The sequence below is a fragment of the Phaseolus vulgaris genome, chromosome 7 (assembly GCF_000499845.2).
Source record: "Phaseolus vulgaris cultivar G19833 chromosome 7, P. vulgaris v2.0, whole genome shotgun sequence".
In the NCBI taxonomy this organism is placed as follows: Eukaryota; Viridiplantae; Streptophyta; class Magnoliopsida; order Fabales; family Fabaceae; genus Phaseolus; species Phaseolus vulgaris.
Window position 1 is genome coordinate 17,959,464 of NC_023753.2, and position 72,089 is coordinate 18,031,552.

At 32.4% G+C, this 72,089-nt stretch overlaps 2 protein-coding genes and 1 pseudogene across 2 annotated transcripts; 2 read left to right on the top strand and 1 right to left on the bottom strand.

Annotated features, from left to right (window-relative positions):
• Positions 1-5,366: 5,366 nt before the first annotated feature.
• On the top strand, positions 5,367-6,272 carry LOC137829179 (uncharacterized). Its single transcript, XM_068635974.1, has 2 exons — positions 5,367-5,768; positions 5,940-6,272. The coding sequence occupies exons 1-2, from the start codon at positions 5,367-5,369 to the stop codon at positions 6,270-6,272; spliced, it is 735 nt and encodes a 244-aa protein (XP_068492075.1).
• A 22,146-nt stretch (positions 6,273-28,418) lies between these two features.
• LOC137829180 (mitogen-activated protein kinase kinase 3-like) lies at positions 28,419-32,966 on the top strand (annotated as a pseudogene).
• Positions 32,967-41,003: 8,037 nt separating this feature from the next.
• Positions 41,004-45,476, bottom strand: LOC137828983 (uncharacterized). The gene is made up of 17 exons (XM_068635772.1): positions 45,309-45,476; positions 45,122-45,234; positions 44,274-44,382; positions 44,100-44,164; positions 43,951-43,989; positions 43,642-43,738; positions 43,433-43,529; positions 43,267-43,330; positions 43,118-43,194; positions 42,945-43,023; positions 42,586-42,662; positions 42,411-42,495; positions 42,259-42,327; positions 42,099-42,166; positions 41,982-42,030; positions 41,332-41,803; positions 41,004-41,244 (listed from the first exon to the last, which is right to left on the bottom strand). Exons 1-16 carry the CDS (start codon positions 45,373-45,375, stop codon positions 41,426-41,428), a joined length of 1,533 nt encoding a protein of 510 aa, XP_068491873.1. The 5' UTR covers positions 45,376-45,476; the 3' UTR covers positions 41,004-41,244; positions 41,332-41,425.
• Between the last annotated feature and the right edge of the window lie 26,613 nt (positions 45,477-72,089).

Sequence of the window (72,089 nt, forward strand, 5' to 3'; positions counted from 1 at the left end):
ATATTACTAAATGTTTCTTCTTCGCTGAAAAAAAAAACTAAATGTTTCTAATTTAATAAATTAAAAATTGTTTATAATTTTGTAACTTTTAATTAGTTTTCATTTTTAAATAACTAACCAATTGATTCTATCAAACATCACTTTACAAAATGAAGAAGTTGAAACTAAACTTGTTCTTAATCTATTTTTTATGGCAGTGACACCACTAAGCAAGTAAGTAATAGGAAACCATTATGATTTAACCACAATTTTATTTTATTTTTCATTTTGAAAGAGAAATATATATTGGTAATCCAATTACAAGACAACCAATTTATATAGAAAATCAGATATATACACTATTAAAAATCGGTCAAGAAAAACAATTCTCTATATTTATATATACAACCAAATTATTATCTAAAAATAACAAAATCAACCATTAAACTAATATTTGATGAGAAAAAAATAGCTTTAACTGATCAATTTAATAAAATGAGATTTATTGCACTGTTCCATATATATATATATATATATATATATATATTATCATAATCTAAATAGTTTTTTTTTCTTTTATAATGAATGATCTATAAATTCAATGAATATAACATGAAAGCTATGGCACTGACAAGTTTCTGATGTTTGTATTGAAGCATTTTCTGTTAATTCTGCTGTAACTTTAAACAGGTATCTAGGTTCTCTAGATTTGATTAAAGTTATAAAAAGAAGAATAAAGTATAATTAAGAATTGATAAAAAAATTTATTAAAAAGTGATTATGAACAGATAAAAGTCGGCAGTGGCAAACAAAGTCTAATTCCTTGTTTTGTCAACTGTCTTTGGGATTTGGATAAACAGATTCTTAATATAAATTTCGAGACTTTTATTTATTTAAATAACACTATACTAAGATATATGTAGGGAGAAGAAGACAAAATTTGATAAAGTTAATAAATAATTTGTAGACTTTTTTTCTGATTTTTTTAGATATTAATTTTTAATTTTTGCATAAGTTAATTTCAATTTGGAGAAACTTTTTTTTTCTAATTTTTCTCTCTTAAAATTTTAATAAAAAAATTGTCTAAACATACTCTATTATTAAGGTCTTAGGTTCGAATTTTTATGATTAAAAAATGAATCTTTTATTATAAATAATTAGTCAAATTCCTATTGAAAAATTATAAACAGATACTCTATATTAATATTATGGTGAAAAATAATTAATTATTTAAATAACGTAAATTTTAGTGCTGGTATATCTATTTAACTTGACATTTTTAACATATATTTTTTTATAAGGATTTCGAGATCAAAATCTTGATTACGTATTTAAGGAATAAGATTAATGTTTACAGTTGTTATAGATTCAAAAACAAAATATTTTATGTATGGATATGTTTGATAAACAAAATTATAAATTACGATAACTACTCTCCTAATTAAGGTTTTATGAATTTACAAATCTTCCATTTTTTTAACACTTACGGTAACCTCTCTTATAGAAATACACATTGCAACATAAGAAGAAATACAGATTTTATAACATAAGGTAAAAATAATTTTGCAATGCTTTTTAAATAATTAAAACAAGATAAATACCAAAATATTTATGTAATTTTACCAAAATCTCAATAAAGATTAGTGTAGTTACAAGAAAAGTTGGAATAAGCAATTAAATGAGGCTATAAATATATATATATATATATATATATATAATATTATAATAGATAGACTTATGATTGATGAAGATGGCTGGTTAATTGATGTAGGTCATGAAGAATAATATCACATTTGATGTAGGTCATGAAGAATATTAGATATTTTTAAGATATTTTTAAATATGATGTTTAAATATTTAGGTTAACTAAATATGTATATTTTATCATTGAACTAGACACTAATAAGATATTAAGACAAATTGGATAGTTAACCTAAATCTATTTATGTAAAAGACTCATTAAATTGTTATAAATAGATGAAGATTTCAAAGTGTATATTGTTCATTTATTACACATATTTTATTTCATGTATATTTTTTTATTAGCTTGAGCATTTGAGTATCTTTACAAAGAAACATACCTGCTTGACTAGAAGGTAAAATTAATACATCTTAAATTGGTGGATGTGTGAGAGGAATAAGGTTTTAGATTTGAAGACAAACAATAAAAAAAATTCATCGTATAAAATCACTTCAATACATGAACAAAATATAAACATGAATTTTTATTAGTAGATTAAACAATTCATATATTAGTTTAAATTTAGAAAATAATTTTCATCGATATATAACTTGTATACTTTTTAAGACTAAAATAAAAATTTTACAAATGTAATTTGATGATACAATCAAGCAATAGAATATGAGTTGTAAGACTTTTTCATTATGAATATTAATGGATCATTTAATAGATAATGACTAGTGAAATAAATCAACATAAAAGTTTTATACTAATTCAACCTTAACTTTTGATTTATGTGTAGTTTTTCTTAATAACTCTTGAAGTATTCCTCTAATCAATAACTTGATTACAACAACAAGTACATAAATAATTTGTGGTCACTCTTAATTTTTCTATGGGATTAAGAACATTTTTATCTTTTTATATTGTCACTTATGACTACATACCTATAAAAGATGTTTATGAAGGTTACTCCATGGAGATAATACACAATTTAGGTTTTTTTACGGTACATATTTTTTGTTATCTGCAAATAATAAAATGAATAAATGTGGATATTTAAGGGATACCCCAACCCTTGTACAAAAAACTCTCTCACATAACCCCCCAAGACAGAGGATTGTTACATGAGGCCCCCCCAAAATAGAATCCATAATATCGTGGACCTTCCCACAACCTATATATAAAAAAAAAACTATAGCTTGCACTAGCTTAGAATTGTTTTTTCAGAAAGATTGACACAAAAAACTGACCAACCAAAATATTTACAATATCAACAGAGACAAAATGGTCATAATTCTTCAAGAAAGCATGCAACGTTCTCTTACAGAGATATCTAATAACAACAACACCCCCACGACACCAACTTTATATTAACCATTAGCCCCTTTAAAGAAATGGTACAAGCATTGAAATATATTGCTCCAAATCCTGTTTGAACCACAAAAGATGTTTCTCCCAGCTACACCTCTGTACCATAGGTATAACTTCCTCACTAGTCTCCTCCCACTCTACTACAACCCCTATCACCATAGGCACAACCTCCTCACTACACCTTTAACTTTTCAGGAATATGCAGTATAACCCTTCTTTCCCAACCAGAAACGTGAAGACAAAGCATAAAGATGGAATACGTAATACACCAGGAGTAGAAGAAAGCATATCAGAGAAAGAATGACAATCATCACCTTTTGTGTAGAAGCAATTATCCATTAATGCATTTATGGAAAAATAGCAGCTAATAACATTGCTAAACCTCTAGGTTACTTCAAAGATGTCAAATAGTTCATAGGATAGAGAACTCAATCTAAATATAAGAAGCTATATTTGAATTTTTTTCGTTTTGTTAAGGACCATGCTTGTAGCTGTGCTAGGTGGAAAATCTTTCCAGCATCTACCTTACCCTCTTTAAAAATAATTATATTCCTATGACTCCAAATGATCTATTGTATAGCTACCCAGACTTTCATTCCAAACACAATTCTTCCTAAAATTAAACTGGAACAAGTAGAACTATTGAAGGTGGTATATATGATTATTATGAAAAACAATTTGGACCCCCGCCCACTTAAAACACATTGTTCATACTTGATAGGCTACATTGCATTCTAGAAAAAAGATGATGGACAATTTCCTCAACCTAACTACATAGGGCAAATAGTAGAGGATATGATAACACATCTTCTAATTAAGTCATCCTTATTGGGATTTTTCCTTTCAAGATTCTCCAGGATAAGGTGAGTGCATTGGGAAAGAGCTCGAATAGCCTACAAAATCTCCATAGTTAGGGTTAAATAATGTAAAACTTGATATATCTTAAGATGAGAATATGTACCTATTTATAATATACTTAAGTATGATAGAATTGATTGTGAATAATCTTCTCTTGATTTATAAAAGAATAATTCTTTATATTTATGATAATGTCAAAATTAGTTCAATTTAATTTGCTCACTATATTAAAATTTATATAAAAAAAATTAATTTCAATGTATACTATAAATATTATTGTTTGATTATGTACAATATTTTATATATAAAGATTGTATAGTTTTTTTTTATTAGCAAGAAAAAATAAATATGGGTCAGGAGTGGTTCAACCCTTATACATAACAAAAGAGACAATGTCTCTCCCCAAAGAGAAATGAAACTCAAAAAGCTTGCCAACCTACTAAGAACTAATGCAAACCAAGTTGTCTTCCGTACAACAAAAGCTACACCAAACACAACCTTCAAACCAAACAAAAATTGAGAATAAAGCGCAGAGCTCAAATAGAAAAAACTAACATACAAGCCACAAAAGTAGAAAGAGCCACACTCGAATCATGCCGACAACAAGCATCTATGCAAGAACAAGCAATCCTTGAGCCCATCAAAGATCCAACGTGAACACCTGCCACACATAACAACAATTAAAACGAACACCCCTCGCAAAACACAAAGCATAAGCCCGACCAACCTATAGAAAGTCATTTACTTTTAATTGAGTACATACAAACCATGAGCTCAAGACACCAATCTGAAAAGGAAAAGCAAGTTGAGGGAACTTTAGAAGTTACCAAGGACCAAACTTTCAATTGAGTCATGGAAGAAATTTATGAATGATCAATCACTCCACCTTTAAAGATGTGTTGATTCCTATGTCTCCGAACCTCACTTACCAATGCAATCCAAACATTTCTCAAAACAATAATATTATAAAGCACCCGCCACTTATAAAGAGTGTATAGTTATTGCACAAATTATTTAGAACTTACTTATGGAAAGAATAAACATTTGTGACGCTATAAAAATATAAAAATATTAAACTTAATTTTAATTGTACAAAATATATATATATATATATATATTACTAAACAATATTTGTGAATTACTTAACTTTTAGTAATTAAGGGATTGCGCAGGTCGATACTGTATTTTAAATATAAATAATGATCTATAAACATGTAATTTGTATATCTCACTGTTCTCTAAACTTTATTAGATTCGGTCTTTTAACATAATTTTCTTTAGAAAAAAAAATTACTCTTAAAGCATTTTCAAAAACTTTCTCATAAATATATCAACATTTTCACTTTTTTACGACAATAGAAAAATACAAGAATCACAAAAAAAGGAAAAAGGAAAAAAAAAAGATATGGACCAGTATATAATTACACATTTAATAACTTCTTAATGCAACGAGTATTTAATCTTAGAAGTACTCATGTTATCGAACGGTTCTGGAGGGATTCTTATTGTTTGGCATAGTAGTTCGTTTCAATGTTCCAAACACATCTCTAATAAACGTTTTGTGATCTTTTTTGGCAAATGTTTGGTTAAGAATGTCCCTGTAGTCATTGTGAATGTGTATTCGTCTTACAACATCAAAGATAAAATATGTTTATGGGAGGAGCTAGCAAAGTTAAGAGAGAACAAAGCTTGCAAATCTTGGTGTATCCTTGGTGATTTTAACGCAATCAGGAAGAAGGAAGAGCGTAGAGGAGTTTGTTATGGAAGAAGTGATAGTAGGGAGATCTCCAGTTTCAATAATTTCATTGAGGGGTTGGAGTTGTTAGATATTCCATGCTTAGGAAGAAAGTACACTTGGTACAGACCAAATGAAAAGGCAAAGAGCAGGATTAACAGATTTTTAGTCTCTAATGAGTGGCTACAAACCTAGCTTGGAAGTAAGCAGTAAGTTTTAGGCCAGCAAGTATCAGATCATTGTGCCTTAGTTCTAAAAGCACACGTGATGGACTGGGGACCTAAACCTTTCGGGTTTCTAGACATATGGTAGGAGGACAAGAGGTTCAACGACTTTGTGAAAGAAAAGTGGGAGAAGTATGTGGTGCAAGGTAATCCGTTTTTGGGCCTAAGAGATAAGTTCAAAATGCTTAAATGTGACATAAGGGCGTGGAATAAAGAGGTCTTTGGTTATACTGAGACAGTAAGGAAAGAGCTTTTGAATAAACTTCAGGTGATGGATCAGAAGGATGACAACAACATTCTTACTGATTTTGAGAATGAGAATCGCTTGGATATCTTGAGTCAGATACAGATCATTAACATGAGAAATGAATCTCTTCTCCAACAAAAGTCTAGGTCTCAGTGGTTTAAGCATGGGGACTGAAACTCTAAATTTTTTCATGCTATGATTAGATGAAGAAGAGGGAAAAGTGGAATTAATGGAGTGTTCTGCCAGGATAAGTGGATTGAAGAACCAAACACTGTAAAAGATGAAGTCCTAAAGTTATTCTCTAACAGGATGTTAGCTCTTGAAGATTTTGGGGTCAGATTGATAATATCCCATTTAAGAAGGTAACAGACGATGAGAATCGTATGCTGATTGCTCCTTTTAAGGAATTATAAATCAAGGAAGTTGTATGGGAATGCAGGAGCGATAAAAGCCCAGGACCGGATGGGGTAAGTAGCTTCATCAAGAAGAATTAACAGATTATTAAAAAGGATTTCGTCGAGGAAATATAGGGTTTCCATACCAACGGTTGTTTTCCTAAAGGTTGTAACGCTTCCTTCATCTCTCTTATTCCTAAATCTTCCAACCCTCAATCTCTGGATGAGTATAGGCTCATCTCTTAGGTCGGAAGCATCTACAAGGCTAATTCTAAGATTCTGTCTATCAGAATAAAAAAAGTTCTTAACAATGTGATTGACTCCTCGCAATCAGCTTTTTTTTTTATCCCAAAGAGGTTTGTTAGACAGTGTTCTAGTTGCCAACGAGTTAGTGGATGAATTGAAGAGGAAAAAGAAGAGCGGGGTGATTATAAAAATTGATTTCGAAAAAGTTTATGACTCAGTCAGTTGGGAGTTCTTGTTTTACATGTTGGCCAGGATGGGATTTTGTGGTAAATGGGTGCATTGGATCAAAAAGTGTCTGGAATCCTCTTCTATTTCTATATTAGTTAATGGAAGTCCATATAAGGAATTCAAACCGACTAGAGGTCTGAGGCAAGGGGACCTAATTGCACCGTTCCTTTTTCTAATCATGGCTAAAGGCCTTTCAGGTCTGGTGAATCAAGCTGCTAGAAAGGAGTTGTTCTCTGGACTGAAAGTCGATGCAAAAAACGTGGAGGTGAAGATTCTTCAGTTCGCAGATGACACATTGATCATGTGTGAGTCAAATATCCAAAATACTCGTGTTGTTAAAGTTATGCTCAGACTTCTTGAAATTTTCTTTGGGCTTAAAATTAACTTCTTTAAGAGCAAAATTAGTGTCTTTGGAGTGGATAGAAATGTGCTAGATATGTTTTCTGAGATATTAAATTGTAGTATTGTGAATATTCCATTTGTCTATCTTGGTTTGTCTATCAGGGGAAATTCTTCTAAAGCTTCTTTTTGGGACCCGGTGATTACAAAAGTTGTGAAAAGGCTATCAACCTAGAGAGGTAAAAATTTATCCTTTATTGGTCGTGTTTGCTTGATTCGTTATGTGTTGAATGCTATTCCTCTGTATTATCTTTCGTTCTTCAAAGTTCCATCCTTTATATGCAAAAAGATTACAAAGATTCAACGCAAGTTCTTATGGGGTTGGGATTCAGAGGGAAGGAAAATTGCTTGGATTAAATGGGATGATATATGCAAGTTTAAAGTGGAGGGAGGGTTAGGTATCATGCAATTAGATTCTTTCAACAAAGCTATACTTGGGAAATGGAAATGGAGACTTGGGTCTTCTGAGAACGGTCTTTGGAAAGATATCCTAAATTAGAAATATGGCTCATGGAGGAATCTTTCTGAATCTAAAATGTTGAGGCATGCATCTAGATGGTGGTGTGACCTAAACAAGGCGTGCGAGGCTGGGCAGGGCATCAAGTGGTTTGATTCTAATTTGGAATGGGCAGTAAGCTCAGGTTAAAAAATCAAGTTGTGGGAAGACGTTTGGGTGGATAATTGTAAACTGAAAGTCAGATTCCCTAGGTTGTTTAATAACTCACTCTCTCCTGACAGTCCCCTTTATTGCTTTGGTAAATGGCATAGTGACAAATGGAGTTGGGAATTCAAATGGAGAAGAGAATGGTTTGAGTGGGAGAAGCCCCAAGTAGATGAATTCATATATGTGCTGGAAGGTCAAACCTTGAAATCAGGCTGGGACGATAAATGGCTTTGGAGAGACCCGCAAAGTTGTAAGTATTCTGTCAAATCTACATATGAAATCCTCTCTAGCCTAACCTTAGGCGCTTCTAGTGATACATATACAGTCTTGTGGGGCTTGTTGATTCTACCATCAACACAATGCTTTGCTTGGAGGGCATTGCAAGACAAGATTGCTACAAAGAAAAACTTGCTTAGAAGATCGGTACATCTTGTGGATCATATGTGCGCTTTATGTTGGAGTAAGGAGGAAAAGACTTCTCATCTCTTGTTATCTTGTCCGATTGCGAATGTTGTTTGGAATTCATGAAGTAAATGGATAAAAGTTACATATGTAAACCATTTTGCTTTGAATGAGCACTTCGAACAATTTCATAATTTTTGGTTCAACAAATAAGGTAATAAGTTGTGGAAAGGAGTGTGGGTTTCCATCATTTGGAGCATTTGGAAACACAGGAACGAGATAGTGTTTAACCAAGTAAAAGCGGATGCAAGCAAAATCTTCTCTCTGGCTCAAGTGCAATTGTGGGCATGGTTAAAACACAAGGTTCCAAGGGCGTCTCTCTCCTTCTCAAATTGGGCCCAATGCCCAACTACTTGTATCAACACGGTAGTAAATCATTGATTTTTTTGTATGGTTTGAGAGGTCGGGCATCTCTCCTAAATGATTGTCTAGGCAAGGGGGACAGTCGGTCTAGGATTCTTAATAAAGTTCTTTGGTATTTTTTTCTTTTTTGTAAAAGGGTTGGAACACCCCTTTGTGTTCCCTTTTTTATTCAATTTATTGATTGCCGATTAAAATCTGTTAGATTTTGTCAAGATAAGTGACTTATTAGACAATTTTTAATTCATTAAAAAAAATTGTGTTAATTGGATCTCCATAATTGGTACGTGTGAAGATATTTACAAATAATCTTCAACATTCGAATTAAGTGATTAAAAATAATAAATACTATTATTAACATAAATATCATTATTAACTTGTTGTATTAGTCTACATTAATTAATTAAGTACATTAAACTTGAGAATTAGATATATGTTTTCCAGTGAACCCACCGACCATGTAATGAAAATATCCTAAATCTAGGTGTTGCCAAATACATCTTGACTCATAGGGTACCTTTTTATAATATATATATATATATATATATATATATTAATAAATAATATAAATACAATATTTAAAAAAACATCATATTTAAAAATATCTAAGAGTTACAGACTTCACTTTTAAATAAATCTTCATCTATTTATAACAATTTAATGAGTTTTTACATAAATAAATTTAGATTAACTATCCAATTTGTCTTAATATCTTATTAGTGTCTAGTTCAATGATTAAATACATAATATTGAGTATATAACTAATAAATGTGATATTATTCTTCATGACCTACATCAATTAAGATTTTGGTGTGATAAGAGTCTTTCAAAGAAAATTTTCATATTTTTTATCAAGACTACTTCGCATCGTTGGCATGTTAACCTTTTATCAAGAAATACGTGAAATAATAAAGGATCAGAATCTATTGAAAGAAATTTTTTATATATATGCCCTATACTTAAGGAATAAATAAAGTAATAAAAAGTCGTAATATACTTAAAAAATTATAAATAATCAAATTTAACTATTTTTTTAGATTTAACATATTAATTATTTACCTAATCTACTTTTTATGAGTAAGAAAAATATGTAAATAATGATATAGGGAAGTGTAACAACGTGTTTTTTTAAAAAAAAAACAATAGAACCCCAGCACACCTTTTTCTTCCTTATCTCCATTTCTCTCTCTCTCCATATTCTCTTCTCTCCCTCTCTCTTAATTTTCTCTCCCAATCTTCATCTATTTTAGAATCTGGCAAGTTAAGGAACATTTCTACCCGATCAGATTTTCAAACAGAGTAAGTTCATTTTTACTCTAAATATCCTTTGTTCTCTGTTTTTCCTTAGGATTTAGTCATCAATATTGGTGGGGTCAGTTGAGAAGTTTAATCCTTTTAACTTATTCTATTATATACTGAATTTTTGTTCTGTTTGGATAACTTGCAATAGGCCCGTAAATCTTGAAGCTTATCTAGACTGTGGGGAATAAAATTCTAAAAATTGCTTGGAAAGCAAGCAATTGAGGTAAGGGAAGCTAAATTTAATTTTTAATAGAACCCTAGGCTATAAGATCTGGATGTGGAAGGGACGTGGTCCCAATATTCAATTTCTCTTGCAGGGATGTTGTGTGTTTATATATATTGGATTGTTTGTTTATATATTATTTAAATTTGTGGAAATATTCGGTTTTGATGATTTAGTATTAAAGTGTTATTTTTTTATGTCAAATAAAATTTTGAATGTTGTGGATCGTATTTGGAATGATATTATATGACGAAATGGTGTAGAATTGAATTCATACATTTGGGATAATGTATGGACTGATGTTTGATGTGTATTAAGTATTGATGCCTATGTGGTAATAGAGATCTCCGAGCTTCACTGATGATCTAAGTCACATAGACTAAGATATCAGGTGGTGAGAAGCTGATGGGGGAGTTCATGCACACCATGACATATGAGATGCACGGCTTGGGTTGTCTTGAACTTACCCTGATCCTTTCTGTTGGATTCGCTGGTAATCTTTGGATCAGGTGTTAGTCTCTGGTAGGACTTACTTAATACGGGTCTTCCGGAAGACGTTGTTTGTTGAATATCTTGGATGTGTAGATCCATGTGAGATCTATGTGATTGTTTTAATGTTGGGATTTGAAGAAGATTGTATAATTTGAGAAATTGATCATGTAACTTGGTTTTCTCTTTTGATTTAATTGCGTATATTATAAAATTCTATTTTCACTAGCTTACCCTTGCTTTTCTTGTTGTGTTTGAACTGCGATGACTGTACTACGTACACGAGCAAATGATCTTACAGGTGTCTGAGGATCAGAAGAGTTTTAAGGCGTTGATTTTGAAACTTATATTGTAAATATTTGTATTTCTATATGTCCTAATCTTGTATTAGGAATGTTTTGAAAAACCGTAAACTTGTATAGAAATATGTAGAACCGGTATTGTAATAATTATATGTAAATTATGACGTGTTTCAACTCCTATAGTATAATGAACATGAAACAAAGATGAGAAGCAAAAGTTATAAAAGAAAATATATTGATGTGCTTTTAAGTATGGTACATACTAAATTAGGTGTCCCATCATTTTTGCAGGGCACACATTTAAGGATCCATTTCTATAAAGCTTTATTCCAAGATATCTCATGCAAATCTTTGTCCTCTCAGTTTCTGTATATATACTGTGTTGTCCTCAATTATTGGTCATTTGGGAAAGAAAGAAAATATATATATATATAAAAAAACACTGTTTAGCTTCCATTATTGGTTCTATATCATTCATCTGTCACCAAAAATAGATTCCTCAAAGTTGTGAGAGACAAAAATAATGCTAATATACTTTATTATCTTTTCATTTTTTCATCTTCACCGACAATACGTATTATGAAAACAAAATATTTGAAATTTTACATTTCAAAATGTAAGCAAAATCATTCCTCACAATGTATTATTAGAAAAAATTCTATTAATAAATGGTTAAACTATACTATTATCATTGATTCGATTTTAAGTATTGAAATTAGTATCACTAGATCAATCATTCTCAACTTCATTGAAATTATACTACTAAAATCAATCATTGTATTCTCTATTTTAAAACTCGAAATTCTATTACAATTTTATCATAAAAAAAGTTTGGAAAAACTATAGTTGAATTAGAAGATATAACTAAATTAACCATGATCTGAATTCTTAAGCGACAATTAACTATTAAACATAACGTAACAATTATTATTTTGACTTCAATTTATTTCTATATGACGAAAAAAGAAATTACATCTTTTACTGTAAGATATTAAATCTACATGACAAATTTAGAGACTCCACAAAGGTGCTTAACATACATGTGATAAATGTTTATTTGCAAAAAAAATGCATTATATAAAAATATACTTGTTAAATACTAATTATTTTAATATTTGCTTGTAACTATATGTTAAAGAAAAATATGGGATTTCGATATACATATTTTATTATCATATATATATATATATATATATATATATATATATATATATATATCCTACGTTATTCTTTCTTTTTTTTTTCATTCATATAACTATATTGGCAAAATAATTCAATATTATTTTTTATTTCTCTTTTATTTTATTTTATTTTATTATTTTTCAATTATAAAGAGATACTTGTTTTCCTCCTAGTATTAAGATTAATTAGAATCCATTAGATACCGAAACAAATCATAATTGAAAATTTCATTACATTGTAATACTTAATTTCCTTTTTTCTAAGATAAATTTCAATATTTAAATATAGTAATAATTAAAAATAGCTTTATAGTACAATATAAATACTTTTTTCATAAATTTAAAATAAGTTTTTTATATTTATGCATTTTTTAAATATATTATTTCAATTTTAACTTCCATATAAGTTTATTTCTAACCTAGGAGTTGAGTTATTATTTCTAATACAAAAATACCCATAATTTTCTTTTCCACCTTTGTGATTCTTTTTTCTTTGGGGTATTTGAAAATAACCGTTTTCAATAACATGGCCAAAAGGATCAAAAGATACAAATATTATTCTACATTGAGATTGTTTTTTATTTCTCCACTTAATTTTTGTGTGGCCCCTTATAAATTTTAGAAAATTTGACTTGAAAGTTTTTTTAAGATTAATTATATATATATATATATATATATTTTAAATTAAATAAGAAGGAATAAATTATGGAAGTGTGATGAAAATATTATGGAAATATCATGAAAAAAAATGGTTCTAGAATATAAGTATGATGGATTTGTGAGGTGACCCACTTCACCATACTCCAATAACAGTCATTGTTTATTTTTTTTGTGATTATTAAATTAGAACCCATGTTGTGATTAATTAAGGTCTCAACAAGTGTATGGTGCATTTAGATTATTAAATAATTAATTGTTAATATTGTTATAGTTAGTTAAAGTGTGTCGGTATACAAATCATTGCGGAATTAAAGCTTAGATTATTTATGTCGTTATCACCTTCTTTAGAAAAAAGTAAGATACATTATTCTATTTTTTGGAATCTATCATGTATACTCCATCTCTGCTTTGTCTAATTAAAATTGTTTTAGTACGTTTAATAAGCTCCTATTATTTATGAGTCCTAGTTAAAGATAATTTTTAAGTTAATTATTTTATCATGAGAAATATTGATGTTGTTGGTAAAGAAGAGTAGTAGGATTTCCATAATATCTTACAAATTTATGTATATATTTAATGTATGTTTGTAATGAGAAATAATAAAAATTATTTTATTTTTATTTTTGATAAATCTCTATACATTTTGAGAAAAGATGAAAAGGTTATACAGATAAAGTGTTATTATTTTTTTTGCACGAACAATCTTCTTCATGCAGCAAGTGAATTTCATTCAAAGTACTCTCAAAATCCCAAACTAGTCTTACTTAATCTACTTGCAACTATGTCCCAAAAATACATATAATGTTAAAGAGTGGTAAAATTTTATAATTATCTTGCTCATTTATGTATACATAATAATAATTATTATTTTTATTCTCTTTTATTACTGAGAAATCTCCATAAATTTTGAGGAGAGATGAAAATGTTATACATGTAAAGTGTTATTACTTTGTTGCATAAACAATCTTTTTCCTTCTGCAGGTGGATTCCAGTTGTAGCACTCTCGATGTCCCGATATCGTTCTACATGGTCCATTTGCAATTATGTCCCAAGAACATGAATTTTTTTGACAGTATCCATCTCGATCTTGGACATATATGTCAAAATAATGATCTCCTTCCAACCATACAAAATGACAAAAGTACAAGGTTGAAGGGAAAAAAACCTTCGGAAAGAACGTAAAACTAAATGTTTGGCCAACATTCAGTTGGTGCACCCCAAGATCATTGTTTTTGTCTTTACACTGAACAGCCAAATATCTCATGTCTAAATGATTGGTTATATCAACTGTTTCTTTGGTGGGAAAAAAAGGAACACTACTCTCTGCACACTTCAATTGCACACCAAAAAATATTGTTAACAAACAAAATACTAGTATAATTTTGAACTTTACCTTCATCATTATTATTATAATTTGGTTGAGTTTCTTCTATTCAACATCAGATTATATACATATTTTATAATTTTGAACTTTACCTTCATCATTATTATTATAATTTGGTTGAGTTTCTTCTATTCAACATCAGATTATATACATATTTTAACAATGACATTTTTAATATCATTAATAATATTAATACCAAAAATTTAATAATATTAATAACATTAATAATATTACCAATATTAATAGCAACATTAATAATCATAATAATAAATACAATAATAATATTATTAAATTCATATTAATGATAATAATATTACTACTAATATTATATTAATATAGAATTTATCAATAATATTAATTATAATAATTATTATTATTTAAAGATGTTAATAATATTAATAATAATATTTTTAGTAATATTAATAAAGATAATAACAGCTACATATTTTAATAGAAATAATTTAATAACATTTAAAATATCAACAATAACAATATTAAGAGTAGTACCAATAATTTTAATAATATTTTATAATATTAATAAATTATTAATAATGTTTATAATATTATTAATAATATTAATAATGATAATAATATTAATAATAGTATAAAGAAGAATAATCATATTTTCATTAATATTATTATTATAATTATTATTAATATTGATACTATTGAAATATTACTTTTATTATTATTAAATTCATATTAATGATAATAATATTACTACTAATATTATATTAATATAGAATTTATCAATAATATTAATTATAATAATTATTATTATTTAAAGATGTTAATAATATTAATAATAATATTTTTAGTAATATTAATAAAGATAATAACAGCTACATATTTTAATAGAAATAATTTAATAACATTTAAAATATCAACAATAACAATATTAAGAGTAGTACCAATAATTTTAATAATATTTTATAATATTAATAAATTATTAATAATGTTTATAATATTATTAATAATATTAATAATGATAATAATATTAATAATAGTATAAAGAAGAATAATCATATTTTCATTAATATTATTATTATAATTATTATTAATATTGATACTATTGAAATATTACTTTTATTATTATTATTATTATTATTATTATTATTATTATTAGTATTATTAATATTAATATTAATCCTATTATTATTAACAATGTTATTTTAATATTCTTATTATTATTATTAGTATTGTTGGAAAGACAAGCGCCATTACATGTCTTTTCATAATTTAAATATCTTTGAAATTTTGATTTATTTTCTTTATCCTAGACTAGCAGGAACACAGTCACTCACGTGCTTGTGTATCCGTATTTTTTATTTTTACTATTTATATATTCATATAATTTTAATAAATATTATATATTCATATAATTTTAATAAATATTAAATTATATGAGAAGATATGTAAATTATCTAAATGCACCATTTATTAAGATTTTGTGTTAATTTTTTTATATTTTTATTTTATGTTCATTTTATTTATCTCTCATAAAAGAGACACTCCCTCTCATTATGCAATTAATTTTCAAAATAAATTATCTCTTTCAATTCAAACGGTTGCTCCATTTATTTCAAATATTTTATTAAATTTATTTCTCTCTCATACGACAGACACTCTCTCATTATGCAATTAATTTTCAAAATAAATTATCTCTTTCAATTCATAACCACTTCTCCACCTCTCTTTCAATTCATAATCGTTCCTCAACCTCTCTTCCAATTCAAAACCGTTTTTTCATCTCTCTTTCAATTCAAAACTGCCCCGCATACCAAATATTGTAGAAAAAATAAGAAATGACACAATGACCATAATACAATAAAAAAATTAAATATTAATATAAGGATAAAATTGGAAAAAATTAAGAGCAGTTAAGAGGGGAATAAGAAATGACACAATGACCATAATACAATAATAAAATTAAATATTAATATAAGGATAAAATAGGAAAAAAAAATTAAGAGCAGTTAAGAGGGGAATCTCCTTTATATATAGGTATAGATATTATATTATAAATTCATAATAATTATATTTTTTTGGAATTAATATGCCTAAATTTATAAATATTATTTAAAAATTTACTTTATATATAAAAATGAAAATACTAGTTTAGAATGTGATAATGAATTACATAATAATAAATTATTTTTAAATAGGAGAAAAAAATTTAATTTTCATATTTTTATTTAATCTCATCTACAATTTATAAGAAGTAATATTTTTGTTAATAATTTTATTTATTAAATTATAACAATAATTGAACATATTTAACATAATTTATATAAAAGTAAACTATTATTATTATATATAACGTTATTTCTAAAAAAAAATATTATTTAATCATTCTGAAATAACAATAAATTATTATTTTATTTAAAGATGAATAATTTAAATATTGTACACTTTTTATTTTGACAAAAATTACTATTCTTATAACAACTATTAAAATAAAAATATATTATTAAATTATACTTTTTTTTATTAAAAGTAGTTATAAAATATTTTTTTTAATTGTATGTAATTTCTTTTATTGTGTAGGTGGTTTTTTTTATTAGGAATAATTATTTGAATTTTAAAAATAGTTATCTAAATGGTAGAATTGTAAGAAATTGGGTTTTTTAATTATTTTTTTTTCAAATTCAAATTTCTCTAAATTTTTTAAAATTCAAATTTTTAATTTAAAATAAATAACTGTTAAATTTATTGTATTTGAATATTATAAAGAATAAAATTGAAAAAGAAAATGACTACAGCAAAAAAAACCTTGTATATATTGTTATTGATTTTTAATAAGAATACTAACAATAATAATAATATTAACAATGTTATTATTATGTTTAATTACTCTTTTAGTTTTTATACTAACATAAAAAAATCAATTTTACCCCACTTTTAAATTGTCGTAATTAAAATAGATTCACCTACCACTAAACATTGAATTATAGGTGTCGTTTAAACAAATGTTGAAGTCATCAAATGGATTTGTGTTCAAAAGTTTAGACCAAATTTAACTTTGAACTTTTCAAAACAAGATGGAGTGACATAACTTTTTTTAAACTTAATCCTTAATATATGGACTAAAAGGATAATTAAGTCTTCTTGTTATTATTATAGGTTTTGATTCGTAGGTAATATTAATTTGTGGGTAATGTTGAATTTATTTATGAATCTGGATTCATATCCGTGGATAATGATTTGTATGTAATGCATAATTTATCTATGGATACATATGATGGAAAAAACGCACGCGGAAACAACACACACAATCACGAATCAACTCCAGAAAATAAACAATACAGGATTTAACGTGGTTCGGTCGCTAATCTGCAACCAACGTCCACGGGTAACTAATTAGGTTTTCATTATGTTTGTTACAATTTTATTACAAGCACAAAGATCTCTTAAATAGAGATTATAGAGGGGACACAATAATTAAGTCCGCTCACTAAAACATGGTGTCTAGTCAACTCAGCCCAATTGGTCTTAGCTTCACACTCAACAATCTCCCATTTGAAGCCACGGAACAAAGTTCACCTGCGCTTCAACTGTGTACATGTACTTCTGTAATACGTCAACAAAACTCAATATTCCACCTCTAGTTGCCACCAGTCTTCTTAATCATCTTGAAGACTTTGTTGAAACTCCCCTGAGTTTCAACACGTTTGTCATAACTGAAATTGTCACTGACCCGTCCACTATTCCTACCGGCTCCCACTTACACGAACAGTCAGATCCTGAAATAACCTGAGAACAAACATACTCCATACATAACAATAAATTTTCTAGAGATGTTTCAACAGCTTTAATACTAGTTCTCCTAACCCACTGTCGTCTAGGAACCTCAGCTGAAGCACGACCTATGCTCTCACTGTTAGAATATATGGCTTTAAACTAGAGGGGGGTGAATTGTTTAAAGACGGTTTTCGAAAACTTTTAAGCCAAGAATGAAATTACTTCGAGAAACAAATGATAAGGAATTCAGTTTGCCAAAACACAAAGCAAAAACAACAACACCAGAAAAACAATCGGTTGTTTCACATAAACAATCGGTTGTTTATACCAGTTCACAAATATTGAAATTGAATTTAAAGAGATTAAGGATAGAGAGAATGCACACAGATGTTTATACTGGTTCACTCTAAACCCAGAGCTACATCCAGTCTTCTCAGAAACCACTGAGGAATTCCACTAAGCAACCAAACCTAGATCACTTACAACACAACTAAGAAAGTGACCTTGATCCCCTCAAGACACACACTTCTCTTGGCCAACACACCAATACTAAGAATGCTGATCTTGATCCCCTCAAGAACACACAACACTTCTCAGCAACCACACAAAGATTCTTTTTTAACAGATACAAGGATTACACTTGTTACAGAAACAAATCTGAAATCAATACAAGCAGAAATCCTATCTCACGCACTTTGATCAATCTCAATCTCTAAGCAAACTCAACTTCTCAAAATTTGCATTGTTTTAAAACTCAAATATGTTTTTCTGAATATATGAAAGATGTTGTTTGTTATCAAATCTTAACAAACTATTAATTGCATTTAAAGATTGGTCAAAGCATTAAAAACTAGAGCGTAAACAGTTAGAAAATCATTTAATGCTTAATCAAAGCACAAAACAGTTTTTCTGTTATGGTACCAAAACAAACAATCGGTTGTTTCCACGAATCAATCGGTTGTTTTAGTTTTAAGAGCTCAACCATTTGAAAAACAGTTTTCAACTTTTTTTAAAAACACTAAGTATAAAACAATCAGTTGTTTCGACAAAACAATCGGTTGTTTTTCACTTAGTTTGAAAAACACTTTTCTTTTAAAAAGATTGAGAATGCCTATGCTTTGGATTCAATCAAAGAGTGGATTACATACACAATCTACCCCATATCCTATCTAGGACAACTCAGCAACAGCAAGCACAGTCTAGCCTTCAACATCCTTCAAAGGGTTTGGATTCTTCAAAGTTTGAACACTACTTGGTTCAACACCCACTGCCACAAGTACCTTTGATTGGTGTACCTGAACCTTTCCATGCTCGTTCATCCTGAATCTGACTTGTGGCTCTAGGTTTCTCTCTTGTAAAGACAACCTTCTTCTGCACACGAGATTTTGTGAACTAGATTTTGTTTATCTTCCGAATTGGGACAGTCACTCTCTCAGACGGTAATCCGACCATATACAGTGAACCTCTCTTTCTTCCGCGGGCCATGATAAGATTTCCCTTGACAACCTTTCACTGTTGATTTCCGAACTTCCACATCATGTTCATGTTCGTCCAAGTGCCTAACAGAAATCAAACTTTTCGTTAAGCTCGGAACACCTCTAACATCCTTCAAAGTCCAGAAATCGACTGGCGTCTTCAACACTATGTCACTCATGCCCGTAACATCAAGAGTTTTGTTGTCCGGTAGTCTTACCTTTCCAAAGTCCCCAATAACTAGATTCTGCAATGCTTCACTACTATGGGTAGCATGAAATGAAGCACCAAAATCCATGACCCAGGAATTCACACTGTTATCCGCGCAACAGACTAAAAGGTCCTTGTCTGCGAAGTCTTCTGCAATGTTGACTTGTTTATCATTTGGGCATTGATTCCTGAAACGCCTCACCTCCTTGCAGTTCCAACATGTTACACTTGAGCAATCCTAAGTCTTTGACTGACTCTTTTTTTCTGATCTTGCTCCCACTACCTCTAATATTTCTCTTACCTTTGATGACATAGTGATTCACTAGATAATTCCCCAGAACTCCTTCTTCTGACGTCCTCGCCAAGAACGAGATCACGAATCTTCTCAAAAGTGAATCCATCGGGTCCGTTGAATTGGTAACTGTTGTAACCGTTTCGGACCAACTGTCAGGTAATGACGATATCAGTAGTAAAGCTTGAACTTCATCATCGAACTTAATGCCCACTGACGTAAGTCTGGCTAAGATCGAATTCATTGTGCTCAGTAACCGAACTAGCAAATCCTCAATTTGCATTTTCCACCAACTAAAATTTGTACCATCGAATTTTCAATTCGGAACTTCCCATCTTCAGTCATCTCAAACGACTAGACGAGATACTCAGTGCAACTAATTTCAAATATTGGCAATTTTTTTCTTTTTTTTAAAATCAAGAACACAAAAATTGCACCACCCAAAATCACTCACCAACAGACCTCCCCACTGCCCTGACGCTCCTCTGCACTGTATCGCAGCTGCCAGGACGCACACTGTCGTTGTTCGCGCTCTGCACTGGCACGCTCTGCCGCACTTTACCGCAACTGCCTGGACGCGCACTGCAACGCACCAGAGTGCAACCCTAACGAGCTCGCACTGCCGCCACACACTGCATCCACTGTCGCACCCTCAATGCGTGCCGCACCACCACCGTCGCTGGTCACAGTCGTCACACTACACTCTGTGTCGTCTCAGACCAGCACACTTGCAGAACGCACACACAACCCTAGCTTTGGGACGTTGTTGCCGCCCTTGTGGAACCCTAGCTTTGGGACGTTGTTGCCGCCCCTGCGAAACCTTAGCTTTGGAACGTCGTTGCCGCCCTTGTGAAACCCTAGCTTTGGGATGTCATTGTCACGACTGCGAAACCCTAGCTTTTATTACAAGCACAAAGATCTCTTAAATAGATATTATAGAGGGGACACAATAATTAAGCCTACTCACTAAAACATGGTGTGTAATCAACCTAGCTCAATTGGTCATAGTTTCACACTTAACAACATATTCATGAATAATTTACCTTTGAAATTATATTCGTAGGTAATAATCCATATGCAATGTTGAACTTATCGATGAATACATATATGTAAGTCGTAATCCATATTTGTATATAATAATGTAAATTTGAACTTTCTCATAGTGAATAATTTGGAAGGATTATATTCAAGTTGAAAATGAGAAACACCTATTCATCAGTTTGAGAGGAGTGTTTGAGTTATTTTAAAAGAAATTAAAATATATTTTACTTGTTTTAATTTTGTCATATTATTTTTAATCCAGTATTTATTTGGATTTTATTTGTTTGAAAGTGTAAATCTCATAATTTATAAGATATTGTTTTATTAGGATTTACTCATATATATATATATATATATAATTATGTATTTAATGAGGAATAATTAGAATTATTCTGTTTTATTCTTCATGAGAAAATGGTTATACAAATAAATTGTTATTATTTTGTGCAATATACGTTTGCTTAAGAAAGTTTCTGTTAAGCGTTGCGTTGCAATCCAATGAACGCTGAAATGGTAAATACGTTAAATAATCGTATTAATTTAATAAGTTTTATTAAGATAACCTCTTAAAATTATAAATAATCTATACTAATTGATATTTAAATAATCATATTAATTACAAACGAATGATGTTTTTCAAAATGTTAATAAAAATAAAAATACATATGAAATAAAGAAAATATTTTTAAATTTTTTTTATTTAGATTCGATAAGAATTCACATTACTTTTATGCATTTAAATTCACAATGAAAAATCAGATTCTTTAGATTCTAGCAGTCAAAAATATTTATTTGGCCCCTATTTTTGGACGCAACACATGGATTGGAAAACTTTTAGCACATGTAAAACATGTGGAACATGTGCACTCTTCTCCATGGCTTAATCATAATCGGTCTTGGTTAAATTAGGTGTTTTAAAGAACCGTAAGTTAACCTATGTTGGTTTTTAGGTGCCAAATTTCATTTAAGGAAAAATAACAAATAAAATTTCTAATCTAATTTTAGCAAGAAAATAAATTATACTCTACACTAGAGTTATGGCATCTTTGAACATATATTGGGAGGTTTCTCTACCGCCAGTAGCCATAGTCTTCCTGAATCTTCTTGGCCATAACTCTAATGGTAGGCTCAAATCTTCTCTTTGTGGGCTTGCATTTGAGTTTGTCATTGGGCCTCTTCCATCATCCCCTTTCTCTTGAAAATAATTTGTCCTCAAATACAATGCTTCTACCTCTTTATCTTTATTACCTACAAAAGGAGTTAAATCCATAATATTGAAAGTAGTAGGTATTCCATATTTTTCAGGCAGGTCTATTTGATATGCATTATTATTGAATCTTTTGAGCACATGGGAAGTTAGGATTTACTCTTAGTAGGGAATTCATCCTTTCTAAGGTGAAACCAAACTCAATCTCCATCCTCAAAAATGGAATCAAAACCTCTTGTTGTCCTAGGAAGTCTTAGATTAAATTCATGCCTATGTCTTCCCATGTAGCACTTGCAAAAGGTAAAGGAGCATAGAGTTCATGAGACATTGCCTTGGATTTAGTTTTTAAACAAAAAATGCATCTATGGTAATGTCTTTGAACATCTTTCCTCATGGGTGACCAAAAGAATTTTCCTTTTAAAAGCGCTAGAGTTTTATCAACTCCAAGATGGTCCATGAGTTCTCCTTCATGAGACTTTTTAGAAAAGTTTTTATGTGTTCCTTTACAAAATAGGAGGCTTGATGGTTGTTCAGAAAGAAGTATCTTTTCAAGTTTGTTTTCAAATTTTTCTTCTTTCTGATTGACCTTGAGGGAAGGAACAATCTTTTCCCACGCCTCTTTTTCCCTAAAGGCTTTTTCTTGGTTTTCTTTTTTTTTTTCTTTTTCTCTTCCTCTCTCTTTTGCTTCATTTGTTCTTGATCCTTTACCACTTGGGAATGTGATAAGGGATAGAGTATAAACTTTTTTTCTTTACGAGTGAAAGTAATCTCATTGGTAAAAACCCATTGTGCATAGTTTTCTTATCAAATTGCCAAGGTCTACCCAACAAAATATGACAAGCTTCCATGGGAACTACATCACATAAAACTTTATCTTTATAGTTTTTCATTGAGAGCTCAACTTTCACTTGCTTATCTACAGTTAGTTCCTCATCTTCATTTATCCACTGAAGTTTATAAGGTTTAGGATGAGGTATTACTTGTAGATTAAGCTTTTCAACCATCCTAATGCTACAACAATTACAGCAAGAACCACCATCCACAATGAGAGAACACACATTTTCAAAAACTTTACATCTTGTGTGGAAAATGTTCTCCCTTTGTGTCTCTTGGTCCATATTAGGTTGGTTGTTGAGGGTTCTACAAATCATCATTAACTCACCCTCACATGGATATGCTCCCTCACTATTTTCTTTTTCTTCTACCCCGCTAAGTTCATCATCATGGCTGCTATATTTATCTACCCCTCTTAGAAACATAGTTCTCTGATTTGGGCATTGGGCTTGTACATGACCTCTACCATAACACTTAAAGCATTTGACATCTCTACTGCGAGTTTGTGGGGTTAACACATCTTTTTCTATATTTTTGGGAGTTTCCTTTGGTTTTTCCTTTGATAGGCTTTCCTCCCTTTTATACTCCTCTTTGGGATAAGAATTAAAATATGAACCTTCCCTGCGACTTGAAGTTTTTCTCAAATTTTGTTGTTCAACTTTGATACAAAGTTGAATTAAATCATTCAAGTCTCTATAGGGTAAAAGTTCACTCTATCTCTAATCTCAAGATTGAGTCCACTCAAAAACCTTGCTATGGTGGTGTACTCAGACTCCCTAATTGAGGCTCTCATCATATATAATTCCATTTTCTGCCTATATTTCTCTACGCTCATAGTCTTTTGTTGGAGTATTTGGAGCTTGTCCATTAACTCCCTATTATAATAGAGGGAATATGGCGGCGTCTTAAGGCTCCCCTAAGATCATTCCAATACTCTATGGGAGGGTCCTTATGAAGTCGCCTATCTCGCTCAAGGGCAGTCCACCAATACATAGCATTTACCTTGAAAGTTAAGGGTGGCTAAGGGTACCTTTCTTTCCTCACTTACTCTATGGCAAGCAAACAATTGTTCTACCTTCATTTCCTAATCTAGGTAAGCTTCTACATTTTCTTTCCCATGGAAATAAGGTAGATCTACCCTAACCTCCTTAGTGCTTTATTTTCTTTCTTTTCTAGCTCTCTTAGGGGGTGGTTGATAATAGTCATTAATTCTAAGGTTTTGATCCCCAAAAGAATCATCTCCCCTAGAGCTAGATGCATGAGAACTTTTTTTTTGATTTGTTGTATTCATCCCTTTCTTTAACCATTTTCAACTCTTCTTTCATCAAAGCAAAATGAGCATCCCTTTCTTTGAGTTGGGCCTCATGTTGCAATTGTCTATATGAAAGTGATTGAAAGTCTTGTGTTGGTTGTTTCGAAAGAGATTTAAAAGACTCTATCATTTTCACTAGAGTGATGAGAATGAGAAGACATGGTTAAAGTTATGTGTTAAAAGCAATTTACCAAAAGAAAGAGAAGTGGAGTAATGTAGGTAGATTCCCAGGAAAGGGAGGTGAATCACTTGGATCACTTAAGTACCAAGCATTTCCTAGCCAGATTCTATCCTTCAAGACTTTCACAAACCTTTCTCTAAGTAATTCATTTAGAGCACAATCAAGAATGAAAACACAATTTTTTTTATGCAAACAAACAATACAAAACAATTAAACACTTTAATAGAAAAATTGTTATCTAGAAAAACTTATAAACTAGGTGTTTCCTAAGGTGAGGCTTCTTGGCACTTTGAACCTTGAAGACACACTCACCGTCTAATACACAATTAATCCACTAATTGTTCAAGGTTTTGCAAAGTACAATTCAAAGAAAATTACAAAGAAAAATTGGATTGACAAAATTTAGAAATTCCTATTCTATCCATCCTTCTGTTCTTTTTGGCACTCCTTCTTTGTGTAAGTGTTTAAGCTCACTTGTTGTTATCCTCTTGCTCAACCCCTCAAGAATATTCAACTTTGATAATTCAAATAAGCACCTACTAAGTGATAAAGCTCTCACTAAAGATGTTAGCTACAAACTTAACAATGCACCTTTGAATTACTTATCCGCCAAGAAACGAGGTCAACAAAAGTTAAAGCAACAAAAATCAATTTGAAATTGGAATACAACAAAGGGAGTTGATATATGACAACTTGAAAGAGTAATTGAACAAAACTTGACAAGCAAACAAAATAAGGTACTCAACAAAAAGATAACACACAAATTGAACCTAAAAAATGGCACTAGAATTGGATTAACAAAACCAAAACAGTACTATAGAATAATAAGGTGTCAAAATGCGTGACTTAATTGATTTATGTTGAGTTGGATCTTTCAAATTTAAATTTGAATTTTAAACCACAGACAGCTAAGATCTTAACTAACTTTTGGCGCTAGAATCATGCTAAAAGAGTGCATCAATTAATTATGATAAATTCTTCAAAATCTGATGCCATTTCACCGTTTATTTCGCCAGAATTGCACACTGTTTGAATTTGATTTATCATTTTTTTTTTCTATTTCGAATTCTGCTTCACTTTTTTTTTTTTTACTTTTTTTAACACTTCAATATGTTTAGATTCAGGATTTCACATTTTTTCTCCAACGAATTTTAATTTCATAAACAGAAGCAGCCACCACAGAATATAGAATCCTAATCTGGAATTAAAAACAACTTTAAGAAACTTCAAAAACACAATAGAATTGATGTATAGGAACTTGTGTGGATCTAGCACACAAGTATGAACTCAAATCTAAAAATTAAAATGCACCAAAGGCTAAACAAAACATATTAGAAACTACACTCAAAATTAAAATCAATGAACCAAAATTATCAAGAAAAGTACTACATATAAGTGATGACTATTTAGGATGCACATGACTTGACAAAACATCTATGGATTCAAAAATCAAAATGACTCAAACACAAACAATATGAGCCGATTAAAATTGCAAGAAAGACTCAAATCTAGCAAAATCAACACCAAAACTCAAAGGAATCATACACAAAATTGAAATTAGAAGCTCAAGAACAATTTGAACAAATTGCACCGATTGGATTTATCCAAACAACATCTAAATCAAAATTAAAATGCAAAAACAACAAGACATTCAAGGATAAAAGATGAACAACACGGAATCATGAAGAACAATACAAAATTAAAATGAAAAGAAGAAGACACACTTAGCTCTTGAAGAACCTAGGCTCATGATACCACTTGATGGAGTTGTGCCTTCATCCATTTTGCTTTTTCTTGATGTGTGGCGGAAGCTTTCATGGAGGAGAATGAACAAGGATCTCACGTACAGAGCTGGACTCCTTGAAGGTGCATGCTAGGTGTGGAGAATAAGTGGTGAGGCCATTTCACTTGAAATAGGTAAAGAATGAAGACTAAAATGTCTATCTAAGGGAGGTAGGAGACAAAGAGCAAAACTGGCACAATTTTGACAGCAATTCACTATAGATTAATCTTGAGAAATTCATGAACCAAGCACCTCCTTTTATAGCAATGGAGGGTCGGAATTTGAAAAGCCAAATACAAGTGAAATGAAAGCTAAATGCAAATGGAATTTTCATTTTGAATTTGGCGCTTTTTTTGGACGTAGCACATGGAGCATGTGTTGGAAAGCTTTTAGCACATGTAAAACATGTGGAACATGTGCACTCTTCTCCATGGCTTAGTCATACCCGGCCTTGGATAAATTAGGTGTTTTAAAGAACCCTAATTTAACCTAGGTTAGTTTTTAGGTGCCAAATTTCATCTAAGGAAAAATAAAAAATAAAATTCATAATCTAATTTTAGTAAGAAAATAAATTATACTCTACACTAGAGTTATGGCATCTTTGAACATATATTGGGAGGTTTCTCTGTCGTCAGTAGCCATATCCTAGTCTTCTTGAATCTTCTTGGCCATAGCTCTAGTGGTAGGCCCAAATCTTCTCTTTGTTGGGCTTGCATTTGAGCTTGTCCTTGGGCCTCTTCCATATGATGGATCAGTTGCATGGGGCAGCTGTCTTTCTCTTTTAATTTAATTGCATATATTTTATAAAATTTTATTTTCACTAGCTTACCCTTACTTTTCCGGTTGTGTTGTGAACTGCAATGAATGTGCTATGTACACGAGCAGATGATCATACATGCGTTGGAGGTTATGGAGAGCATTAGAATGTTCTTTTGAACCGTATATTGTAAATATTTATATTTCTATAAGTCCTAATCATGTATTAGGAATGTTTTGAAAAAATCTAAGTTTGTATAGAAACTGGTTGAACTTTTATTATAATAGTTATATGTAATTTATGGGGTGTTACAACTATTTACATCATAAAAGTACTATCCAAGGTTTAACACTACTTACTAATCTAAATCTATATTTCTTCTTCTATATATAAATAAGATTCTTCTTCACAATGTTTTTTTGTCTTTTATATAAGTTTTTTGGTGTTTTATATATAGAGAGGATTCTTCTTCACAATCATATTTTTTGGTATACACAAATCTTTTTCCATTTTATCTTCATTAAATATATATTTTTTTTATTTTATCTTTTAAATTTAAAAATTAAAAAAATAGTATTTTATCATTTTAAATAAATTACCTAAATATAAAATTATTTTTAAATTTTTTAAATTAATGTTACAGAGTTAGTTTTTTATATGTAATTCTTTCATTAATCTCTTACTCTCTCCTTAACTTTTTATTTTAACTGTCTAAGACACAAATTTTATAGAAAAAATTTCAACTCCCACATTTCCAAATTTCATATATTATAATAATAAAAAATTAATTGATATTTTCATACAAGCGTCTCTATTTCCATTAGTATATATAATACTATATATCACAAATATATTAAGTTTTATAATAATTATCTTAAATTCAACCATTGTTATATATGATAAATATATTAAGTTTTATAATAATTATCTTAAATCCATGATATATCGAAAATAACTTTTTACATTCACTCTATGCAGAAATTAACTCTGAGCATAATAATAACAATTTGTACACATAATTAAAGTTTAATTGTGTTTTTAATTTCAGAAACTTGAAGTGAATATGGTTTTAATGCATTAGATTTTTTTTATAAAATTATATTTTTTCACAAATTTAGATTTTATTTTTTAAACATGAAACTTTAATTTTATTTTTTTTAATTATTCAGTTTCTTCAAAAGTAAATTTAAGAAAACGTACAAGTGTGCTTCCCAAGAAATGAGGATATTTGGAGCAATTGGTAGTGGTGCCAGTAGTGTTGTGCAGAGAGCCATGCATATACCAACACATAGGATTCTGGCGCTGAAGAAGATCAATATGTTTGAGAAGGTAGGTAGTATTGTTCCTGCCCTTGATTCTTGTGGTTGTTCACTATAAAACTCATGTGGGTTACTTGTGGTTGCTAATTTAATTTGAATCTCATGTGGGGTAATAGGACTGTGTCTTTTCATGTTACTTTTAGTTGTTTAAATTTTCTAACAATTTGATTAGAATGTGCATACTATGTAAAGGTTTTACACTGTCATCCAATAACAGATCACTGTACTTGGTAAAATTGTTGACTTTTGTGTTGGGTTATATTTAATTAGTTGATAAATGTACAACTTTTTATACTGATTGTGCTTGAAAATTGAACTCTCTTTATAATTGCTAACAAACATGCACTTTATAATTGCTATCTAAATGTGGTATTATATTGACGCTGGGTTGGGTAGTACACTCTTGATCTTTGTTTTCGAAACATAGACACTTTGTTGTGGCAATAGTTGTTTGTTGTTATCACCTGTTTTCTCAATGTTTGTAACTGTTTGTGCTAATCAGGAGAAAAGGCAGCAGCTCCTTACTGAGATAAGGACATTGTGTGAAGCACCTTGTTATGAGGGTCTTGTAGAATTTCATGGAGCATTTTACACCCCAGATTCTGGACAGATAAGCATAGCTTTGGAGTATATGGATGGAGGATCACTTGCAGATATCTTGCGAATGAATAGAAGGATACCTGAATTGAACCTATTCTATCGTTCATGTTTCAGAAGCTCCTACACGTAGGAAAATAATCTTGTATTTTTTGTTTTCAGCTTTTGCTTTCAGAAAGACTAAGATATGTAACTGTTCACCTTTTATCTTTTGAAAGGGTCTAAGCTATCTGCATGGAGTCAGACATCTAGTTCACAGAGACATAAAGCCGGCCAATCTATTGGTAAATTTGAAGGGAGAGCCAAAATGACTGATTTTGGTATTAGTGCTGGCTTAGAGAATTCAGTGGCAATGGTCAGTATATTCTATCTGTCTCAGTATGTTGTCATGTATTGCTTCCATAGAATTGTTTGCAAATGTCAATAATTTTATTGTTTGGTTGTTATTACAAGCATGTTGTGAAGTTCTTGTTCATAAAAAAAAAATTGCTCCTTTGCAGTGTGCTACATTTGTTGGAACTGTTACATACATGTCACCTGAGAGGATTCGAAATGAAAGCTATTCTTATCCGGCCGATATTTGGAGCCTTTGTCTTGCCCTTCTAGAGTGTGGAACTGGAGAATTCCCATATACAGTTAATGAAGGTCCTGTGAATCTTATGTTGCAGGTGTGTGTGCAATACATACTGATGTTATTTGTTTACTTTTGTCTGATCGAATGTAAATGTTTGTCTGAGAAGAATATCGTTATTTACATGCCTTTTTCTTATCACTTGTATAAAAACTTGTCATCTGAGATAATAACATTAATCACACAAAAGGAAACAAAGTATATATAATATAGCTTTGTAATAATGCTATAAATTTCAGATAATTGTGATGATTCATACCATGTGTTGTAAGGATACAGTGTAATCAATGATATAGAATTATGTCCTAACCCTGTATGAATGGCTATTCCGTTTGAGTAATCTGATTTCACTCATGTACTTCTCTCTGCAATTAATCATACTTAATTTTGTGCAGATCCTAGATGATCCATCACCATCACCATCAAAAAACAAATTTTCACCAGAATTCTGCTCCTTTGTTGATGCTTGTCTGCAAAAGGATCCAGACAATAGGCCAACAGCAGAGCAGGTGAGAAATGAGATAAACCTTAATGTGATACGACCATGTTGTCCAGCATCTATGCTATGCAATTTTGTGGCTGTTGAAGCTAAATGTTTTGAGTTTCACTTTACCCAAAACATAAACATGTTGGTGATCATGCATTTTTTTTACTATCTTTCTGAAATTTGCATATTTTCCTGGTGGAGAATAGATTGTTTTCTCTAGAATGTGATAGAGCTTACCAAGTCAATCTTATCTTTAGATGCTTTATATATTGTGATGCCTGAAGTTTATGATTCTGTGTTGTCCTAGTGCAGCTGCTTTTGAACCCTTTTATCACAAAGTATGAGAATGAAAAGGTAGATTTAGCCGGATTTGTTCGAAGCGTTTTTTATCCTACACAAAGAATGAAGGACTTGGCAGACGTAAGTGGCTGCCAATTTTATCTCTATATTATTAAAATGGCATGCTTACATAGTTGTGAGTAAAAAACATAAAACAATGACTGGCCATTATACCGTGTGAAGAAGTGTTGCTTTTCACAGGTTGCTTAGTGATAATGAGATAAAGTTTGTTTTAGGCCTTCTTGCTAAGTATCTAAATGAAATGACAAGCTCTTTTTTCCCCTAGCATTCTTTTGAATTAACAATAAAGAAAATTAGAATTTCATTTGCTTGGATACTGTTCTTGCTATGTTCACTGTTTATGTCCTGTGCTGATAGGTCAAAACCGAGAGGTTAGGCCGAAAGCTAATACCGAAATAACCTTTCGGTTATAACAATAAATATATAAAATAAAACTAAAATATATATATAACAAGGTCCAAATTAGATAAGAAACCTGCGTTAGGAGGTGCGTAAATAATAAAACGGTGTAGAAAGAAAGTCCAAAGGTAAAGTGAAAAGCCCATTAAGAAAACTGTATAAATAAGAGGTCAACATAAGAGGTAAGGAAGAGTGATTTCTGTCTGATGAACATAAAACCATTTCTGACTTTGGCATTGGAGCGCCTTGCAGGTACACCCCCCATCTGTGTGAAGGAGAAGCCGAGAGCACCCAGCCTAAGGAGAAGCCGAGAGCACCCAGCCTGAGGAGAAGCCGAGAACACCTAGCTTGAGGAGAAGCCGAGAGCATTCAACCCTAGTTGAAGCCGAGAGTATCCAGCCCAAGGAGAAGCCGAGAGAGCCCAGTCCAAGAAGAAACCGAGAGAACCTAAGTAGTAACGAAGAAAAGCCCAAGATTGGAAGATTTGTAAAAGAGTTAATCTTGTCAACCTGATTCGAGTGTTCTTGGTCCTTGTTGTAAGAACATTTTGGCGCCCACCGTGGGGCTGAGAAGTAGCTGAAAAAGGTTGAAGACAAGATGAATCAAAGGGAAGAACAGGGAGGAGAGCAGGCAGATAATATTAGCATGCCAATGACAATGTTGGTACAGCTACAGAAAGAGTTTGAGATGTTAAAAAAAAGTAATGAAGAAGAATTGAGTATGTTAAGAGCCGAAAATGCACGTATGAGGAGAAAGTTACAAGAAGAAACAGTTTTGAACTCATCCTTTGAAACCGTTCAGCCGAGAGCACAAGTGAATGAGAAGATTCATCATAATGAAAGTTCCTAAACAAAGAGAAGATTGCTTGAAAACTCTGAGGTTTTTGCGGGAGCATCTTCTAGAAAGCATCCATTCTATGATGTTATAGTCGATACTCCACTGCCTGACAATTGGAAAAATTTGACCTTTGACAAATATGACGGAAGCACAGACCCTGATGAACATATTGCAATATATATCACTCATATCAGTTTATATACATGGAATGACGCTGTTATGTGCAGGGTGTTTCCTACGACGCTGAAAGGGGCAGCATTGAGCTGGTTCACACGTCTCCCACCTTTGAGTGTGGATTGTTTCGATACATTGGTGGAAAAGTTTGGTGCTCAGTTTGCAACTAGTCGTCTTCATCATTTAACATCGATTGCCTTGGTAAACATAAGGCAAGAGAAGGGAGAATCGTTGAGAATGTTCATGGAACGTTTTGGAAAGGTTGCCTTGGGTATTTAAAATCCCAGCCCAGAGGTTACCATGCATCATATGATAACAGCATTGAAACCAGGACCATTTGCCGACAGTCTTTGCAAAAAACCCGCGACTAATTTGGATGAATTAAGGCAACGAGCATCAAAATTTATGCAGATGGAAGAACTGAGAGAGTTTCGAATCCAGGTGAGGGTTGATGGAGGTGAAAAGAGGGTGATAGAAAGAGAAAGTGGACCTATGGTTAGAAGAGCTAGAGAAGAGTTTAGAAGTCGAAAGTTCCAACAATACACACCCTTAAATACAAACAGAGCAAGAGTTCTACTGTTTATTTAATGACAACATTTGGAAGAGGCAGTAAAACTAAAAAGATTAAAATCAGATATTTGGTAGTAGATGCTACCACATCATATAATGTGTTGTTGGGACAGTCTTCTTTGAACAAGTTGAGAGCAATAGTCTCAACACCGCATCTGGCCTTGAAATTCCCGACAGAGAAAGGGGAGATAGCAACAATTTATGTCAATCAAAAAGATGCTCGGGAGTGTTATGCGACAGGTTTGAAGATGAATTTGAAGACGAATAAAGATACTGAAAAAATGGTGGCAATGGTGGATTTGGACCCCAGATTGAATGATGAGAGGTTGGAACCGAAAGAAGAAACAACAGCTGTGGTTTTAGGCTAAGATGAGAGACAATGTACTTACATAGGTGGAAGTATGCCTGAAGAATTATTGAGCAAACTCATTACAGTGTTGCGTAACAACAAAGACTTATTTGCTTGGAGACCGTCTGATATTCCTGGGATTGATCCAGAGGTAATTTGTCACAAGTTGTCTGTCTGCCGAGAAGCAAGGCCAATATCTCAGAAACGAAGAATTGGGAGAAGAAAGACGAAAGGCAGCAATTGAGGAAACTGAAAAATTAATGCAAGCTGGTTTCATCTGAGAGGCTCAGTATACTACGTGGTTATCTAATGTGGTACTTGTTAAGAAACCGAATGGAAAATGGAGAATGTGCACAGACTATACAGACCTGAATAAAGCCTGCCCAAAAGACACATATCCATTGCCCAACATAGACCGATTGGTTGATGGGGCGTCTGGTCAAGAGATGATGAGCTTTCTTGATGCCTATTCAGGGTATAATCAAATACAGATGTATGAACCGGATATCCCAAAAACAGCTTTCACCACAAATACTGCAAATTATTGTTATAAAGTCATGCCTTTCAGTCTGAAGAATGTTGGAGCAACCTATCAGAGGTCGATGGATAAGGTGTTTAAAGAGCAAATTGGAAAGAACATGGAGGTTTATGTCGATGACATGGTTGTTAAATCAGGTGAAGTACAAAAACATTTGGAAGACCTTGATGAGGTGTTTGCACGAATAAGAAAATACAACATTCGTCTCAATCCAGAAAAGTGCGTTTTCGGCGTGAGAGGAGGAAAATTTTTGGGTTTCATGTTAACGAACAGAGGTATTGAGGCAAATCCTGATAAATGCGAAGCAATAATGAAGATGAGAAGTCCAAAAATCTTGAAGGAGGTACAAAGACTAGTGGGAAACTGAACTCATTGTCAAGATTTTTACCAGTATTGGCCGAGAAAACTAAACCGATAGTAAACTTGTTAAAAAAATCTGAAACCTTTGAGTGGAATGAGCGATGTGAGCAAGCTTTTTCTCAGATCAAAAGTATAGTAGCTGAACCACCAATCTTAGTTAAACCTGTGTCAACCCAACCCATCATAGTTTACCAAGCAACTTCAAATGAAGCCATAAGAGCTGCCTTAATCCAAGAAAACCCAGAGCAAAAACCGATATATTTTGTAAGTAGATCCCTTCAAAATGCCGAAACCAGATATCCCAAGGTTGAAAAATTTGCCTTAACATTGGTGTATGTCGCAAGACGTCTTCGACCATACTTTCATAATCATCAAATAATTGTGAGAACAAATTATCCAATATCTAAAATTTTGAGAAAACCAGAACTTGCAGGTAGAATGGTGACATGGTCGATGGAGCTTTCAGAATATGGAATCAAGTATGAACAGAGAGGACCAATCAAAGCCCAATCCCTTGTGGATTTCATTATTTAGATGTCGACAACAACACAACAGGAGCAGTGGACATTGTGTGTGGATGGCGCATCAAGCAAAAGAGGAAGCGGAGCAGGGATAGTACTTGAAGGACCATATAACTTCCAAGTAGAGATGGCGTTAAGATTTGAGTTCAGAACATCCAACAACCAAACCGAATATCAAGCTCTTGTTGTAGGATTACTATTGGCCAGAGACATGGGAGTCGAAAATGTCATTTGCAAAAGTGACTCTAAGCTTTCGGTGGGACAAGTGCAAGGGGAGTATCAGGTAAAAGATCCATTATTAATGAAATATTATCATAAAGTATTAAATATTATGCAATGCTTTAATAAGGCCGAAATGAAATATATTCCGAGAGAATTAAATATGAAAGCAGACTCGTTATCCAAATTAGCAAGCCAACAACGACAAGTGCAACATAATTCAGTCATACAACAAACCCTCAGCCATCCGACAGTTAGTTTAGAAGAATGCTTCAATATTGCGACGTCAAAAGATGAATGGATAAAAACATGTATAGAAGTTATAAAGAGTCAAGAACAAGGTGTTGAACCAGACACAAAAACGGCGAAGAAAATGGCTAGTTTCGTTTTAATTGGTGACGAACTGTACAAAAGAGGATATTTTATGCCTCTATTAAAATGTCTGTCAAGAGAACAAGCTGAATATGTAATTAAAGAGCTCCATGAAGGAATTTGTGGACTACATTGTGGAGCTCGAACAATGGCAACAAAAGTCTGCAAAGCTGGTTACTATTGGCCAACAATCCGAGAAGATTGTGAAATTTATGTTAAAGCATGTAAAAAATGTCAAGAGTTTGGAAGTTTAAATCATATACCAGCGTAAGAGTTGCAAGGAATTGTTTCTCCATGGCCATTTGCAAAGTGGGGAATTGATATACTTGGTCCATTTCCACTTGGACGAGGAAAAACCAAGTTCATGATAGTAGTTGTGGACTACTTTACAAAATGGATAGAAGCAGAAGCATTGACTAAGATAACGACTCAACAAGTTCAAACATTTATATGGAAAAATATAATATGTCGATTTGGAATCCCACACACCATTATAACTGACAATGGCCGACAGTTCATTGACAAAAAACTTATGGAATTTTATGCAGATTTGGGGATCAAGTCAACAACCACTTCAGTTGAACATCCGCAAACGAATGGACAAGCCGAAGTTGCAAACAAAGTTATTCTCGGACAATTAAAGAAGAGGTTAGGAAGAGCTAAAGGTTTGTGGGCCGAGAAGTTGCCAGAGATATTATGGGCGTATAGATGCACACCAAAAACGTCAACTGGAGAAACACCGTTCAACCTCACATATGGAACAGATGCAATGCTACCAATAGAAGTTAATAAACCAACACTACAAAGACAAATGGAAGACTGGAATATCAACAATGAATGTTTGAGGATTGATCTTGATCTTATTGAAGAACTTAGAGAACGAGCAAAGATAAAAGAAGCAGTAGTAAAAAGAAGAGCAATGAAGAGGTTTAATGCAAAGGTAAAACTAAGAGATTTTAAAGAAGGGGATTTGGTATGGAGAATGCGAACTGATGCTCGAAAAGATCCACGACATGGAAAGCTAGCATCCAATTGGGAAGGTCCTTTCAGGGTACTAGAAAATTTGCAAAATGGAGCCTACAGATTAGAGACTTTGGAAGAAAAAGTGATACCAAGAACATGGAATGCAAGTCATTTGAAGTTTTATTTTAGTTAAAGTAGAAGATGTAAAAAGAAGACTTTTGTGTACATACTTATCGTTTAATGAAGAAGAAGCAATATCAAGTGACAAAATTCATCTCATAACAAAATTCATCTCATTCACTCTCATTTTTCGGTCTTGGATGATTTCACTCCAGGTGAAATCCCACTCGAGAGAACATCTACTTATAATTCTTTCGGTCTTAGATGCTTTCAGTCCAGGTGAAATCCCTCCCAAGAGAATATTTCCATATAATTCTTTCGGTCTTGGATGCTTTCACTTCAGGTGAAATCCCTCCCGAGAGAAATTTCCCTTATAATTCTTTCGGTCTTGGATGCTTTCACTTCAGGTGAAATCCCTCCCGAAAGAAATTTCTCTTATAATTATTTCGATCTTGGATGCTTTCCCTCCAGGTGAAACTCTTCCCAAAAGAACATCTACTTATAATCCTTTCGGACTCGAACATTTTCATGACGAACTTAAAACTATTTCATGTAAATCTTTCGGCATACACTATGTTCACTTAAACTCTTCCAAAAAATATTATGTATAGATCTCGTGGTCAAGAATAATGCCGAATACTGATGCCGAAAGATGGAATCAAACGTGTTTATTATATTAGATAGATTAAACCTAGATATATTTTACGCATACTAAGCCGGATAGTGGAGCCGAAAAGGTTAGATGAATTTATCTTAGGTTGGAAAAATAAATCTAAGTTAAGCTCGATGTTATTTTATTTCGGTTAACTAAAACCGAATACTAAAATCGAAAGGTGAAATCGGACACGTGCAAAAGCTTTATCTTTCATGCATATATGTGGCAAATAAAATTATTCACTAGCAAGCAATTAGCTTATGTGCAAAGTAAATAAAGTATTATATATAGTTTGATGTTATACAACCAAAATAACCACTTGATGGTTATTTCAGGTGAAGCACAACCGAAAGAATTCTTTGGTCTCGGAAGATTTCATAGTTAAGGATTTGTAACTGAAAGATAACATTTTAATTAGATGACCGAAAAATTAGTACCGAGAGGTTAGGATCGAGAGGTCTATGATAGCATTTACTCGTAATAAAAAAACAAAATTAATTACTCAAATCACATCATTGAGAGGTCAAGACCGTGAGGTTTGTGATAATATTTAATGGTAACAAAAAAAAAATAACATTAAGTATTCCAATCAAATAACCGAGAGGTTAGGCCGAGAGGTCTAAAATAATATTCAATTAGTAACAGAAAATAACTCAAATTAAAAGAAAACAATAAACTTTATAAATTCAAAAACGATAAGTTCCAAAAAGGGATTGCATTAAGAATGCAAACTTCAAAACTACATTGATCATACATCATGGAACTCCAAAACGAATTCGCTTCTCGATGAGAAAACCGAGAGCTACAACCGAAAATGAGAGCTCATATCCATCTAGCTCTCGGCATCAACATCTTTAGTATCATCTTCAGGAATTTCGTTAATAGACATTAATTCACCATTATAGAAATCTTTCTTGACATCAAAATTGCCTTCATCAATGGGAATCTTATAAAAAATACTTCGCTTGTTGCAGAGCTTTCGCAAAGCCTAACTTATGTTGTTCCAAAATAAATTTTTGGGCCTCAAAAACATCCACCTTCAATTGCTATATCTCATCTTCCATAACTTTGATAGTGTTTGTGTTAGAATCCTTCACAAAAGATAACTTCGAAACTTTTTCATCAAGCAGTTGATTTTCGTTACGAAGTCGAGTGATCTTTTCACCAGTCTTCAAGTTCACGGTTTTTAAATCAGAAATTTGCTTTCCAAGATTTTCTTTTTCTATCTCTTGCTGGTTTTTCTGCAAATTCATATCTTCTAGTTGCGAAGTTAAAGCGGCCATTTTCTCATTACTCTCGGAAAGTTCACTTTTTAACTTTTCAAACTCGGCAAGAGACACACAACTACCATTCTTTGCTTTCACCATCTTCCCAATCAAAAGAGTTCTACTCGAAAGCTCGATGATAGAATCAGCCAAAGAAGCAGCATCCTCAGCTTTCAACATATTATAAGATGATTCAGTAAAGGAAGTTTGGACAAACTTAGCATATTTTGTGGAAACACCAAAAATGGATTCGGGAAGAGGTTCCGTTGAACCACCTTCAGCATGACGATGGCGCCGAGAGGAGGAATGTGATTTTTTGCTACTTCTAGCACGTTTTTTGGACTTTTTTGAAGGACCAACAACATGATCATCTTTTGCAGGTTCAGTGGCTTCAATGCGAGAAAGAGGTTCCATAGTTTCTACCTCCACTACAGGGTTGACCAAATTCTTACACCGAGGAGTAACATCACCCGTTCTGTTAAGAAGTTTTGTGAAATATGAACGACCTTTCAGATTTGTAGCCGCCATCAATGCTGAAAACCAATGAAAAATTTAGCAAAGTTAAAAATCTCATGCTATAAAACGAGAGGAAAGCGAAACAATTACATACCGATGAGATCCTCTTGTGGACTTTTTGAAGTATACAATTGTAGCAAAGCGCGAGTGGGAATTCGATACGAGAGGTGACCAAAAACTTCAATAACGTGACAATCCGCAGCATTCATCGAGTGATAGGACCACGAATTGAACTTTAATGGATCTTGCGTCCAATACAAAGGAAATTTTGGAGTATCTCCATCAAAAAAATATTCTCTTCCTTCTGGCTCGATTAAGATCTTGAAAAAACTTCCTTTAAAGTCCTTATATGACGACGTAAAAGGCTTAAGAAAACAAATATTAGGCTTACTAATGAGAGACAACCAACTTGGTCGTCTACCAGGCCGAGAGTTATAATAATACAAAAAAGATTTGGGGTTGGGAGAAAGTGACAATAATTTACACAAAATGTTAAAAGCTTGCATTGAGGCCCAACCATTAGGATGAAGCTGGGTAGGAGCAATGTTAAGAATATTAAGAACGCCCATTTGAAAATCATTCAATGGCAATCGAATATGAAGGTCTCTAAAGAAACAAGCATAAAAATAAAAAATAAAAATTCACTATTATCGCCCTCTCGGCCATGACAGACATTATCAACATCACCCACACACCGAAAAGAAATTATATCATTCTCAACGTCAGAATAATAAATCTGAGAATTAGAAACAAAATCACGAAGCTCATTAGCAGAGCGATACCGAGAGAAGAATTCTCGGACCTTAGAAATAACCCAATTATAGCTTGGACGAAGATTCTTCCTTGGAGAAATTATTTCGAATCTTTCGGCAACAGCAACAGTAGCGGCTTCATTCGAATCCTTCATACAAGAAAGAGTAGTAGAAGAAGATTTCGACTCAAGATTTTGTTCTTCTCGTACCACTCGTCCGGTAGATTCACCACCCGCGCTTGAAAAACCACTCAGATCATCAGAAGCAGAAGAAGAGTTTGAAATAGACATTTTACCTTTAAAGAACGAATGAAGCTTCAAACATCGTAGCTCTCAAGAAGCAATAAAGGCCATATAAAATGATAACAACTTGAATGGGATGCCTATTTATAAACAAAACAAACCCTAGATACTGAAAAGTCACAAACCCTTCCAAACCGTTCAAAAAATTAATCATCCGAGGGTTCAAATCATATCTATGTCAAATCATTCAGTCTGAGCAGGCAAAACACCGTAAACGAGGCATTTAAATCATATCAAATCATATCTCGAAATTATCACATTATATTTAGACATAAAAAAAATTTCTTAAGAACTTTAAGCCAAATTCTTTATGCTTCGGGGGCCAGTGTACTGATAGGTCAAAACCGAGAGGTTAGGCCGAAAGCTAATACCGAAATAACCTTTCGGTTATAACAATAAATATATAAAATAAAACTAAAACATATATATAACAAGACCCAAATTAGATAAGAAACCTGCATTAGGAGGTGCGTAAATAATAAAACGGGGTAGAAAGAAAGTCCTAAGGTAAAGTGAAAAGCCCATTAAGAAAACTATATAAATAGGAGGTCAACATAAGAGGTAAGGAAGAGTGATTTCTGTCTGAAGAACATAAAACCATTTCTAACTTTGGCATCAGAGCGCCTTGCAGGTACACCCCCCATCTGTGTGAAGGAGAAGCCGAGAGCACCCAACCTGAGGAGAAGCCGAGAGCACCCAACCTGAGGAGAAGCCAAGAACACTCGGCCTGAGGAGAAGCCGAGAGCATTCAGCCCTAGTTGAAGCCGAGAGTATCCAGCCCAAGGAGAAGCCAAGATAGCCCAGTCCAAGAAGAAACCGATAGAACCTAAGTAGTAAGGAAGAAAATCCCAAGATTGAAAGATTTGTAAAAGAGTTAATCTTGTCAACCTAATTCGAGTGTTCTTGATCCTTGTTGTAAGAACATGTCCAACAAATATTTTTGAGTTAAACACTTCACCCATATATATCATATAAGTGAATACGTATGTCACTAATACACAATTTAAAAAGAATATACACCCTCATAGCTAATATCTTATTTTAAGGATGTCACAATAGATTTTTTAACACACCACTATTTTACATTGACAGACAAGTATATAATTAAGTTTATTCTAGTTTATTTTGAAACGTTTATTACATTTAAAAATATATTTATAACCAAATAAATGCGTTCTCATACGAAACGAACACTGATATCTTTAATTCCGGATAACATTATTAAATCTGCTATAATTTTTAGTTAAAAAAAACTATGGCTATTAAATATCAAAACTAGGATTAAAAAACTTAGTGTTTTTTTGTGTGAAAAAAAATGTGATTTCATCCGAGTTATGGCATTTAGTCAATAGTGGTTCACTCCGCAGAGAGAGCCGTGAGGTCAAAGCTAATGTTAAACACCTTATTTCTAGCCATGCTTTCCATTGAATTTGTTCTCTAGTTCACATTAAAGTGGGTATTTGAGTCAGCATCTCGTTTTTTCGTACTTGTATTGGGTAAAACCTGATAGTCAGGTTTCTGATGCAAAATCAAGTAAAATACAAACACACCCCGTTTGTCTAATTGTCTCTCGCAAATAAGCAGAAGCAGACATTTGTGCTGCTTTTCATGTTCAGTCTTTTGCCCTCCCTCCCCAGCTTGATCTGAATTTGGGGTATAAAACAAATATTGTTGCTATAACGAATGCTTTCACGTACTTTACATTTCAAACAACCTATGAAGACAAAAACAAATTCCTTGAATCATGTATTCTACATCTGCAAATAACGAGATGTATAAAACCTAAGAAAATGAAGCTTACCCAAAATCATGGATGAAGAGATTCCAAGCCACCCATGCAAACAATATGTGCAAAAACTTGTTACTTGATCACAGAATTCCGTAGTTTAACAAGCCTACAAGGTTCTTGGAGATGCTGAAAAGTAGTCCCGGATAGTTCTTTTTAGGGAGGATGGAGGGTTCAATACAGATGAGGGGCTCTTCAAAGAAGATTCAGGGGTTTTTTGAGAAGCCGCACTTGGCTCAAATCCTGAGGAAAGTTGGTTCGAGTGGCCTTCAGATATGTTCATTTTAGGTGGTGTGAATGGACTGGGTGAGGAAATTGGATGTAGTTTATGATCGGGTGAAAAAGCATCTTCGTCTGTTTTAGAGTACCTTTTCCCATTATTTAAAAGCATTTTGCACTCTGTACAAGGAATTGCCATTACTCTTCTTCGAACGGCAGATGCACATTGTGTTCTAGAGACATAACTGTTTTTATTCCATACTCGAACCTGAAAATAGCATATTGAGGGAAATTAGAATGCTGAAAGAAACGATTTGAGGGCTTTTTAAACAAATCGGTTAATAGACACAATTAAACTGAAAGATACTGCAGATAAAATGCAATATCTGGTTTAAAGTCAAATAAATTTCAAGTTAAATGAATAAGAAAAAGTTTGATTCGCTTACAGTAAAGTCATCAGAACAAGTTGCAAATTTTCCAATTTCATAGCTACACCTGTCAAATAAATAGTGTTAGAAACGAATGTTAAAGAAAACTAGAACCACACCAGGTTTCCAAATTACCAGTTAACTGCTGTAACTTCACCATAGTGAGTTTTCAAAATAGTAGGTTCTTCCAGAGGCTTGTCAACCTAAATTTTGAAAGTTCAGTGAAGTTATATCCCAACTTCAACATATGCATCAAACTTATTATCTCATTGTAATTTATAAGTAAGAATGAAACCTTCCAAACATAGGCATTTCCATCACTAGAACCACTGACTATGTTCGAGGCATCAGGGCTAATTGCAGACTGAAATTGCACACATCAGACGAAGTCAGGAATCAGGACAGAAACTGAATGCAGAAGATTTGGAATATATGTGAAATTCTCACCTTTACAAAAAATGATTCAATTCGGCACCCAGAAAAAGATTTTAAAGGCCCTTTTTCAAGTTGAAGAGTGTTATATAAATAAATTCTGCAAAAAAGAAAGAAACGGTAGATTTTATATTTAGCTGAATATTCTTAACTTAGAACAATAAAACATACACACTATGAAGGATGATACCGGTTATCCATGCAGGAGGCTGAAAGAAAAAGTCCACTTTCATCTTGGGACAGGCTAGATATTCCGTGTAAACTTTGCTGAAATGACAATGAAGAAGACTGTCAAGAGACTCTAGACAATATCATTTAAGCTTTCCAATATATAAAAATGTCTAATGACATGAAAGGCATAATACAACTGACATTTCCAACCACAGTTACATTTTAACTTTACGGGTGCTATAGTGATTATTCTAAGTTGACACTATAACCTTTTACTAACTTAAGAATCATGATCCAATTTATCCAACATCGTTAATTGCTAACTTACTGAAAGTATAAAAAAATATATTATCCTTTTAGAGCAAAGTTCCAACCAACCTTTTCAGTTGGCTGAGGACATGGACACGTCTGAGCGACACTACTTTTTAAATTTCTGGTATCCCAAAACTTCAACACGCTGAAAGAAACCAATTTGTTAGTCAAACTAATCAATTCGGGTAAAAACATTGGAAAATTAAATGTTCACTTAGATAGTAATTTTTCCAACCAACCTATCCACTGCGCCAGCAGTTGCTACGGAAACCTGATCCTTGAGACAAAGAACAGATGTAATGCTCATGGAAGCAGCCTGACAATTAGGAATTGTTAGAAAATTTTAGTTTGCAGAACACAAATGAAAATAAATCCATCAGAAACTAACCTTTCCCCTCCTAGTTCGTCGTGCTTGAGATGAAACATGTGCTCCGTTGACACCACCTATTGAACTAGCAATCAAATGATAATAAATGAATTTTTGAATAAAATATAAATGTCAATACACCAATAATTTCATGAGTTTTTCAAAAAAAATTAAAAAAGTCACTTACCATAGGCTAACTTCTCCACGCCTACTCTTAGCAGTGGACTTGCATCTCAAGTCCCAAATACGAAAGGATCCATCTCTAGAACCAGAGACAATAATATCTGAAAATTTTAATATAAAATGAATATGAATAGCTAATAAATCACTATGCAGTTATAAAAAAATCCATAGTTTAAGCATAAACGCAGAGACGCGGGTAAAACGAAACATCACCCGCATTAGTTGGATGAGAACACATAGATTTTACACTTCCCGTGTGCCCAGTCAACACACCAAGACACTTCTGTTCTTGAACATCCCATAATTTTATCTGTGAACATACAATAATAAGATTCAACACAAAACCATCTTGAAGAAAAACAGCTTATTATTTTCTAGATCTATTTATTTACACAATGATCACAAAAATTATGCAATTCGAGCTCAGTAACATTAAATCAGCATCCATATAGACTTAATTTGATCTAAATTTAATCAACAAGTTCTGTCATGAAGTCCTCTGCACGCAACAGAGTGACTTACTGTTTGATCACCGGATGCCGTGAGAATCTGCATATCCTCCTGCAAGTAATTACAAACCATATCAAGTCATACACAAAACTACAAACAAACAGCTCAAATTAATAATTAATAATTAATTAAAAGGATTAAAAGATATATGAATTATGTACCTTAATCCAACAAGTATCAAAAACAGCATTCTGATGCGAAACCCAACTGCAGATCTTCTCATCTTCTGAGAGTAAAATAGGGAAAACTTTCACACAACCGACCACAAAACTCTGCTGCTTCTATATTTATGTCATCGTAGAATTCAAAACAAATAAAGAAATAAGAAAAAAGACCTATGTTATCTTCAAAGTTTGCGGTAACAGGGAACTTGCGACGAGTATCAAACAAGCTAACATAACCGTCTTCATCAGACACAGCGAGAATGTGTGCAAATTTTGCAGTCTACGAGAAAGGATAAACAAGGAGCCCAGGTTATAATTGCAGTTTCATCACAACGTTTGATATTGTAGAATATCGCAAACAAATGCAGCCAACGCAGCTGCAATCCCAATCACAGTGACTTCAAAAACCTCAACGCTGCACTCAAAAAATCATAATAAATTGCAGACAAATGAGGCCACTACAGCCACGATTGAGGTTGAAATGACTCCAAAAACCCAAACACAGCAGTTAGTCCTAACAAACTGCGGACGAATGCAGTAAGCATTGCAATCACGGTGACTTTAAAAACAACACTGCAATCAAATTCCTAATAAATTGCGTATAATTGCAAATAATATCGCCACGATTCTTTAAGTACATATTTGATTTCGTCTCGGTTCAAGTCAAACATGAATCCGTGTTCCACATTCAAAGAGAAGTTACTACATCTTCCATTTTTTCACATGCAAAAGACGAATCTAAAGCTTCAAATCTAAATTCAAAAACACTGACAGCACAGTCAAAAACCGTAATAAAATCCGGACAAATGCAACTGGCGCAGTCGCAATTACAACCGCAATGACGTAAAAAATCTCGATACGTAGTCAACGCCGTGATAAATCACAGACCAATGCAGCTGGTGTCGATTTGGCTTCAAAAACTGTGACGACGTGGCAAAACCGCGGTTGCAAACAGTTTTACAAAACATTGAAAGAAGCTACGCATACATAGTGAAAACGGAATGTTTATTAGTGAGTACCTTGCAGAAAGACAGAGAGAGAGGAATGGTGTCTTCGGCGTTGTGCTGTACGGCGAGGGATCCGATGTCGTTGAAGGCGGAGACGAATCCGTCCATTCGCGGTCGTTTTCGAACTGCGAACATAGAAAGAGAGTGAGAAAACGACGTGAGAGTTTTCCAGTGAAAATTGAGTTTGAGAGAGAAGAACCTCGGAAGAGTTCTCTGGAGGCGATGTGAGTGAAGAGAGAGTTAGAGCTTCCAGTATCCACTGCCATTAGAGAAGAAGAAGAAGAAGAAAGGGATTAGGGGTTTGATTTGGCTTTGGGTTTGGGAGGGAAGAAAAGAGAAGAGAAGAAGGAATATATTTGATGAGAGTTTGGGCGCCATGAATGAGAGAAAATTCGCGGGAAGGAACTTCAGTTAATTTATTTTCGGAACTAAAATTTATTAATTTTTGTCAAATATTTTATATAAAAAATAACAAATAAATGCTGTGTTCGGTTCCCTAATTTTTTTGGAGTTTCTTCCTGCACCCAGTGGTTTTCTTCCTGTACCTCCATAATATTTAAAATTCTGAAACTAACTTTACTTTTTATTTGAAATGGCACCTGTATTTTTTATTAAGAAAAACCACCAAATCACCACCAAGTTGTGGGAGAGACACCGATCACCACTAAAAGAAACGTCTTCCTATTTTAAGAGATGGAGTAGCATCGCTGTTGGGAGAGCAAAGTATTTCTGTGTGCAAAGGAAGAAGAAAGAGTAGAGTATGGGTGTTATGTAAATTTTATGCTTTATTTGGATTAGAGGTTGTGAGTGAGTGGAAAGTTGAGAGTGTGGGTGAGTGGGAGTGTGATGAAAGTGTGGAGAAAGTTCAAGGTGTTTGGATTGAAATATGTTAGAATGAATATGTGAAGAAAGTTTATTGAAAAGTGTGAATGATATGATAGTTGTAAGAGTATTTTAATATATTTTAAATAGTGTAAGTTGTAAGATTACAAATTTATCCTTGTATATAAATAAATAGGAAAATAAAATATTAATGTTAAATTTTTGTTAGTAGATAATTTTAATATTATTTAATAAATTTTATGTTATATAAATATATAATTTTTATTAATTATGATTTTGATTACTATTAATAATAACATTAATATAATTTAAGAAAATATGTCATTAACATTAATTAGTTGCAAAAATATATAAAGTTATTACATTTGATGTAGAGAGATAAATACATATTAATTTGAAATTACGCAAATTATTACAATATTTTTTTATAATTTTTTTAATTTTAACATTAATAAATTATGTTAAATCTACAAAAATTAAAATCCTAAACATTATAAATTTTGAATTCCATTCTGTCAAAATAAATATTTTAAATAAAAATTTCTATTTTTTATAAACAATTCATTTTTTAAAAAATAATTACTTTCTACATTTATTATTAAAAAATGAGATTTCTTCTCAAAAGTTTGACTGGTTTTTTTAATTAATACTACATTTTTTATAAAGTTTTTAATTATAACATGAAAAATTTATGTCAGATATAAAAAATAACCTACAAATTTTTAATTCCATTCTGTAAAGATATTATTTTTAATTCCATTATGTAAACATATTCATTTTAAAACATAATAATTATCTACATTTATTACTATAAATTGAAATTTCTTATCTAAACTTTTTCTGCTTTCTTAACTTACTAAAACATTTATTTTGATTTTGTAATTTATAATATTAATTTATAAAAACCCTACACATTACAAATTTCTATTTCCAGTTGTAAAAATATTCAGTTTAAATAAATAAATTTTTTTCTTATAAATAATTAAATGTTATAAAAAAATGACTACAACATTTTTTTAATGTTTTCAATGATAACATTAATAATTTATGTCAAATCTAAAAAAAAATTAACTAAACATTATAAATTTTTATTTCCATTCTGTAAAAATATTATTTAGAAATAAAAAGCTATTTTTATAAAATAATTTAATTTTTAAAAACTAATAACTATCTACATTTATTATTAGAAATTCAAATTTTTTCTCTAAACTTTTTTCCATTTTTAAATTTCTATAACATTAAAATAAATAAATACATAATTAAAAAACCTGAATAGATGGAGGCCCTATGATTTATGATGGCATGTAGGAGAAAAGAGAAAAGAAGGGTAGAAAAGTAATATTTTACATCTCATGTGACACTCTCTCCTTTCTCTTCATTTTGGAGAAGATGCAATATGCCCTCCACTTTATCTACAGTCTCTCCCTCACCCACGTACATAACTGAAAGCAAACGGGGTAGTACTGTGACTTCCGTCGTCGCAAACAGTACCACCCCTAGAAGCAAACGGCTTAAGGTTTTTAGAAAATATTAGGGATAAGTTTGTTTTTTTTTTTGCATAACATTAACGTAGGATTGAGGAAGAAACTATTTTTTGTTCTCTTACATAGTGGGCCAGAGGTTCAATATTTTATTACTTTTCACCGTGCTCCTGCTATTTACGTTACCTCTCTTTGCTAAATACACTCCCTCTTAAAAGATAAAAGAATAAATATAATTTTTTAAAATAAATGACTAAATTTATAGCTAAGATAACAGATTAAATTTTTTTTATATAATATAACTTGTACAAAATATTTACTTATTAACCGAACACAGGCACCTCGTCGTGGTATCCACATTTTTTATTTTTATCATTTATATATAATTATGTTTGATATTGAAATTGAATAAACAATATTATTATTCACACACTTATATTATCAGTATAAATTTAAGTTTATTTTAATAAATATCAACTCATGTAAGCGTAAATTTCATCATAACATAACATAGTAGTAATACATTATAATATTATAAAAGAGTTTCTTTTACTGATTTCATATGATTATTTTTGTCTTTAAAAACTCATATATTACAACACAATAAAAATTTAAAATTTAAAATTATTAATAAAATATGAAAAAGCATACTATCAATTTATTCCTAATCTTTCTTCCTCTATCTAAATTTCTCTTTTTTTCTAATTAATTTTATAATATATCAGTTTTTCACAAAATGTGGAAAATATGGTAAAAAAAGAATGTGGAAAGTAGGTACATGAGAAGGAAAGAGAGAGAAAGTGGAAAGTAGGGTAAGTGGTTTATGTGTATAGAGAATCATAAAAAATGTTTCTTAAATAAAATTTAAAACTGCTACAATAGTGGAGAGTAATTAGTAATAATAAATGTAGTGCAACTCTCAAACTGTTATTTCAAAAATAATATTAACTGTTTTTTTAGTTTTAAATTTAAGTAATTATAAAATGACGAAATAAACATAATAAATTGTAATATTGATATAAAGATAAAATAGGAAAAAAAATTATGCAACAAAAAACAGTTATAATGGAAATCCATATATATATATATATATATATATATATATATATATATAGAGGTATACAGGTATAGATAACCAAAATAAATTAATAAAATAAAATATGAAGTAAAGATAAAATAGAAAAAGAATTTAGAGAAAATCTTGAATTTTGTATTTAGCACTTTAAAACATAAAAGTATATCAATCTCTCCACTCTCTTATCAGTTAAATGATAACAAATAATATAAATTTTAAAATTAAAAAACTTTTTATTAACTTTTGAAATTATATAATGTTCAAATAATCAAAATAAATTAATAAAATAAAATATGAAGTAAGCATAAAATAAGAAAAGAATTTATAGAATATCTTGAATTTTTTTATCTATACCTATATATAAAGGAGATTCCCCTCTTAACTGCTCTTAATTTTTTTTCATATTTTATCCTTATATTAATATTTAATTTTATTATTGTATTATGGTCATTGTGTCATTTCTTATTCCCTTTTAACTGCTCTTAATTTTTTTTTCCATTTTATCCTTACTTAATAATTTATTGTATTAATTTATTTTGGTTATTTGGACATTTTATAATTTAAAAAATTAATAAAATAATTTTTAATTTTAAAATTTATTTTATTTGTTATTATTTAACCGGAGAGAATAGAGAGAGGGGAGAGATTGATTAAAAACTTAAAGATATTTGTAATATTTTGTGTACCACTTTAGCATGAGAGTGGAGATTTGGTATTTAAACTGATATTCTTTTTTATTAAAATTGGTTTAAGAAACAAATTTTATGATTTTCCACTACACATAACCCACGTAACCTACTTTCCACTTTCTCTCTCCTATATAGGTACCTACTTCCCACTTTTTCTCTCCACTACACATAACACATTCTTTTTTTATCATACTTCTCACTTTCTTTTCTCTTTCCTTTTCACCTTCATGTAAAATCATACTTTCATTTCTTTGATTAATCTTTATGAAACCCTAATTTGACATTTGTTTCATGAAATTGTAATTGAAGTTTGTGACTAGAGGGAACGAAAAGACTTAAAAAAGTTGCGCGCTTCATCACAACAATAGGTAATTCTCTTTATATGCATTTCAATTTGTAAAACACTAATTTGTCTTCTGAAATTGGGATTGAAACATGTGACTAAAGGGATAAAAAGGACTCAACAAGAGGAGGTAGAGGTACATTATGAAAGTCATCATAAGACCCTTCTTGGTAACAATTTAAACGAGTCTCTATACAGGGGTCCAAGGTGAAGAAAAGAAGCAGATTTCATTGCATTTTCTTCTTTTGTTGGTTTATTGTTTAATGGTGTCATATATATTGTAATGATTGTCATATATTATTGGTTGTTTATAGACCTAATGAAAATATTGGTTTAATTCCTATAATTGATAAAATATTAAAAATTATTAAAAAAAATATGAAACTCAAATTCTATTTAATTATTTTTTCGGTTGAGTTTGTAGTTTTAAATAAATTTTAACTATTACTAAATACATTTATTTTTACCCATAATTAATAAAATATTAAAAATTATAAAAAAAATATGAAACTCAAATTCTATTTAATTATTCTATGACAGACGGTTTTGAATTTAAATATCAATTTTGAATTTTAAATTTTGAAAATTCATTCATTCTCTTTACCATATGTAACTTTTAATTACCGCTCTCCACTATTTTTTTAACCTACTCTTTAACTGTATACTCTTTAACTTCTCATTTTAATGTTATTAAGAGAAATTATTTTTGAAGAATAAAAAAATACTAAAGAAAGAGAAATAAAAAATGCGGATACACACTACTCTTTAACTTTATACTCTTTAACTTCTCATTTTAATGTTATTAAGAGAAATTGTTTTTGAAAAATAAAAAAAAATACTAAAGAAATAAAAAATATTGGTTTAATTCCTATAATTGATAAAATATTAAAAATTATTAAAAAAAATATGAAACTCAAATTCTATTTAATTATTTTTTCGGTTGAGTTTGTAGTTTTAAATAAATTTTAACTATTACTAAATACATTTATTTTTACCCATAATTAATAAAATATTAAAAATTATAAAAAAAATATGAAACTCAAATTCTATTTAATTATTCTATGACAGACGGTTTTGAATTTAAATATCAATTTTGAATTTTAAATTTTGAAAATTCATTCATTCTCTTTACCATATGTAACTTTTAATTACCGCTCTCCACTATTTTTTTAACCTACTCTTTAACTGTATACTCTTTAACTTCTCATTTTAATGTTATTAAGAGAAATTATTTTTGAAGAATAAAAAAATACTAAAGAAAGAGAAATAAAAAATGCGGATACACACTACTCTTTAACTTTATACTCTTTAACTTCTCATTTTAATGTTATTAAGAGAAATTGTTTTTGAAAAATAAAAAAAAATACTAAAGAAATAAAAAATGCGGATACACAGTCACTGACGTGCCTGTGTATCCGCATTTGTGTTCCCGCTAGTTTAATATAAAAGGATATAACTTTTTAAAACAGAAAAACAACGCACTAATATCTCCACTATTATTTCATGTCAATTAAATGAAAACAAATAAAATAAAATTAAAAAATTATTTTATTAACTTATGAAATAATAAAACATTCAAATAATCAAAATAAATTAATAAAATAAAATAAGAAAAGAATTTAAAGAATAACTTGAATTTTTTATTTAATAGAAAATGATATAACTTTAAAATAGAAAACTAACTGATAATCTCTCTAAAATAAAATTTTAAAATAAAAAAACTTCATTATTAACTTCTGAAATTATAAAATGTTAAAATAATCAAAATAAATTAATAAAATAAAATATGAAGTAAGGATAAAATAGAAAAATAATTTAGAGTAGTTAAAGTGAGAAATCTTCTTTATATAGGTATATATTTTTATTTTATTATTTAATTATATTAAAATGTGGAAAAAGTTAAATACAAAATTTAATCAAATTAAATAATATATTACTATTTGTGTTAATATTTTATTACTTATATTTATATTTATTTTTAATTAAATATGTTTTGAATAATTAAATAATTATATTTTTTTAACACAATAAATCAAATGTAATATTATTGAATAACTTAATATTTTAACAATGTGATTCTTAACAAATAAAGAAATTGAAGTTATTATTTTATAAAATAAACTAAACATCTCTATTGAAAAAAATAAAATAAAATGTATACATTAAAGAAATAGGAAAAACAAAATATCATAAATAAAAAGAGATGAAATATGAAGTAAATTAGCAATACACAATTTCAAAATTTCAAAATTAGGGTTTTTGAAGCATTGAGGAGACATACGGTGGAGTGGCGGTGATGAAATGTGAAGAGGGACAGTAATACACACAGCGAAATTGAATTTGCACGCACCTGAAGCTTTGCACAAAGAACAAAAATCAATGAGTGGAATAATCTATATACCAGGAAGATGATGGGGACGATCTTGTAGATGTAAGTTGTTTTTCTCTATGCAAAACTTGGATTGGATTGATACAGTTTTAATAATTTTTTTGAATATCCAAAACAAAATATCATTTTCGTACAACAATATATGACTCTGATTTGTTTCGAGGTTTCTTACCGAAGGATTTTGGTGGGTTCGACCATCTGCAGAAAAAAAAATGCACCAAAATTGAGCACACTTGGCTCTTTGTAGTAAGAGAGCACTATATTTTAAGATATTTTTATATTATTTATCTCTCTCGGTTTTCTTATATATCACTCTTTTGCTTAAAAAAATAACCGTCCATAAACTCACATTTCACCCTTCTCTCCCCACTCTTCTCTAATAAACTTCTTATTTAATAAAAAAAAATATCAGTTTAAAACAAAATAAAATTTGAGTTTAAACCAATATCTCCACTCTCATGTCAGTTAGGTGACAACAAAATAAAATTAATGTATCAATCTCTACACTCTTCTCTCAGTTAAGTGAGAACAAATAAAATAAAATTTTAAAATTAAAAAACAGTTTTATTAACTTTTAAAATTATAAAATGTCCAAATAACCTAAATAAATTAATAAAATAAAATATTAAACAATGATAAAATAAGAAAATAATTCAAAGCACGGGAAATTCCCTTTATATATAGATATAAATTTATAGTAAAAATATCGATATATTGGGTTTTGAAATTTTTATTTTTATTTTTATTTTTATTTTTTTTAAAAAAAAAACCCTAATCTAAAATCCTTTCATTATTCTCTTCCCATTCTTTACCAGAATCAAAACCCAACGTTGCATTAAAAATCCGTTCTCGCAAACAGGTTCTCTCTTTCACATTATGGTTAATTTCGTTTGCATTTTCTTCTTATTTAGTTTCAAAATCTATCAAATTTTTATTTCCTTTTACTTATAGGAAGTGTTTGGTACAGTACAAAATTTTAGTTTTCTGGAAATTTGAAGCTGGGAAAGTTTTTTTTTTTTTTTCATGTTCTGTTTTTTTATTTTTTTATATAACATTTGTCCCGTCAATGTTTTAATTATGTTTTTCTCAAAATTGTTTCCAATATAGTGAGGGTGATAATCTAACTTTTTTGAAGTTAGAAAAAGGTTTTATTGCATAAAAAACACAACATTAAGCGTACTGGATCGTAGAATGTTGTAAATAATTAAAGTTTCTAGTAAAAACTCGTTATTTCTTTTTTATTCCCAAGAAACTTGTATAAATACTCCTAATGATATTTATGATTGATCACATTTTCATCGTTCTTAGAAATCATAATTAACGGGATTCATGATTACATATTTTACTCCTAATACTTGAGATCAAAGAGTTTGACATATAAATTAGATTTAAAGGGCGAGAGAAATAACTATGAGTGTGAGTGTTTGATAACATCAGTGTTAGTGTGAGAGAAACAATTGTAAGTGTCTGCTAAGATCAGTATTATTCTAAGAAGAAGAAAAGATCAATAATGGTAGATTCCAGCAAATACATGCAATCTGCAATTTCCAAGTTTGATGGGCATTATGATCATTGGGCAAAATTAATGGAAAATTTTCTACGTTTTAAGGAGTATTGGCAGTTGGTGGAACATGGGATTTCAGAAGTAGAAAATAAAGCTACGGCATCAGAAGCGAAACTCAAACTCATGGAAGAACAACAATTGAAAGATCTGAAGATAAAGAACTATCTTTATCAAGCCATTGATCGAGAAATCTTAGATACTATCCTCAATGATGATACATCCAAACACATATGAGATTCTATGAAAACAAAAATTTCAAGGTTCTACTCGAGTTAAAAGAGCACAATTACAAGCCCTGCAGAGAGATTTTGACATGTTGCAGATGAAGGACGAAGAGACAATTAACTCATACTTTGCCCGTACTTTGAAAATTGCTAAAAACATGAAGGCGTGTCGTGAAAGCATGCTTGAGAATGTCATTACTGCAAAAAATCTTGCGGTCAATAATTCCTAAATTTAATTATGTTGTGTGTTCAATTGAAGAATCCAACAACTTGGACACTATGACCATTGACGAATTGCAGAGCAGTCTTTTTGTTCACGAGCAAAGAATGACATATCAAGGAGAAGAAAAACAAGTACTGCAAATTATAAATGAAGATAAGGGAGGACGAGGAAGAGGAAGAGGTAGAGGTTCTTTCCGAGGTAGAGGAAGAGAGAGACAATCATTTAACAAAGCTGAGATTGAATGCTTCAAATGTCACTAACTTGGACATTTTCAATACGAATGTCCTATTTGGGAAAAGAAAATAAATTATGCTAAAGTGGAAGATACGGTGGAATAAGAGGATGAACTTTTGCTAATGGCTCACGTTGATGTTAAGCAACAAAAGGAAGATGAATGATTTCTTGACTCCGGATGCAGTAATCACATGAGTGGTAACAGGGAGTGGTTCTCAAAATTATATGAGAACTTTCGCAAAAATACAATAAAGCTTGGCAATGATGCTCGGATAGATGTGATGGGAAAAAAAGGTGTTTGATTAAATATTAATGGAGTAGTATATGTCATTTCACATGTGTATTATGTTCCTGAACTTAGAATAATCTCTTTAAGTGTAGAACAACTTCAAGAGAAAGGCTTGATTATATTGATTAAGGAAGGGAAGTGTAAAGTCTATCATTCTGAAAGAGGACAAATTATGGAGGTTAAGATGAAGGAGAATCAGATGTTTGTGCTGACAGTCACCTTGGATGATAAAGCAGGCAATGTGTTCTTCTGGGGGTAAGTGATGAATCCAAAGCATATCGTTTGTTTGATCCAGTCAACAAGAAAGTACCGATAAGTAAGGATGTGATATTTGAAGAACAAAAGGGATGGAAATGGGAACAAAATGAGGAATACCAACAAGGCATTCTTGATTGGGGAGGAGATGAGGAATATATGAGTGATACTGAAGAACAGTGTGAGGAGAATGTTGTGGATCATAATGATGATCAAGAAATTGAGGAACAAAATGAAGAGGATGTTGTGGACAGTTCCATAGGCACTAATGCTCCTCCTAACAATTATGAGACTCCAGTTGAAGGGAGGGTTAGAAGGAATAGGAGAGAATCAGTCTGAATGATTGATTATGAAAAAGGAGAAGGTCTATCAGATGATGATGAGCTAAATGTAATGATGGTCATCGAAGATGATCCAATTTCATTCGTGGAAGCTATCAAAAGCCAAAAATGGAGAGATGCAATGATGAAAGAGATGGAATCCATAGAGAAAAATCAGACTTGGGAGCTGACAGATTTGCCAAGAGGAATGAAGCCAATTGGGGTAAAATGAATCTTTAAAACCAAATTTAAAGAGAATGGAGAGATAGACAAGTTCAAAGCAAGGCTAGTGGCAAAAGGGTATGCACAACAATATGGACTAGATTACACATAAGTATTTGCTTTGGCTGCTAGGCTTGATACTATTCGTATAATACTTGCAATAGCAACACAATATGGTTGGACTATTTTTTAGTTAGATGTGAAGAATGTCTTTCTTCACGGTGAACTTAAAGAGGACATTTATGTGTAGCAGCTCACTAGTTTTGTGAAAAAGGAAGAAGACAAAGTGTACAAATTAAAGAAGGCGTTATATGGCCTTAAACAAGCACCTAGAGCTTGGTACAACAAGATAGAGGCTTACTTTGTTGGTAATGGCTTTGACAAATGTCTTTGTGAACATACATTGTTTACAAAATCAAAGGAGGGAGGCACAAGACTATCAAAGGATGATGCTGGAACCAAAGTTGATGCAACTATGTTCAAACAAGTAGTTGACAACCTTATGTATGGAGTCAACTTAATTAATAGATTTATGTCCAGCCCTACTGAATCTCACTGGTTTGCAGGTAAAAGAATATTGAGGTACTTGAAAGGAACAACTGAATTAGGCAACCACTACAAGAAAAGGGAAAACACAAATGTCGTGGCATACACTGATAGTGACTTTGCTGGAGATATAGATGATCAGAAAAACACTTCTGGATTTGTATTTTTACTTGGTTCTGGAGCAATTTCATGGTCCTCAAAGAAGCAACCAGTAGTATCATTGTCTACCACCGAAGCTGAGTATATAGTTTGATGGAAGAGGGCCAAGCACAACCTCATATAAAAAGACAAGAGCCAAGACGTGAGCATCCAAAGCCAAACCAAGAGCGTCTAGGCCAAAGGAAGGAGCGTCTAGGCCAAAGTAAAGAGCGTCTAGCACAAGGTGGAAAGCGTCTAAAGGGAGAGCGTCTAGAAGGAAGGGTAGACCGTCTAGGACCTATTACTAAGTCCATGACCAAGCTACGGATGTGAGACTTGGGCCAAGCTATGGATGGGAGAAGAAGCAACTTGTATATGCTACATGAAGGCCCATCAATGATAGCTTAGTATTAGTTGTGGTGTAAATAACATAAACTTGATTCCATGAGACTTGACCTAGATTTGCTAAAGATTTGGTCACTTTCTAGAAGGATTCTCCACATGGCCATGTGCTCCATGTGATGTAAATTTGCATTTCATTTTGATTAGCATTAGGGTTGCATTATGGTCCTCCTTAGCCTATAAAAGGAGGAGCCTACACCTTGTATTTTCAAGATTGAATAGAGTATTGTTATGCTGCCAATTTAGTGCCATACATTACTCCTTGCCTAGCTTCTAGGTTTTAATCTTCATTTCACCACCTTCAAAGGGGCTGACCGAACCTCCCCATTTCCACACTCTTCATGCACCTTCAAGGTCACCACACCTCTTAGGAGGACCTTGCTCATCTCTTCCATTAAGCTTCAGCATAATCTTCAACCAACATCCAAGAAGAGCTCATAGGAATGCCATCATTTGGTATCATGAGCTATGGTTCTTCAAAGATGATTATCTCTTTGTGTCTTTTCTTTTGAGTTCTTCTTATTTCCTAGTTGTTCATCTTGATTCCATATTGTCTTGCTGTTTTAATTTTCGTTTTGAATTGGTGTGCCATTTGAAATTTCCAATCGGTGCATCTTGTTCAATTGTTCTTGAGCAATCTTTGTGCAATTTTTGGTAGGATTCCATATAGTTTGTGTTGTTGTTTTTATTTTAGGTATTTGAGTCCTTATTGCAATTTTAATTGGTTCATATTGTGTTCATTTGAGTCTTTTAATTTCTGAATCTATATGTGTTTTGTCTTGTCATGTTTCTTCCAAAAATGTCATCAAATCCTAGAAGTACTTTTTTTTGGCTTATTTGTTTCTTGTTTTTGGTATAAATGCTTGATCTGAATCTGCTGTGTTTTTGACCATTTGGTGCTTTTTATTTTTAGTTTGAGTTCATATTTGTGTGTTAGATCCACACAAATTCCTTTCACTAATTCCATTGTGTTTCCTTTGGTATATCTTTATGTTTTTATTTCGAGATTTACAGAATCCTCTGTTTTACACCATTCTGTTTTGGCTGTTTTTGCTTATGAAAATTAAAATACACATAAGAAATTTCTGAGCCTCTGGATTTTGCAAGATTGAGGTGTTAGCAAGAGGACAAAAAAAGAATCAGTTTAAAAAAACAAATAGAAAAAAATGATAAATATTACAAAAACAGTGTGCAATCCTGACGCTATAACTGGCGAATCTGAGCACTGATTTTAGAAAATTTATTAAAAAAAATGGTGCATGCGTTTGGAGTGAAACCAACGCCAAAAATTTGTTGAGATCTTGATCTGTTTGAATATCAATTTTCAGAAGCAAATATTAAAAGGCCAGCTCAGCATAAATCTGTGAAAATCACGCTTTCTGGACCACAACAACTTGTTTCAATGGTGCTATTTTTGATTTTGAAATCAAATCTAGTGCTATTCCTTAGGTTCCATTTTTGTGTGCCATCCTTTCTTTGAGTACCTTTTATTTGCTTGTCTAATATTTCATTGAAACTCTTTCTAGTTGTCACATTTAATTCCTTTTGTGTGGTATTGTTTTTCAAATTAATTTGTTTCTTGCTTTAATTCTTTGACCTCTAAGCTTGGTGGTGGATTAATTATCAATTGGTACTTGATTGAGTGGGAATTGACTTGAGGAGAGTCTAGTTTGCTTAATAGGTGCTGGATTGAAGAATTAATTACCTAATTCCAAGAGGAACAAAGGCAAGGGGCAGAAACAAACACTTTCTAAATACACCACATACATTGGAGGGCCCAACAAAGAGGAGACAACAAAGGAAGTGCTAATAGAAAATCAACAAAGGGAGTTCCATCTAATTTCTTTGCAACTTAACTCTTGTTAATTACTTGTTAATTACGCAATTAGATGGTGAGTGTGTCTTCAAGGGCTCCAAGTGTCCAAGAAGCCTCACCTAGGGCCGACTAGCTTAAAACTATCTAGCTTAGCTTGTGTTAATTGCATCTTTTTACCTTTAATTAGCTACGCCTATCAAACTGTTTTGTCTTGTTTAAGCTTTGATAATTTTTGCTTGGGTTGTTAGATAGTTTGCATTGTTTCTTGCATTAAAAAAAAATTGATTTCTCCAACCTCATTGTGTTTTAAGTGGTTTACCAAGAGAAAGATTTGTGGAAGATCTTGAGGGATAGTTTTTGTGATGGAGATCAAGCTCAAGAGAACATGGAGGCCACTCATCAAGCTCAAGAAGAGGTGGAGGCACAAATGGAGGACGCCCATGGAGGTCAAAGTCCACCTCAAAGGATTACAAGAAGCATGTTCAAAGCTTTGGGAGCTAGAGGACATTTATTTCCTCTTTTTGTAGTTTCTTTAGTTGAAGGTGCTTAGAGGGAAACTTTAGAAACCTCTTTTGTTATAGCATCTTTTAGGCTTTAGTTAGGAGCTTTAGGGGGGTGTGTTAGTAGATAGGTGTAGAAGTAGAATAGGAGGTGCCAAAGTGAAGGAAGGAGTCACACCTTCCTCATGGCTTGAAATAGGCGCCGGTTTTAGCTAGCTTTGGGAGGGAAATTTGAATTGTTTTAGCTTGCATTTTCAGCACCTTAGGCTATATATAGAGGTGCTCTCTTTGTAAAATTCAGATTGGAATTAATCTAAGAAAACTCTACTCAAATTTTGAGTGACCTTTGGAGAGCTTTTGGAGCCTTCTTCCCTAGTCTTATCTTGATGGATCCATGGAGTCCTCAAGTGGCGGCAACACTCTCATCTAGGAGCATTCCACACTTCTAGTGGCGAGATCATCCATCCTCCTTCCATCTTCATGAGCATTCTCTTCTCCTTCCTTTCTTCTTCTTCAATTGTTCATGTTGCCTTGTGTTTTGAGTTGTTTTAGTTTCGGTTCTTCCATTTTCCAGCACCTATATTCTGTTTTGTTTCTTAATTCTGTTCGGTTCAATTGAATATTGGTATATTTCTGTTCGGTCTTTTCAATTTTAATTCCTTTGTTGATTCAATTTGACAATATTTGGTTCATCCAAATGAGTTTGGGATTTGGTACTAGTTATTGGTGAGTTCTTGTCTTAGAACCATGATCCAACTCTAAGAAAAGTGCCTCTATATTTTCCAGCTCAAGGTGATTCCTAAAAATGTCAAGAATCTTGTTCTATGTGGCTATTGGAATCACATCATGTGGTATCATGAGTCTTAGGTTCTTCTTGTTTAATTGTTGAGTTGTGTGCACTTTAATTTCAAGAGCTCTTTAATTTCTTGCAATTTAAGTTTCTGTTTTAGAATTTTAATTGAGTATTCTTGCTGTTTTTCTTTTGCTCCAAGTGTTTGTGGAAAGGTTTATGGCACTCATAATTCTTATGAGTATGGTTGCTCTTTTGGAATGGCATTATCCTTCCTAGAGTTTACCTTAAGCTTCCTTTTACTTGTTACAATTTGTGATATGTCTTTTAATTTTTGAATCATGTCAAGTTTTGTCTTAGTCATGTTATTCCATATATGTCATTACTTCTAGTAGTACTTTTATTGTTTTGATTGTTTCTTGCTTTGGTGTCATATAATTTTCTGAATTGATGTTGATCCTTTGTGCATTTTCTTTTTAGATTTGAGTTCATACTTGTATTCTAGACCTATACAAGTTCCAATACATCATTTTCTATTATGTCTTTGCTAGTTCATCATCCTGTTTTTTATTCCTATTAGGTTTCCTCTGTTTCTGAAAAAAGTGCTTACTGTTTTTCCTTATTGCAATTGATTTACGTACTGTAAAATTCTGAAATTCTGGATTTGAGATATTCAAAGTGTTAGAAAAGAATAGAAAAAAGAATCATTCAAAAATATGAAGTACACAAAAAATGATAAATAAAATAAAAAAAGTGTACATTCCTGCCGAAAAAAATACGGTAATCTGGCAGCGATTTTAAAAAATTTATTTCTCTCAATTGGCTTACTGTTTTTAATTGATTCCAGTGCCATTTTTGAGTTAACATCTTGAAGTTTCTGTGGTATAAATTTCATAATCCAGTTCGCTCTACAACGTTCCAGTTAAATCAGTGAATATCAAGCACAGTTTGCATTTTAAAAAAAAATTTCCAGTAGCTAAATTTTTTTGTTTTCTTCATCTACTCTAGTGCTTTTCCTTAGGTATTCTTTTGTGTGCCTACTTTTCTCATTGAGTTCTTTATTTTCTTGATTGTCTTTCATTCTTACTCTTTGAGTTTGTCTTGCATATAGTATTCCTTTTGCAATTACCTTTCCTTGCTTATACCTTTTCTTGTTTGTCTTTATTGTTTCTTTGGTTTTGTGGTGGTTTGCTCTTAAGATTGGTGTGCTTGCTTTGACATATTTCATTTGAGGATTCCAAGGCCTCAAGATCAGATTGGTGCAAGAACATTATTTCTTTGAGAGTGATATCTTTTCAGCCTTAGTTCACTTCGGCAGTTTCATTGCCATAAGCTCACTGTTTTTGCTAATTTTTAACTTGTTTGCTGTTTTTGTGTGTTTGCTGTTTTTAATTACCAATGGCTGGATTTTCAAGTGATGCATCCTACAAGCAGAATTCTCCTTCCAAAGCTTCAATTCTTGGTGAATTACATGAAGCTCAAAGAACAATTAGACGGTTGGAGGAGAAAATGCTAAAGATGGAGGTACAACAAGCTAGACCATCTCCTTCTATCCATGATGGACATCATTCTCATAAACCATCTTCTAGAGCTTCTTCAAATGATGTTGGCCGTGAAGATGAGCATAGGAGAAGGAGACCTCCACCCCAAGTCCATGGACAAAGACATCATCACCAAGGGGAAAGAATTCACTACGGCAATGGCTTCTACCATGATGCAAAGTCCAAGCTTCCTTCGGTCAAACTACCTTGTTTTAATGGTTCTAGTGATCCAAATGTGTATTTAGATTGGGAGGCTAAGTGTGAACAAATTTTTGAGATCCATGAGATCCAAGATGAGCATAAGCTCAAGCTAGCCACCCTAGAGTTTAGTGATTATGCCATGAAATGGTGGCATGGAATTGTAAAGGACATTATCTATCACAAGGGTCCTCCCGTGGACTCTTGGAACTCTTTAAAGGATCATATGCGCGCTAGGTTTGTGCCCCCACATTTTAGGAAAGACCTCATGTTGAGACTCCAACGGTTTCAACAAGGCACGCTAAATGTGGATGAATATTATAAGGAGCTTGAGACGCTTGTGCTTAAAATTGAATTAGAAGAAAGTGAAGAAGCCATGGTTGCTAGGTTTGTGAGTGGTCTTAGGAAGGATATTCAAGACATTGTTGAGTTACAAGAGTATTCATCATTGGGCTCTTTAGTTCATCTTGCAATGAAGGTGGAAGCCCAACTTGCTAAGAAAAACTCTTTTAAAAATGCTTCCAATGATGGATACTACTCCAAGTCTTGGAGAAACAAAACTTCTTTTTCTAAACATCCTTCCAAAGATTCTTCTTTCAAACCCAAGGAATCTAAGCCATCAACTTCTAGACCTAAGTCTCCCACTAGAACATCTAACACTAAATGCTTTAAATGTATGGGTTATGGTCATATTGCTGCAAATTGTCCTTCCAAACGAAGTATGTACATGCATGAGGGCATTGTAGTTAGTGAGCATGATTCGGATTCTCCAAAGCATTCATTGCATTCTTATGCATCTAGTGAGGAAGAGAGCGAATGTCCACTTGAAGGGGACTTGTTAGTTGTGAGAAGACTTCTTGGACAAGTTTCACAACCTTTTGATGAAAGTCAAAGGGAAAATATTTTCCATACAAGATGTCTTATTCAAAACAACATTTGTTCCTTGATAGTGGATGAGGGTAGTTGTGCAAATGTGGTTAGTACAAGAGTAGTAGATAAGCTTGGATTGCCTACTATCTCTCATACAAAGCCCTACAAGTTACAATGGCTTAGTGAAGTAGGAGAAATAATTGTTAATAAACAAGTCCTCATCCATTTCTCCATTGGAAAATACAAAGATGAGGTATTATGTGATGTTGTGCCCATGGAAGCCACTCATGTTCTTTTGGGAAGGCCTTGGCAATTTGATAGAAAAGTTTTACATGATGGCTTTACCAACAAATTATCTTTTGAATTCCATGGTCACAAGGTTACTTTAAAATCTCTCTCTCCAAGAGAAGTCCATGAGGACCAAGTTATCATGAAGAAAAAGAGGGAGAGTGAAAAAGATAAAAAAGATAAAAAAGATAAGAGTTCTAAGCCTACACTCCTTGTGTCTAGGCGTGACATTGAAAGGGAAATAGTGGCTCATCATCCTCTTTTTTTAGCCATCCCTAGAACTCTTAGAGTAGAATCACTTGTTGATAGTCCTCATTGCTTGGAAAATTTGGTAGAAGAGTTCAAAGATGTGTTTCAAGATCCTCCCAATGGACTTCCACCTTTGAGAGGGATTGAGCACCAAATTGATTTGATACCGGGCTCTTCTTTACCAAATCGTCCAGCATATAGGACCAATCCAAGTGAAACCAAGGAAATTCGCCAACAAGTTGAGGCTTTGATTGAGAAAGGGTGGGTGCAAGATAGCATGAGTCCTTGTGCTATGCCTATCATCTTAGTGCCAAAAAAGGATGGCACATGGCGAATGTGTTCGGATTGTAGGGCCATCAATAACATAACCATTAAGTATAGGCATCCCATACCTAGACTAGATGATTTGTTGGATGAATTACATGGTTCAAAAATCTTTTCAAAGATTGATCTTAAAAGCGGCTACAATCAAATCCGTATCAAACCGGGTGATGAATGGAAGACGGCTTTTAAGACCAACTTTGGTTTATATGAGTGGTTAGTTATGCCTTTTGGTTTAACTAATGCACCAAGTACCTTCATGCACCTCATGCATCATGTTCTTAGACCTTTCATTGGTAAGTTTGTTGTGGTTTACTTTGATGACATTCTCATTTATAGCTTATCTTTGAATGACCATAGGTTGCATGTTAGGCAAGTTTTAGAAACCCTTAGGAAGGAACATTTGTATGCTAACCTTGCTAAATGTATGTTTGCTCTTGATTATATAGAATTCCTAGGGTTTGTTGTGAGTTGTAAAGGGGTCCATGTGGACAAAACAAAGGTGGTGGCCATTCAAAATTGGCCTACACCGAAATCTTTGAATGAGGTCCGAAGTTTTCATGGACTAGCTTCTTTCTATAGAAGATTTGTCCCAAACTTTGGTACCATTGCCGCACCACTCAATGACATAGTGAAAAAGGATGTGGTCTTTCATTGGGGAGAAGCACAACAAAATGCTTTTGATACTTTGAAAGAAAAATTGACTAATGCTCCCATCTTGGCCCTTCCTAATTTCACTAAGACATTTGAGATTGAGTGTGATGCTTCAAGTATAGGTATTGGGGCTGTTCTCCTTCAAGAGGGCCACCCCATAGCCTATTTTAGTGAGAAATTGAAGGGAAGTCATCTCAACTATTCCACCTATGATAAGGAATTGTATGCACTTGTTAGGGCTTTGTTTACTTGGCAACACTATCTTTTTCCCAAAGAGTTTGTGATACATAGTGATCATGAATCTCTTAAATATTTGAAAAGCCAAAACAAACTTAACAAGAGGAATGCTAAGTGGGTGGAATTCATTGAGCAATTTCCTTATGTGATCAAACACAAGCAAGGCAAAATAAATATTGTGGCGGATGCTCTTTCTAGAAGATACACCTTGCTAAATCTTTTAACCTCTCAATATCTTGATTTTGATCACATTAAGGAACTTTATCATGATGACCTTGATTTTTCTCCCATCTATCAAGAGTGTCTTAAAGGAGGACACAAAGACTTTTTTATTCAAGATGGCTTTCTTTTTAAAGGAAAACGTCTTTGTGTTCCCCAATGCTCTATTAGATTATCTCTTGTTAGAGAAGCTCATGAGGGGGGTTTAATGGGACATTTTGGGGTTGCTAAAACTTTGGATGTGTTACATGAACATTTCTTTTGGCCTCATATGCATAAACATGTTCATAGTTTGTGTGATAAATGCATAGCTTGCCGCAAAGCTAAGTCTAAAATGCATCCCCATGGTCTTTATACTCCTCTTCCTATCCCTTCAATGCCTTGGGTAGATATATCTATGGATTTCATCTTAGGCTTACCCAAGACATCAAAGGGAAAGGACTCCATTTTTGTGGTAGTGGATCGTTTTTCAAAGATGGCTCACTTTATTCCTTGCCACAAAGTGGATGATGCATGCCACATTGCAAACCTCTTCTTCCAAGAAGTGGTTCGCTTGCATGGGATTCCTAGGTCTATAGTGTCCGATAGAGATCCTAAGTTCTTGAGTCACTTTTGGAAGACCTTGTGGGGCAAGCTTGGAACTAAGCTTTTATTTTCTACCACTTGCCACCCACAAACTGATGGTCAAACCGAGGTGGTGAATAGAACTTTGGGACAACTATTGAGATGCTTTATTTCGGGGAATCCTAGAGTGTGGGAGAATTTACTACCCCATGTTGAGTTTGCATATAACCGAGTAGTAAATTCTACCACCTCCCATTCTCCTTTTGAGGTGGTCTATGGGTTTAATCCCCTAACACCTCTTGATCTTCTTCCTATTCCCCTTCTTGAAGATGTCTTGTGCAAAAATGGGGATGAAAAGGCTTCTTTTGTGAAAACTTTGCATAAAGACATCAAGAAGAGAATTGAGAAGAAGGTTGGCAAGTATGCTGAACTTGCCAATAAAAGGAGAAAGGCATTGTTGTTTGATGAGGGCGATTGGGTTTGGCTTCACTTGAGGAAGGATCGTTTTCCTACTCAAAGGAAGTCCAAACTAATGCCTCGAGGAGATGGACCTTTCCAAGTCCTCAAGAGGATTAATGACAATGCTTATGAGTTAGATATGCCTGATACATTCTTAGGTAGTCATACTTTTAATGTCAGCGATCTAACTCCTTTTTCTGTAGGTCTCCAGAATTCGTGGTCGAATTCTCTCCAACTCGGGGAGTATGATGGAGATCAAGCTCAAGAGAACATGGAGGCCACTCATCAAGCTCAAGAAGAGGTGGAGGCACAAATGGAGGACGCCCATGGAGGTCAAAGTCCACCTCAAAGGATTACAAGAAGCATGTTCAAAGCTTTGGGAGCTAGAGGACATTTATTTTCTCTTTTTGTAGTTTCTTTAGTTGAAGGTGCTTAGAGGGAAACTTTAGAAACCTCTTTTGTTATAGCATCTTTTAGGCTTTAGTTAGGAGCTTTAGGGGGGTGTGTTAGTAGATAGGTGTAGAAGTAGAATAGGAGGTGCCAAAGTGAAGGAAGGAGTCACACCTTCCTCATGGCTTGAAATAGGCGCCGGTTTTAGCTAGCTTTGGGAGGGAAATTTGAATTGTTTTAGCTTGCATTTTCAGCACCTTAGGCTATATATAGAGGTGCTCTCTTTGTAAAATTCAGATTGGAATTAATCTAAGAAAACTCTACTCAAATTTTGAGTGACCTTTGGAGAGCTTTTGGAGCCTTCTTCCCTAGTCTTATCTTGATGGATCCATGGAGTCCTCAAGTGGCGGCAACACTCTCATCTAGGAGCATTCCACACTTCTAGTGGCGAGATCATCCATCCTCCTTCCATCTTCATGAGCATTCTCTTCTCCTTCCTTTCTTCTTCTTCAATTGTTCATGTTGCCTTGTGTTTTGAGTTGTTTTAGTTTCGGTTCTTCCATTTTCCAGCACCTATATTCTGTTTTGTTTCTTAATTCTGTTCGGTTCAATTGAATATTGGTATATTTCTGTTCGGTCTTTTCAATTTTAATTCCTTTGTTGATTCAATTTGACAATATTTGGTTCATCCAAATGAGTTTGGGATTTGGTACTAGTTATTGGTGAGTTCTTGTCTTAGAACCATGATCCAACTCTAAGAAAAGTGCCTCTATATTTTCCAGCTCAAGGTGATTCCTAAAAATGTCAAGAATCTTGTTCTATGTGGCTATTGGAATCACATCATTTTGGCTAAGGCAAGACTTGGTATTTAAGTAGTCCATTGTGACTCACCTCTCTTACCTGGAAAACTACCTTCTTTAACTTCCCTCATTTTTTTCTCAAAGTAAAACATTTATAGACACAAAGTTCTAGTCATGTCTTCTCATTCTTCAAAGTCTATGGAAAGTGATGTGAAATCCATCAAATCTCTTTTGAAACAACTTTCCAAGGATATTCAATCAATTTCATCTAAACAATTGGAGAATGAGACCAAAACTAATGAATTGACTAAAGCAAAGGATGAGAAGTCTCAAATTTAAAAAAAATTACATTCTCATGCATCTATCTCTAAAGATCATGATTCTTTTGGGGAGGGAAGCCTTAGAATAAAAGATTATTATCAAGCACCCCCTAGAAGATATAGAAGCGATAGAAGAGAACAAGAAAACCCAAGAGAGGCTAGGGTAGACCTATCCCATTTCCATGGAAAAGAAAATGTAGAAGCTTGCTTAGATTGGGAAATGAGGGTAGAAAAATTGTTTGCTTCCCATAAAGAAAAGAAGGAAAGAAAGATACAAAAGAAAAGAGAGGAAGACGAAAGGGAAGCTAAAGAAAAAGAAAAGCCAAGTGAGGGGTGGTGCGAATCTAGAAAGAATGAGGAATATCTTATAACACCCCTTACAAGCATATTAAAAATAGAAGAAAACCTTTGGGAAACAAAAGGCGTGGGAGAAGAGTGTTCCTTCCCACAAGGTCATTCAACAAGACAAGCAAATTAAAAATACCTTTGAAAATATGCTTCTTGTTGAACAACCTAGCCTTACCTCTTGTAAAGGAACACTTGCAAGCATAAGCAAAAAAGAAGAGTCTTTAAAAGAAGCTTGCATAGATAAAGATGAAGTAGATTATTTCTCATATGTGCTAGGATATCACCAAGTGAATGCCAAGTTATCTATAAGCATCTACAAAAACAAATTTTTATGTGAAGTAATGCCAAGAGCAACTTGTCATGTCTTATTGAGACAACCATTGCAAAGTGTACAAATTCTCATAAACAATGGTTGTAACAACGAGACTATCTTTACACATAAGAGAAAAAGTCTTCATGAAGGAGAACTCATGGGCCAAATTAGAGTTGATAAAACTCTAGAGCTTTTAAAAGGAAAACTTTTGTCCCCCATGAGAAAAGAGGTTCAAAGACATTATCTTAGGTACAATTCTTGTTTTCAAACTACAGCTAAGGCAATGTCTCAAGAACTCTATGCTCCTTCACCTTTTGTAAATGATCATTGGGAAGACACAAACTTCATATTAGAGCTTCCTAGGACAACAAAAGGTTTTGATTCGATTTTCATGGATAAACTCTTCTCTAGAGAAGTGCTACATCTTCATGGTTTATCCTCAAGCATAGTGTTGGATAGAGCTCCAAATTTCACAAACCATGATTTGAGGATTCTCTTTGGAAAACTTGCAACTAAGTTGTACACTTTAAATTCTTATCATCCTCAAAGGCATGGTCAAAATACATTTGAAAATCTAGCTCTTTCTTCTATGCCTAGAATAATCATAAAGGACAAACACAACTCTAGAGATGAGCATACACACCATAAAGTAGTTCACAAAACTACTTGTATTTCTACTTTTGAGGTTATATGTGGGCTAAATCATCTTTCTCCTTTTAAGTTGTTACCATCTCCTATAGGATTTATGCCTAAAGAGAAAGTAACCACAAATGAACATTTCAAAATGCATAAGATGATTAGAGAACACATACAACAATCAAAAGAGAAACATTGTCCAAAGTTGCCAAAACAAAAAGAAAAACAAAAATGGCAACATAGTAAAATTGATTTTCAAACTAACACCTATGCTTTATTTGATGATTTCTATAGGTGGACGTTTGATCCAGGAGGACAAGCTTTGGCGAAACAAGAGGCTGCTATTCGAGATCAAGTCCGTAGATCTGAGGATAGATCTTCTCAAGAAGGAGGAGATGATGGACACCATCCAGCCACATCCATTCCCCTAGTTGAAGAAAAAGCGTTGGATTTGAGGACAAATCCTTTTCAAGAGGGAGGGGATGATGGAAGAGGGCCAAGCACAACCTCATATAAAAAGACAAGAGCCAAGATGTGAGCATCCAAAGCCAAACCAAGAGCGTCTAGGCCAAAGGAAGGAGCGTCTAGGCCAAAGTGAAGAGCGTCTAGCACAAGGTGGAGAGCGTATAAAGGGAGAGCGTCTAGAAGGAAGGGTAGACCGTCTAGGACCTATTACTAGGTCCATGACCAAGCTACGGATGTGAGACTTGGGCCAAGCTATGGATGGGAGAAGAAGCAACTTGTATATGCTACATGAAGGCTCATTAAGGATAGCTTAGTATTAGTTGTGGTGTAAATAACATAAATTTGATTCCATGAGACTTGACCTAGATTTGCTAAAGATTTGGTCACTTTCTAGAAGGATTCTCCACATGGCCATGTGCTCCATGTGATGTAAATTTGCATTTCATTTTGATTAGCATTAGGGTTGCATTATGGTCCTCCTTAGCCTATAAAAGGAGGAGCCTACACCTTGTATTTTCAAGATTGAATAGAGTATTGTTATGCTGCCAATTTAGTGCCATACATTACTCCTTGCCTAGCTTCTAGGTTTTAATCTTCATTTCACCACCTTCAAAGGGGCTGACCGAACCTCCCCATTTCCACACTCTTCATGCACCTTCAAGGTCACCACACCTCTTAGGAGGACCTTGCTCATCTCTTCCATTAAGCTTCCGCATAATCTTCAACCAACATCCAAGAAGAGCTCATAGGAAATCCATCATAGTTGCTGCCTCATGTGCATGTCAGTGTATTTAGATTCAAATAGTGTTGGAAAAACTGTTTTTTAAAGAGCAGAAGAACACACAGATTTTGTGACAATAATTCCACTATACAACTATCTAAGAATCCAGTGTTTCATGGGAGGAGTAAACATATTGACATTAAATTTCAGTGTTTAAAACTGTTTAATTTAAACACAATTTTTCATTAATTTCCATTTTAAAATACAATATTATACTATATTGATTTTTTATAAGCTTCGACCAGTAAAAAAATTTAAAAATGTAAAAAAAACTATAATTGAAAAGTGTAATTATTGAAAAAAATAAAGTTTGTTATATTAATTATTTCATTTACATTCATTATTTTAATTAATATTTTTAACAAGATGAAAATATCTTATACATATATAATCTAAAACATTTTAATAATAAAATAGAAAAAGATTAATAGAGTTGTTTGACTTTACTAATAGTAACAAAATAATTATACACATAATATTGTATTCACGTTATACTGACATAACTAATTCTAGACATAGAAATCTATAACTCATAACTCACTTTCAGATATGGTCATCCGAAAACTTAAATGAATAATGAAACATGAAAATGACCTTCCGAATATCTAAATCCGAGTATATAACAACCACTTCCGAAATTCTACATCCATAAGCAAAAACGAAGTTAAGGACAATGTTGGGTTTTAAATTTTATGTTGAGTGCACGCCTTAAAAGATATGGTGGGAAAATTGCCAAACTTCTATCGTACAAACACTATCGATAACAAAGAAACAACATCTTGTTGAACACAATTAATGTAAGATCTCTTTGTTTTATAAAACTGTGTTATTGAATTCAAAATGCAAGTTAGGCTATATAGTCGTACAAACCCAAAACAGAAATAAGAAAATATCACACCTGCACCCACTAATTCATGTACTGAATAATGGGTGGTTTCCTAACAACTATATTCCTAAAAATTAGGCCAGTAATTGACCACTTATTTGAAACATAAAAACAACTCTACTTAATTAAATAAATTCAAAAATAACAATTGAAATTCCTACTGCTACTAACATTCTCTCCCTTAAACTAGATGCAGTAGCATTTAGTTTAATTTTGATGCTTCAACTATGTCCAACATATTGCGAAACCTTAAGAATTGCTCCAATTTGAGGGGCTTGGTCATGATATCAACAACTTGATTCTGTGAACTGCGGTAACTTAACTTGACAACTCCATCTTTCACTAAGTCTCTTAAGAAATGAAATTTAATATCAATATGTTTGCTCCAACCATGAAACACTGGATTCTTAGATAGTTGTATAGTGGAATTATTGTCACAGAATCTATGTGTTCTTCTGCTCTTTAACAGTTTTTCCAACACTCTTTGAATCCAAATACACTGACATGCACATGAGGCAACAACTATATACTCAACTTCGGTGGTGGACAATGATACTACTGGTTGCTTCTTTGAGGACCATGAAATTGCTCTAGAACCAAGTAAAAATACAAATCCAGAAGTGCTTTTCCGATCATCTATATCTCCAGCAAAGTCACAATCAGTGTATGCCACGACATTTGTGTTTTCCCTTTTCTTGTAGTGGATGCCTAATTCAGTTGTTCCTTTCAAGTATCTCAATATTCTTTTAGCTGCAAACCAGTGAGATATTACCTCTCTCCTTTGATTTTGTAAACAATGTATGTTCACAAAGAAATTTGTTAAAGCCTTACCAACAAAGTTAGTCTCTATCTTGTTGTACCAAGCTCTAGGTGTTTGTTTAAGGTCATATAACGCCTTCTTTAATTTGTACAATTTGTCTTCTTCTTCCTTTTTCACAAAACCAGTGGGCTGCTGCATATAAATGTCCTCTTTAAGTTCACCGTGAAGAAAGACACTCTTCACATCTGACTGAAAAATAGTCCAATCATATTGTGCTGCTATTGCAAGTATTATATGAATAGTATCAAGCCTAGCAACCGAAGCAAATACTTCTGTGTAATCTAGTCCATATTGTTAAGCATACCCTTTTGCCACTAGCCTTGCTTTGAACTTGTCTATCTCTCCATTCTCTTTAAATTTGGTTTTAAAGATCTATTTTACCTCAATTAGCTTCATTCCTCTTGGCAAATCTGTCAGCTCCCAAGTCTGATTTTTCTCTATGGATTCCATCTCTTTCATCATTGCATCTCTCCATTTTTGGCTTTTAATAGCTTCCTCGAATGAAATTGGATAATCTTCGGTGACCATCATTACATTTAGGCCAGTATCATCTGATAAACCTTCTCCTTTTTTAGACCGACTCTCTCCTATTCCTTCTAACCCTCCCTTCATCTGGAGTATCATAATTGTTAGGAGGAGCATTGGTGCCTATGGAACTGTCCACAACATCCTTTTCATTTTGTTCCTCAATTTCTTGATCATCATTATGATCCACAACATTCTCCTCACTCTGTTCTTGAGTGTCACTCATATATTCCTCATCCCCTCCCCAATCAAGAAGGCCCTGTTGGTATTCCTCATTCTGTTCCCAATTCCATCCCTTTTGTTCTTCAAATATCACATCCTTATTTATCGGTACTTTCTTGTTGACTGGATCAAACAAACGATATGCTTTGGATTCATCACTTACCCCCAGAAGAACACATTGCCTGCTTTTATCATCCAAGGAGGTTGTCAGCACAAACATCTGATTCTCCTTCATCTTAACCTCCATAATTTGTCCTCTTTCAGGATGATAGACTTTACACTTCCCTTCCTTAATCAATATAGTCAAGCCTTTCTCTTGAAGTTGTCCTACACTTAAGAGATTATTCTTAAGTTCAGGAACATAATACACATGTGAAATGACATATACGACTCCGTTAATATTTAATCGAACACTTCCTTTTCCCATCACATCTATCCGAGCATCATTGCCAAGCTTTACTGTATTTTGCGAAAGTTCTCATATAATTTTGAGAACCACTCCCTGTTACAACTCATGTGATTACTGCATTC

Excerpts from the sequence above, each read along its gene's own strand:
- LOC137829179 (XM_068635974.1), top strand. The coding sequence starts at position 5,367 with ATGTTATCGAACGGTTCTGGAGGGATTCTTATTGTTTGGCATAGTAGT. Across the intron at positions 5,769-5,939 it reads GGTACAGACCAAATGAAAAG|GAGGACAAGAGGTTCAACGA; the intron begins GCAAAGAGCAGG and ends GACATATGGTAG.
- LOC137828983 (XM_068635772.1), bottom strand. The coding sequence starts at position 45,375 with ATGGCAGTGGATACTGGAAGCTCTAACTCTCTCTTCACTCACATCGCC. Across the intron at positions 42,031-42,098 it reads GAAGTTACAGCAGTTAACTG|GTGTAGCTATGAAATTGGAA; the intron begins GTAATTTGGAAA and ends TTTATTTGACAG. Across the intron at positions 41,804-41,981 it reads CTTGTTCTGATGACTTTACT|GTTCGAGTATGGAATAAAAA; the intron begins GTAAGCGAATCA and ends TGCTATTTTCAG.